The sequence below is a fragment of the Schistocerca serialis genome, chromosome 9, assembly GCF_023864345.2.
Source record: "Schistocerca serialis cubense isolate TAMUIC-IGC-003099 chromosome 9, iqSchSeri2.2, whole genome shotgun sequence".
NCBI lineage: Eukaryota > Metazoa > Arthropoda > Insecta > Orthoptera > Acrididae > Schistocerca > Schistocerca serialis.
The window spans coordinates 391,249,743-391,321,831 of NC_064646.1; positions in this window are offsets into that span (position 1 = coordinate 391,249,743).

Genomic DNA, 72,089 nt, shown 5'->3' on the forward strand with positions numbered 1-72,089 from the left:
GTCTATCAATGAGTACTTGTGCAGACAGCTAAATAGGAATCTCGTTCTCAGACCATTTTCTGATTTTGTGGACAAATCGTCTTTCCTCTTACAAATTGTTAGGCATTAATTAAATGCTTGGAGGGAATTTGAGGCAAAAGTGAGCTCCTCGGAGCATGACGCGTCGCGTCTGCCCAAAGCAGATATTATTATGCGGAAAGCATTCCTTCCGCTGCCATTATGAATGTCTGGTCTCTCGCAGGCTGTGACGGACGACTCAAAAACTACAAATTCACCATCTAAATATAATAAAAGTTAACAACAACTACTAAGTTTTGGCAATAACTCGTATTTGCTTGAATTATCTTCATATTTTTTTGCAGCACTAGTGGTTAGCTTCATTTTGATCGTCCTATGGGAATAAATGGCTTATAAATTAGGGTACGGAATGGATTGTGGGCAAAGTTGATCCGTAACATATGACTGACTCTAAAATATGAATTTCATACTCGATATTGACTGTCAGTAAAATTTGAATTTCATACTCTAGAACTGTAAATAAATGAAAAAAATTTACGTCACCTACGGCTACAAATTTCAACCTCAATTACAAAATGAAACTTGGAGAAGAATGCTTTTAGCCCCAAGTGCTGTAAATGTTACTGCTTGGCGAGCTGTATGTATATCCTTGCCGAGTGTGATAGGCTTGTTAAATTTCTCGTTATGTAACTTTGCCTGTTTAGTTTAAGAAGAGCGTGCACTTGTATCACTGGGAAAGTTACCTCTCAGACAGTAGTTGGCTATTAGCTACAACTGATGAGAGGCAATGCAAGGTAAACTGCAGTTAGTTGACTGTCATTTTTCACAAGCGTTCTATCGTTTTTCGTCCTAATCTGAAACCAAGTTAGTCAAAGTGGCTTTCTGTAAGGAGTGACTTTCCCAAAGCGTCATGTAGGAGAAAGGACACTTGGTGTTAACTTCTCTCAATGTTTCAGGGTAGCGGCCAACGACGGTCGCCAACTGTCTGCCGAAGGGAGGACCAGCGCAGCTGGGGGAGCAGCACATCACCTGCTGCGCTCTTTCCTCTTCCACACGCTCACGATGCGGCAGCCAGTTGGTGGATATAGTGACGTCAGCGGTCCTCAGTTGAGGTGAGAAATGTCGGTCGTTCCAGCAGGAGTCAGGTCACCGACACTCAAACTACTGCTGCTTGTTTATTAGTCAGCTGAATATGGCAGGCACACCTTTTCCATGAGGCATTCAAAACCGGATTTCGTACACCGGTTTTCCAATACCGCTTATGTTTGACTACGTAAACACATCAATACCGATTCTGGAAATTGGGTTCTTTTGCCTGATTTCCTTTTCCACAGTCGATTGTCGCTCCCGTATAAATGCGCTAACCATTTATGAAACTCATTTGGGTTGTCAGGTTACCACTGCTTTTTAAAAATTTTCGGTGTAGCGTTTGTACAGAAAAGGAGAAGTAAAAATGTTTTACTACATATACGTGAAGGGAAATAGCCATTGTGACGATTAAATCATTACCTGAAACACATAATTTCCTGAGGCTATTAGCATGAAACATCTAATGATCTGTAAACCGATGTTCGGCTAGTTGAGCAAACACCCTGCCCACATTAACATGAAAACACGTCAGCAATATCTGGTTTTCGAAATTCAGTTTTCGTCTTCCGGAAGTTGTATCTCGTGTAATATGGGTATCAAAGCCACTAGCGCAAGAATCAAGATTTTAATATTTTCATTATATTGAAGAACTCGTTGTCGTCGTAGTTCAAACCATTACAGACCCCCAAGGAAGCTCATGACATCGATGAACAGGATCAACCATCCATCAGTGCTGCTTTTATGGTTCCCTACATCAGTCGGTAAAAACGGAACCCTTATAGCATCACTCTGTTGTCCTGCTGCTCCCTTCCTTTTTGTCTGCCTGTTCATGACCCTTTTTGTCTGCAATGTGTAGAGCTGTGATGTTGAAACGGGTGTCACATATTAACATATTAAGATCTACGTTCCCCTGTGTATGTAGAATCGTGAGGCATCTAAGGTCAATCACAACGAGAAGCACCGACATTTATGCAATATATTTTCTTACTGGTAAACTTACTAACCAAAACGCACAGAGTACCTCCCGTTGACCTAACATCTAGTATGTAATTCAGCAAGAAGCAACGTTAGATACTACAACCAATGGAAAAACCCCCAAAATATTTGTTTTGTATATATATTATACGAAGAAAAATATTATTCATTTTTTATCAGACTGTCTGGCTGCCCCTCTGCCTGTTAAGTCCCCTTTTTCTCAGGATCGGGTAGATACATCAAGAGTAAGTTTATGTTACATATTACTGTCTGTGCTTCCTGCGCTGTAGTAGACATTAGCTTCAAAGTGAATGCAGTCACAACATACTGTCATTTACCTCACGTATTTTGATACTAGCAAACTGACACAACCCAGCCTCCTTGATACTCCTTATTGACAAATAATCATGCTTTTTCGAAGTATCAAGCTCTCCCACTATAACGATAGAAATAACTCATAAATTGTTAATTTGCAACACATCACGCGAAACAGAGTTGTTTGTTAACAGTCCGTCGGTCGGTTAGGTCCTTCTTTTCTGAGGAACGTTTGACGTCTCAAGTAAAAATTTGTGTCACGGACTGAGGTCTATAGTCCTTTTGAGGCGCAAACATATTTAGCTTCTTGGTCAGTGCAATAAAAAAGTACGGCCATTTATGTTAAATACTTTGATACATGCAAATTCACTCATTAAAACTTATCGGGTGATTCCCCTCCACATAGAATCATGAAATTTGACAAGAAGAAACACCTGTATGTAAAATTAAAGGAAAAAATGCGACGACTGTTAGTTTGTAATTAAGTTGCACGAGAAAAATAGTTCTTTGTCATTTGCTCTCTGACTTGACACTTAAAACAATCACAAAGACCTTGGAATCCCAGGAACTGATATTGTGCCAGTATCAGTGTCGGTAACAGCCAAAAATCTTCGACATTCGCTATTCCCCCAGTGGACAATCTGCCTTTATACGTAATTAACAGCTACACTATTATTGACCAACAGCTGGAAACAGCGTCTGCCATAAAGTATCTAGGCTTAACTATCCAGAGCCACCTTACGTGGAATGACCATGCAAAACAGACAGTTCTAAAAGCAGATATCAAACTCTGATTTATCGGAAGAATCTTAAGCAAATCTAAATCATCCACAAAACAAGTGGCTTAAAAGGCGCTTGTTGATTCTTGAGTATTGCTCATTTATCTGGGATTCCTATAACGTAGGACGAATAGAGGAGACAGAGATGATCCAATGAAGAGCGGCACGCTTCGCCACGGGATCGGATCGGTGAGGCCTGTCTCGAAGTTGGTGTTCCAAAACATCCCAAAGTTGTTCTCTAGAATTCAGCTCAGGATTCTGTACAGGCCACTTCTCTACGGGGATGCTATTGTGGTGTAACTACTCTGCCACAGGTAGTTCCTTATGAACGGGTACTCGATCGTGTTGAAACATGCAATCGCCATCCCCGAATTGTTCTTCAACAGGGAAAAGGAAGAAGATGCTTAACGAATCAATGTAGGCCTGTGTTGTGATAGTGCCATGCAAAACAACAAAGGGCTGCAAGCGCCCTCCATGAAATACACGACCACGTCATAACCTCACCGTCTACGAACTTTACTGTTGACGCTACACACGCTGGCAAATGACGTTCACCGGGCATTCGCCATACTCACACCGTGCCATCAGAGAGGCACATTGTGTACCGTGATTCGTCACCCCACACAACATTTTTCCACTGTTCAATCGTCAAGTGTTTACGCTCGTTACATCAAGCGAGGTTCGTTTGCATTTACCAGCGTGTGGCTTATGGGCAGCCGCTCGACCATGGAATCCGCGTTTTTCTCAACCCTCGCCAAACACATAGTACTCGTACTTTCAGTGCATCCTGATGCAATGTGGAATTCCTGTCTGATGGTCTGTGTATATGTCTGCCTATTACACTTTACGAACCTGTTTAACTGTCGGCGGTCTTTGTCAGTCAGCAGACGAGATCGACCTGCACTCTTTTGTGCCGTGCGTGTCCCTTCACGTTTCCACTTCACTATCACACTGGAAACAGTGGACCTAGGGATGTTTAGGAGTGTGGAAAGCACGCGTACAGACGTACGGCACAAGTGACACCCAATCCCAATCACCTGACCATCTTCGAAGTCCATGAGTTCCACAGAGCGCCCCATTCTGCTCTCTCATTATGTCTAACGACTACTGAGGTATCTGATAACGAGTACCTGGCAGTAGGTGGCATCACAATTCACCTAATACGAAAAACGTATATTTTTGGGGGTGTCCGGAATTTTTTGATCACCGAAGCAAACCCACTAGTGTTCCCCAACACATTTTACAAGCTCTTCCGGATTTCGGCAAAACTGTATTGTTTGTCAGCCATCCCACAGACTTCTTTATACCTTTCTTACTCAGGGAAGCATAATGTACATAGCTTTACCGTGAAATAGTTTGCGAAGCATCGTAAAATATGCAAGATCCTATTGAAAGATTGACTAGTCGCTTTTTTGCTGAAATAAGTCGAGTTGACGTTCCTACGAGTATCACACCTTCACGTTTACTATTTCCAACTTTAGTGTCAACTCCTCCTCCACTACTTAACAAAACTTGCAATTTCATACTCACACGAAAGCTGAACTGTTATACTAACGCTTGTCTCAGTTTTTTGCCAACAAATACCTTCATCAATAATTAACTTACTGCGGCTTGTAGCGTTATATTTCACATTGGCGTTTTGTTCAGTTCAGTATTTCTTACGTCACAGACAATGAGAAAGTAATATTACACTAGGCTCCGAACTACCTACACCTTAGCGATTTTGAAATCACAGTTGGATCTCACTCCATTACATTCATTCAAGAGATTTCTTGTAGTGAGGGCTGCATTACAGCTTGTGTACGCAACACTTTGAACTAATATCCTCAGAAAGTAGTTTATCCAAGGAAAATTTATTTCATATCCCTTTATGTAGAAGTTAGCTCTGTTCTCAGTAATGTATATTTTATTAGTTCTTTCAGTAGCCATACATTGGCCATAACATTAATACATTCAATAGTGGTTTAGCAAGTTAGCATTTGTGGGGTGCTTATAATGAAGCAATGATTCACATGTGCTTATGGTTTGCAACCTCACACATCTATTTTTAAATGAACACGTTGGTAAGGATGTATTTTAAAATAAAGAAAACCTCTGATATCACTTACATTAACTTTCCAGTGAAACTTACTCCTATTTCCACAACTTTTCTTTTCCACCACACCCACGCAACATTCCAAAGTAGCTGGTTACTGATCAAAACGAGACGGATAGGCAATGAAGTAGGCTCTTCGCTTTCAGAAGAAATACCCGAACTTTTAGCTCAACCCTTCTTCTGCAACAACCATTAAGCAAAATTCTTTACTGATGAAAACGGCTTGTATAACTGACTTTATGACATTGCTAACAGGGAAACAGTAGGTTTCCATGAGCAATAAACTCAGTAAAGTCTCAATGTATCCTGCTAAGCTCATGACGAAAGTCTGTCTAAAATAAGCAAAGTTTCCACGTCAGTTTTTTTTCCGTTCTCCACACCGTCTTCTGTCGCTTAAGCAAAGCAGCACATAACCTTCGAATACCGAATTTTTTGTCATGTGAAAAGCAATGAGAAAACGTCAAAAGAACACAATAAATATGTACACTTGTTGCAACAGGAGCAACTGAGTGGCAACACACGCAGATAAATTGACGCGAACACACCCATGAACCTACTTTTTCACGTATATTTCGTCTGTGGTGATAAATTACATACTACAACAATCTTCACGTCATATGTTACGTGAGCAAAGGCCTAACGGCACTGTGTTCACTCGTTTTATCGAAGATACTTCACGCTGATATCTATAGTACTAAATAGTATGCGATATTCAGTAATTATATGCTAATTTGAGTGCAAAACCGCACACGTTATGCTCAGGATGGGGCGGTCAGTAATCGGTGGCCAGTGCCTGCTGCACTGGGGCGGCATTCTCGAGCACAGATTGGCTGATGTTGGCATGAAGCCGCGAGTTATTTCACGGAAAGGTTTTATGACTTGCATAATAATGGCCCTCTTAGCAGATGGACGAAATGCGGTTTAAAAATTTGAGTAATGGGTGGGTTCCATATCACAGCCTTCTGTTCACACTACGTGACATTTACCGCGAACTGATGAGCACATGCAGCACAATTATGGTTCATGTGGAATGCAACACTTCCTATTGATCATGAAATGTATTCACAAACTGTGACTGCGGTACCACTACAGCTATAGTATTTTATGTCGGAATCGGTGCAGAAAGATGTGTGGATATAGAGACAGGGTTCTTCACAGAATGACAGAAGGCAGCTATCCCCTTTGTCGTCGTTTGTGACTGCACGTGCGACAAGTAACTTCTGGAAAAAATCTTGCACAATAATTTATGAATTCACTAATTTTTACCAATTGACACAAGAATAACCTAATCTTCACATTATCCAGTAACACAGAGAAAATACTCATGTACAGTAAGTTAAATTAGTATCATGAAATGACCAGACATGTTACTTTGGCCTTTCTACACTGTTCTCGACCGATCTCAATATGAAAATTTCTCCTACTGTACCTGTTATCCATAGATGATCAATTTCACTTTAAATCCTGATATTTCAATAATCATGAACTTCTGGAAATCTTGCGTAAGTATTAGTTCCACAGCTTACCCGTATTTATGGATATATAGAATATTCGATTCATAAATCTGATACGTTCATAAATTTGTTTGACAACTCGTCGCACTGGCTCGCCATGAAGCAGAAATAATTTTATGAGTTCAATCATTGATCGCTACAATATCACAACGAATCGCTGACAGGTGACAATGTAGTGGGTGATACTATCGCTAATAGGAAACTTCCCGTAGTAGCGGTACGCCAGTACTCAACTCAGAGACCTAATAAACGTACTTGGAGCATCCGCACTAGTCTCGGGAACAAGACAGATTTCTGGGATACGCATGGGTGAGAAATAGGAGCAAGAGACAATGGTTTAATGAATCTAGGTAAGCTTCCTCCTGGTACGTTAGGGAATTGATCTCAAGGAACTCGAATTAGCTAAACATTTGAAAGAAAACGAAACAGATTTTTCAAAAATTACAGAGAAACCAAAAAAACCTCCATACCTAAATATGTTGACGGCTGTACTATGGTTTATAGCGGTGTAAAGCAGGAACAAAAGTAAGGTAAAGGTGTTGCCTCCACGTCGCAATAAAAAAGTAAGATAAAACACTTGACCATAAAATGAAAAAGGATGCACTATATTATTAGGGATTAAAGGTACAAGATCAATCCCAAGAATAATAGCAGCTAATGCTCCAGATGAATGGTTTACTACTAGAAAGCATTTTACAACCTAGTGTTGATCATATTGATCACCTTGAATAAAAATCAGAGTTCCATCATGGGAAATCAAAATGCCAGAAGTGAAAAATACCAATTCCAATAATAGTGAGCACATTTGAAGAAATGTATGTGATGATAACGTAAAAGTACACAGCAATTTCGTTGGCCTTTTTCAAAACTTAGTACAGTATTAAAAAGAGTGTTCCTCCGAAATATCAGAAATTACCGACATTATGCAGGTAATATTGTATCATAATTGCCTTACTTTCAATGGGAAAGACTACCAGAAGAAGGAAGGTCTTGCTACTACATAGTGGCGCAAGAGACGAGGTTGAAGACTTGCTCAGAAAATAACATACTTTCCACATAGGTAAGAAAAAAAAAAGAAACGAAAAGAGAAGTCTTTCACTGAATCAGGCATCAGATATATGGGTCAAATATCACTAATAATTGCCATGCTATTTTTAAAAAATAACGTTTTATTTCTCCACTGTGATTGAGTTACGGGACCTATTAGCCCACAGCACAAAGACAGATTCCCTAAAATTCAATATGGGGGTTTATAAGCTGTCAAGCTCCACTTTACCGCCCACTCAGGCCAAAGTTTCCAAATCTGTTTCCAAGTACACAAGATTGCCTTCTTACCCAAAACAATGGAGAATCATCCACTAATTGGCATCAGAAGTGCGTATTTTAGCTATGGGCCACGGTAATTACGATCAATTCGGAAAAACCCCGCTCTGACACGTATGTTAGCGTGGACACGACCTTCAAAATATTATGCGCAGTTCTCAAAAGCGACGTTCCCACCATGAGTGGTCTTTTGCGATGGACCACATTTAGAATGTACGAGTGGTCTCTAATTGTCTTCTGGTGACAGGAAACTTTACTTGTTTCATGTATTATGAAGGAGTGAACAATGGCTTCATCGTAAAACCGAAACAATTACAAGTTAGGAACATTCTTTGTTAAAATGAGCGATACATAGAATAGACAGTGGACAGTAGGGTGTACGAAGGGGTGGTTGAAACATTTGAAAAAATGTAAAACAGATTTTCCATTAGTTACAGAAACAAGGAACAAAACATCTAGAAATGAATACATTGAAAACTATACTTTGATCTGCAACGGGGAAAACAGGAACAAAGAGGGTGTGAAAATGTTGCGATCTACATCCTAGAAACTATTATAATAAAATACTTGAAATGCAAATGAACACATTGTACTAGTACGAATTATAGGTACAAGTGGAATCCAAATAACAATAGGAACTAATGCTCCACAATAAGGAAATATTGACTCCTCTAGGTCTTTTTACAAAAGATTACATGTGATGATTAAGAGTTTGAATAAAAACTACATGTTCTTTATGGCAGACCTAAGTGTTAGAACAGGAAATGTACCAACCCCAATAGTAGCAGGCATATATGTATAAACGCCTGTAATGAAAACGGAGAAATACTCGGAGACTCTGCTATCTTTTTCAGAAATGTAGTAAAATATAAAAGGGTATCTGTCTCAGAAAATTAGAAGTTACCAGCATTTTCAAATGATGTAGTTGCACAATCAGCTTACTTTTAATGGGAAAGTTTATCAGAAGAAAGAAGGACCAGCCATGTGCAGTAGCATATGAACCTTCCTGACAGATGTACCTCGAGTCATTTGGAAATTTAAGGAATTAAATAGTCTCCATAAAAAACAGTACCCTTCTTTTGGTATTTTGTGTCTTCGCACTTGTAACTGTATCGTCTAGTTCCTGTATTCCGACGCAGTCACTTCACGAGGTAACCTCTAATGGTCAGCCAGAAACATTCTGGCCAGTGAGATTTGTTGGTGGGAGCTGTTATCTTGCAAAAGTGCTTCATGTGCATTCCTTAATACTGAAGCTGTTTAAGAAGAATGCCCATGGAGATAAATCTGAATACGTAAATAACAGTTACTGTTGAGAAGATCGCTGTTATGCGTCAGGTTACAGGTGAGCTTGGAGCATATCGCTGTAACCCCACAAGCTCATATGAACTACTGAAGGGAACGTGCGTATAGCGTAATTATGTGAGACATCTGAATTTCAACAGAGGTGGCCTAGAGAGTCTGTATGCGGAGACAGAGTGGTCATAGGTGAAATCGCGTGTGATTGGCTGATCAGCTGCGACGCCTTTTTCTGCCACCGGTCTCTCTCTCAAGTCATTTCGCTTTCCGAAGCTGGATTATTGTTTTGAAGATTAACGTAAACGAAGAGTGTTACAAACGTTGTTATTCTATGTGTATTTGTTTGAACTTAGTTCAGACGCCTTTTCGCACAGATGTTACATCTGTGAGCTTCAACACGGCAAACATGAACGAATTTTGTTATGAATTCGGTACTGTTTTGAAGTAACCGCATTTACTTGTTGTGCCATATGTATCTGACGATTTGTAATTCATTCTGCAGACATGCTGAAACTGCGCAATTTTGTGCTGCTTTCGTATTTTCCACTTGTAGAAAGGTGGAGTTTGTATGCTCGTATATTTGCGGAATGAAGGAAGAAGAAAGCAGTTGATGATTTCATTGAACAGAGGTGATATAAGACACTGAGCAGCCTTATGAAACGGACGAGGTAATCCCATTTATGCGAAGTAAGTGATATTTGTTTTCCAAGAGCTTATAACACAAATTTCATTATATGTGTCACTGTGAGATACGACATTTGGCATGTAAATTGACTATGTGCAACTTTTTATAGTACAGCACGTTCTTGTAAGCATAGAATAAAAATAGGCCAATGTATCAAATGTGGACAGACTCTTGTCAGCTGCAAACCTCCTTGACTGACATGGAGTTAGTGATCACAGTTGATTTGACATGGTACTCATCAGTTTATCATTACTGTATTTACAGATTTTGTCTTGCTCTTTCTTTCTGTCTTCAGTGTTGTTGTGCCTATACATGTTGTTATGATATTATGTTACAAAACTTTTCTTTCACTTCTTTATTGTATAATGATTTCGCTGATAACCAGGTGGAGAAGGTGAGGGTCGATTTCAAGATGGAACTGAAGCCCAGTGCTACACCAATAATATTTTTCAATTAGCTACAAGGGCAAAAGAAACTGAATGCAGTAACACCTCAGAGCAGAGACAGCTGCAGAAAACAGCAGTATGGAGAATATGGAGTTTCTGTCTGAGAATATGTTTTGTATTTGGCCAGATTATAGCCAGTAAACTTCTGCTTTGCATGCACTGTCTCAAAATTTTTAGCATTAATTTGAATTAGTGTTATATTATGTGACATAATTTTTTCCGGTGCTTGTAGGTTTTATACTTTTGTAGACTGATGAAATGCATCAACATACGCAGCAGAAAAACATATATTTGGAACATATTTTACGAAAGTCTGAATTGTGTAAAGTTTCAAAATTTATGTTTCGTTGTTATGCAGAAGTTGATATATCTCCATTCCTCTATGTAGCTGTGCTAATAGTTGCCAATGTTTGTACTACCATACGCACAAGTATTAAATCTCTGTATCTGGCGAATCAGCAGGAACAAAAACGTGGCTGTCTTTTGTGAACATACTTGTATTAACTTATGTGTTATATTCTGTGCTATTGTTAATGTAACAATGTAACAGTATGTTATACAGTGCTTTGCAACTGCAGTGTTCACAGTTTCTACATCTGACAGGGGTTTCTCTACTTGCTATATGTTCCTCAATGCTCCCCATTCAGTTTTCTAGACAGGATATAAATATTTCTTTATACCATATACACTATTCAATGCACATCAAGTTTCTTTAACAAAAATCCCTGGTCTATATCTCTGGCTTCCTACTGCTAGTAGTAAGTAGCATAGGCACAAGTGGTAGCACACAGTTACACAGCATACGAGGTGTGGCTAGAAGAAAACCGGACTAGTACTAGTGAAACAATAAAACGAATGCAATAAGGCTGAAAGTCGCGTGGCCTGTCACGTGACTCTAGCTCCGCCTACTGCTCGAGTTTCATCTGCCTCCTGCACTCAGTCTCCCCGTGGTGTCAGTTTTAAGTAGCTGACGTTTTGTCTGTGTGTCGGAAAATGTTGAGTGTACAGAAACAACAGCGTGTTAACATCAAATTTTGTTTCAAACTAGGAAAATCTGCAAGTGAAACGTTTGTAATGTTACAACAAGTGTACGGCGATGATTGTTTATCGCGAACACAAGTGTTTAAGTGGTTTAAACGATTTAAAGATGGCCGCGAAGACACCAGTGATGACACTCGCACTGGCAGACCATTGTCAGCAAAAACTGATGCAAACATTGAAAAAATCGGTAAACTTGTTCGACAAGATCGCCGTTTAACAATCAGAGCAGTGTCTGAGTTAACAGGAGTTGACAAGGAAAGTGTTAGGCAGATTCTTCATGAAAGTTTCAACATGAACAAAGTGTGTTCAAAAACGGTTCCAAAGTGTCTCACAATTGAACAGAAGGAACGCCGAAGAATGATTTGTTCTGACATCCTGGAAAACATTGAAAGTGATCCCACCTTCTTACAAAATGTTATTACTTGCGATGAATCGTGTTTTTTTACTTACGATCCCGAAACTAAACGCCAATCGATGCATTGGAAAACTCCTGGTTCTCCACGACAAAAAAAAAGCACAAATGTCAAAATCGAAATTCAAGGTAATGATGATTGTTTTTTTTTGACATCAAAGGGATTGTGCACATTGATTGGGTACCAGAGGGACAAACAGTGAATCAGCATTACTACATTAGCGTCCTGGCTACCCTACGTGAGCGAGTACGGACAAAACGGAACGATTTGTGGAGAAAAAAGTCATGGATCCTTCACCAAGACAATGCCCCAGCTCACAGTGCGTTGTCAGTGAAGACGTTTTTGGCAAAACACAACATTCCCATCTTAGATCATCCACCCTACTCACCTGATTTGGCCCCCTGTGACTTTTTTCTTTTCCCTAAAGTCAAGTCAGCTTTGAAAGGAACTAGATTTGAGACTGTTGAAGCAGTAAAAGAAAAAGCGACGGAAGTAATGTATGGACTTACCGAAAATGATCTGCAGCATTGCTATGAACAGTGGAAAATTCGTATGGAGCGGTGTAGAGACCGAGGAGGAGAGTACATTGAAGGAGATAACATGAAATTGTAAATAATTGTAAATAAATGTTTTTTCCAGCATCAGTCCGGTTTTTTTCTAGCCGCACCTCGTACAGTGGCCTGCGATACTAACTTTGTACCTTTGTGAAATTGTGTGACAGATAAATTTCAGCGTTCGTAAAAGATTTGTTTACATATTATGCTTAGTTCTGAGGATTAAGTGTTAAACCATATTTCTTCCTGATCTTTTTCAGCAATCTTTGGTTTCATGTCACGAGTATCCTTTTGGATAATATTTGTTGTTGTTGTGGTCTTCAGTCCTAAAACTGGTTTGATGCAGCTCTCCATGCTACTCTATCCTGTGCAAGCTTTTTCATCTCCCAATACCTACTGCAACCTACATCCTTCTGAATCTGCTTAGTGTATTCATCTCTTGGTCTCCCTCTACGATTTTTACCCTCCACGCTGCCCTTCAATACTAAATTGGTGATCCCTTGATGCCTCAGAACATGTCCTACCAACCGATCCCTTCTTCTGGTCAAGTTGTGCCACAAACTTCTCTTCTCCCCAATCCTATTCAATACTTCCTCATTAATTATGTGATCTACCCATCTAATCTTCAGCATTCTTCTGTAGCACCACATTTCGAAAGCTTCTATTCTCTTCTTGTCCAAACTATTTATAGTCCATGTTTCACTTCCATACATGGCTACACTCCATACGAATACTTTCAGAAACGACTTCCTGACACTTAAATCAATACTGGATGTTAACAAATTTCTCTTCTTCAGAAACGCTTTCCTTGCCATTGCCAGCCTACATTTTATATCCTCTCTACTTCGACCATCATCAGTTATTTTGCTCCCCAAATAGCAACACACCTTTACTACTTTAAGTGCCTCATTTTCTAATCGAATTCCCTCAGCATCACCCGACTTAATTAGACTACATTCCATTATCCTTGTTTTGCTTTTGTTGATGTTCATCTTATATCCTCCTTTCAAGACACTGTCCATTCCATTCAACTGCTCTTCCAAGTCCTTTGCTGTCTCTGACAGAATTACAATGTCATCGGCGAACCTCAAAGTTTTTATTTCTTCTCCATGAATTTTAATACCTACTCCGAATTTTTCTTTTGTTTCCTTTACTGCTTGCTCAATATACAGATTGAACAACATCGGGGAGAGGCTACAACCCTGTCTTACTCCCTTCCCAACCACTGCTTCCCTTTCATGTCCCTCGACTCTTATAACTGCCATCTGGTTTCTGTACAAATTGTAAATAGCCTTTCGCTCCCTGTATTTTACCCCTGCCACCTTTAGAATTTTAAAGAGAGTATTCCAGTCAACATTGTCAAAAGCTTTCTCTAAATCTACAAATGCTAGAAACGTAGGTTTGCCTTTCCTTAATCTTTCTTCTAAGATAAGTCGTAAGGTCAGTATTGCCTCACGTGTTCCAGTGTTTCTACGGAATCCAAACTGATCTTCCCCGAGGTTGGCGTCTACTAGTTTTTCCATTCGTCTGTAAAGAACTCGCGTTAGTATTTTGCAGCTGTGACTTATTAAGCTGATAGTTCGGTAATTTTCACATCTGTCAACACCTGCTTTCTTTGGGATTGGAATTATTATATTCTTCTTGAAGTCTGAGGGTATTTCGCCTGTCTCATACATCTTGCTCACCAGATGGTAGAGTTTTGTCAGGACTGGCTCTCCCACGGCCGTCAGTAGTTCCAATGGAATATTGTCTACTCCGGGGGCCTTGTTTCGACTCAGGTCTTTCAGTGCTCTGTCAAACTCTTCACGCAGTATCATATCTCCCATTTCATCTTCATCTACATCCTCTTCCATTTCCATAATATTGTCCTCAAGTACATCGCCCTTGTATAGACCCTCTATATACTCCTTCCACCTTTCTGCTTTCCCATTTTTGCTTAGAACTGGGTTTCCATCTGAGCTCTTGATATTCATACAAGTCGTTCTCTTATCTCCAAAGGTCTCTTTAATTTTCCTATAGGCGGTATCTATCTTACCCCTAGTGAGATAGGCCTCTACATCCTTACATTTGTCCTCTAGCCATCCCTGCTTAGCCATTTTGCACTTCCTGTCGATCTCATTTTTGAGACGTTTGTATTCCTTTTTGCCTGTTTCACTTACTGCATTTTTATATTTTCTCCTTTCATCAAGTAAATTCAGTATTTCTTCTGTTACCCAAGGATTTCTACTAGACCTCGTCTTTTTACCTATTACACACTCTTAATTAACTCATATGTGTAAAGATCTGTATGGGCTTTTTCTTTGTGAAACTCATTAAGCCTTAACTTTGCAGGTAGTGGTAGTGATGTGTATTGATAACAAACAGAAGTATCACATTTTACTTCACTCACCCACTTACTAATATATATATATATATATATATATATATATATATATATATATATTCGAGAGAGAGAGGCAGAGAGAGAGAGCTAAAACTTAAGAAAGATCGCTGGATAATTAGGAGTTGCCTAGTCACACCACACCCAGAACGTCTGACACACTATTTCATGAAATGCTTTCTGAAATATTCGTTTAAATAGTGTAATGTACATCCTCATTTCTACAAATATCTGATCGCTTTCTGTGTTCCCTCTTATTTCTATCTTGGACAGAAAAATGTAGTGTAGTTTGTCAGTCCACAACATTTGAATCCGTTACTTAAATGAAATAAGACAACACGTAATTTTAATACTGCCCTATCTTATTATAATCACTGTTACGAAAATTTGGACGGAGAAAGAAGGAAGCACTGAACTTAAGACAGGCCACTGTTCAGGGATTCTTTTCTGCGTGGCTGTTTTCCCTTTCTTCCTCCCCACTCCCCCCTCCAGTGCTTCTGTGTATGGTGAGATGCAACCTCCCTGCATATACGTTTTCTCCCTTACTGTGAGTCTATGGGTCAATGAATGCTGTTTATGCAGACGACGTGAGTAGGAAACTGAATAGATTAACAATGAGTAAATAGCAAATAAAACTTCAACCCACCTCAGAGCCACCTGTTGTGTAGTTTAGTCGTGCAGATGAGTCCTTCACTAATGCTTGAAATTTCAAGTTTCATTTTTTGTGGAGAAGTTTTCGCATCCTTGCTGTTTTCTGAAAAGTGCAATCAGGAGGAAGTGGATGACTTGAAATTTCATGTATTTGAATGCATTACACAGCACCTCTGAGTGAATTTCTTAACATACGTTTTTCACATTTGCAGTTGGATGCCTCTGCAGTATTTCCTATAAACAAATCTCCTGTCGCTGAAAAAATCGTCCTGGCAAACGACTTCAATCTACACAGTGTCTGCTAAAAGGTTTCTATAGTTATAGAGGATGTAGTATACGGCAAGGGAAGAAAAAGACTTCCTATAAACAATGCTCGTAATTCCTCAAATCTTTGGATTTATGGTTTACTACTACTACTGTCAATGATCATCATGTTCATGTGCTAGTCTTCACAACATGTGCCCAACACTACTGGTAGCCACTGATACGCTGCCCTCCGGCGTATGTATCATGGAATAACGCATTGGTTGCAACACCCCTAGTTGTTCTGGGATTATAACACAGGCAGTAAACACGCATTGTCATAGTGTACACACATCATTATGAAGATTGTACACACCAAGGTCTTTACTTGTCTCTAAAGCCAATGTCCACAGAGTTAAGTTCAGGAGAATGGGCCAGCAACTCAAAGTTGCAAATAGGCAGCTGCCCTGTCATGGATATAGTTCGCTTTCAGTGTTTCAATCAATGGTAAATTCAGCAGGAACACAGGTAACAGGATTTGATGGAAATGACGAGATTCAGCATCATCCAAACTGTTCTGTAGAACATGACTTTTCCCTTTTGGCACCTGTTCAAATATTGATACTACATGTGTGCTAGTATTATCTCCCTCGATGTAGAACCGTCGGCCCATATATGCATATTGCGGTAAATAGGATACTGTCTCTCTGGAAGCTCACCTGATCAGCAGACATCTCTTGCGCTGTGAACTACAGATCATCAGCATTCCTTTGGAGAAATGACTGGCTCACCTCCTATCTGGCATGCCGCTCGTTTGGCAGCAGAGCTTGCTCACGCTCCGAATGTTAGGGACAGACCTAGTGTTCATGCAGGGCTCTACAAACAACACACTTGTGAACACCTCCCACTCCATTCGTTGTAGTGTTGTCCTACACATGTTCTAACAATAATTGTTCCATATCAGATGAGGATGCTTTCTCATCTAAAACACATGTATTACTCAGGGACATATATATATCAAAGGAGAAAACACTGAAATATCTTCAGTGTGTCTGAAATATTGGTTTTTCCTGGTCAATTTCCATATTCTCAAGAACTCTGTGACAGTCAACAGGTGACAGTATTTGGGCACGAAATCTGTCAAATAAATAGCGGCATGCAAGAAGGATGAAACCTAGAAAAGAACATGCATCCATTAGTTCCCTTGCCTAAGCGCATACTGAGTTAAACTTCCTGAGTGCGTGAATGAATTTAGAACTCGAACACCTATCTCTAACCAATGGAATTGGCGTTCCCCAGGAAAGATCGTTTTCCAATGCTACACATACTTACCACACGTACTTTCCACACTTTGCCCAATCTTAGACAGAGTATGACTGTGGTGTTGAAAATCTGGTTGTGTCTCATCATGTGTGAGAGTGGCACCACAGACCTGAAGTGTAGTGTTGTCACCCAGAGCCTAATAAGAAGTCTCGCCTCCCGCTACTTCTGGCTAGATCATTTCTTTTCTTCTCGAAAAGCAGCAAACTCCGAGAGTCATGAAGCGTTGTCCACCATTTTCAGTTAATTCAGTAAACCATTCTAGGCCCTTCAAGACCGTGCAGTCATTGTTTTCTGGTAGCTGTAGTGTCTACTACACATTCAGTAGCTGGATTAAGTGAGGCAGAGGAATCTGATTTGCTGTCATTGCGATTAATTGTCTGAACTGGTTTTTGACTGAGAACTGCACTCTCAGTTTCCTGTACCAGCTACTCTGACTTGATGTTCGCTTTTGCTCTGACGATCAACTTAGCAGCTAAGATAAATGCGGATACTGGATAAGAAGAACAAGTGAAGCTTTTACCATTCCTACTGAACTGAAGAAAATAATAGCAATAAGCGACAAGAAGGCACTCATAAACCAGCAATTGAGAAATATACTATACAGTAATTAATTATTGCAACCAAAACTGCAGGTGAGACCTGTCAGTAGGTATGCCTGTTAAAAATTGTGGTACTTTGACTGTACAAATAAGAGGCACTTGGCTTCTGTCCACCCTTTGCAACACCTCCTGCCCGTCTAAATCTTCGCCATCTGTGCATCATGTTGTGAGGTATCACACTACTATGCACAAGACCGAAACTGGCGCTTGTGCCGGGACACTGAGCTACTAAAGTAAATATCGACGAGGACGTCAGTGACACGCTGTACGGTAAGTGTGAAATCTAGGCACCAGACAAGTGGGAAAACTTATGCGAAGAAAGATCGCTTTTCTTCTTTTTTATTTCTTGCTCTCTGTTTGTCCGGCAGCAAATATTTCATTTAAACAAGTGCTGCAGTGAAACAATGTCGGGAGAAAAGTGGACGTGTCCGAGACCAGCCTCAAGCCTTTGTGAATGTTTTGGAACACAAGGAACACTCCAATGGTTGGTGTCTTACAGTTCTCTTGCCGTGGTAAGATTTTTTGCTAAATCTATTGACGAAGGGGGCTTACATAAAGCAGAGAAGCACATTCAGATAGAGTCAAGTATCACAGTTTACAAGAAATGGAGGGCGATGTATGGGGTGAGGGGGGCGAGGGAGAAGGGGAAAAGGTTAAGTGTAGGAGGGAATGTGTGATGTTGTGATGGTCTGATACTCTTATATGTCACAGGTTCAAATACTTGCCGTCAAGTAATTCCAAATGTCTGCTCAATGATTAAAATAATCGCAACTTTTTGCAAAAAGTGAAATCACATCTTTTAATCAGCAGCACAAAAGTTTCATGTTGTGATTGTATCTGGCGTTCAAAACTCTCTTACACCATATAAAATATAGTATATAATATATAATATAACATATAATGTAATACATTAGACAATTATATATTAGCGACACCTGACATCTTACATAGTACACATGAGAAGCAAAACAAACGACACAGACAAATTTTTCTATCCACTTCGGTTTGGACAATTAGACATATGGAAGCAATTGTGTAGAAAGCGAGTGGCACTTCTGATACAACATTCGATCGTCGTCAGACTTGAATGAATTGTGGTGAAACAATTAGCACACAACCAAGTTTTTAACATTCATACCTAATGCAGTGTGTTTACATTCTGCGGCGTGCAGTTGCAGCTGTAGCGGGTATAAAGCCAAGAATGGACAAAGTTATTTGTGCACTGTTATACATTTATTAAATTTAATAGTTTTCTACGATGTTTCGTACTGTTTGTGGTGAAATAACAATTTAATAAATTTCTAGGTTACGTTTGCTCGCTGTGTTTTGAGTTTTCTGTTCGTAAACCTCATTCTTTAGTTTTTAGCTGAACTTCCTTATTGCTTCTAGTGAAATATTTGAGTAAAATTTTCATTCAGTTTCTTAACTTCGTTGAGTGTTCCAGTGGCCGTTTGAACTTCTGGTTTTAGCTAAAAATTTTGTGAAGTTTTGATGGTATTGGTATTATCTGTGGTGTAGTTGTATTAATACAAGTAACTTCTTTCTTAGCAGACACAGACTTTCGAGACTGCTATAGTTAGTAATTTAAATAATTCTACTGGTGTAAATGAACATAGTTTTTTTCAATAACTGTAAAGTTTTACCTTGAATGAGAAGTGTGGGCTCTGTTATATGTTTGTAAGTATTGGATTACGGTGTATTCAAAGTATTTTCACTGGGGGAAATGCAGTGGGGAAGCTAGCTGGAATTCTAGCAAGATCCTGTGCTGGGAGTGTAGAATCTGTAGTAGAAATAAGTTAATAGAGAAGCAGGAGCATAAGATCTATGCCCTTCAGGTGCAGTTACAACACGCAAAGGAGGAACTAGATAGGTTGACGAGGGTGAGGGGTTGTGGGGAATGGGAACTGGCAGTTGGCAAGAAGGCAGCTAGGAGGAGGAGGTATTCAGTCAGTTATACTTTGAGTATATGCAATAGATTTGACCTACTGTCAGAGTAGAGTGGAAAGGAGGCTCTTGTAGTTTTAGATGTAGGGAACATGCAGCAGTCCTCAGCAGTTAGAGGGCCTGTTAGGTAGTTCGCATGTTAGATAGGTGGGCTAGAAGTTGCAGGAAGTGTTGGGGAGTGAGTAGCAGATCACAAGCGTTTTGAAGCCTAGTACAAGGTTGGTTCAGGTGACTGACAGCATAGGGGAGTTACGTAGGAATTTTACAAAGGATGATCAGGTAGTGATAGTGTGTGAAGCATGAAACAGTCTTGATAGAGATGGGGAATATGATGTAGGTAAAGATGATAAAGATGGCTGCTCAATCTAGTGGCACTAATGGGCATTTCGTGGAAGTGTTTCAGCTTCATGTTCGGCCTCATCTTAATGCGGCTGTTAGGTGCGTTAACACGGTGCTGGAGAGGGTGCTGATGGCAGAGGGCGCGGGTCACATTTCAGTGGTGCCTGTTGGGTCTATCAGCAGATCAGGTCTCACTAGGTATGACCTGCACTTCAGTAGATATGGCAAGATGAGGACGGCAAAGCTTATAGATGACAGTGTAGTGAATGGTGGTGGGTTCACTCATGGAAAAATTCCTGTAGTACTAGGTGTTATAGGTGCACCGTTTTTAGATTGAAGTCAGCTGATCGGTATACCTGCTTAAAGGAAGTCCCTCTGTCTCAGGGCTCACCCTCAGAGGATGTCATGTTTCCAAGCAGAATAGGAATTAGCAAATGTCATCAAAATATAAGAGGTATTAGAGATAAAGTTAGAAAATTGGTTACAGAAGTTTACTCTGTAATTATCGGTATGTTGGAGCACCTGTTACTTAATTTGAGAGTTGAGATGCTTCCTTTACAAGGATACAGGTAATTTGGGGATTATTAAAGGTGTTCCTTGCAGAGTGGGGGTGTGGCTATGCATGAAATAACAGTATTCCAATTTAGTACATAGACACATCATTACACTCCACTAAACAGATATTTGAAAGTTCTGCAAGAAAAATTATGTTGGTATATCCCCTAAATTCATATGATCTGATGCAGACTTTTTTTTTCCTACCGTGTAGGGGAAAATTAGCACAGCCACAGACAATATATTTGTTCATTCTTTATTATTAGATGGGTATTCTGTTATTAAAAGAGTGAGAGGCCTTTCAGACCACGATGCACAAAATTTAACCTCAAAAGTCTTTTGTACTCAAACAAATATCGCATATAATTACAAAATATGTAGGAAACTTCATCCAAGAGCAATACAGAGTTTGTTCAACCTTGTCAAGGAACAAGAGTTGCTGGATGTTCATACAGTCCTGATAACATAGATGATAAGTATAATGCTTTCCTCAACACATTTCTCATGCCCTTTGAGGGTTGCTTTCCATTATAACGTTCTGAACTGGGTACTAGTAGTATAAGGCAGGTCTGGTGGCTGACTAGTGGGATAAGGATATCTCGTAGAAAAAAGTGGTGATTACATCAAATGTTAGAAGCAGTCACAATCAAGCTGCACTAGCCCATTACTAACAGTATTGTAAGGTGCTTAAAAATATTATTAGGAAGACAAGGAGTATGTGGTATAGAAATAGAATAGCCAATTCATAGGTTAAATTTAAAACCATATGTACAGTTGTGAAGGAAGTATCTGGTCAGCAGAACAAGATCGACGATATAAAGTCAGTTTACAGTAAAAATATGTCTATTACTGATAAATCAGATATATGTACAGTATTTAACAATCATTTTCTGAGCGTTTCTTTTGAATTAAATTAAAATTTAGCCTCTAAAATGGATCGTATCACTATCTTGGCAAATGCGTTTTCGACATTGATGCATGAAACGCTCCTCTGTGATACAGACAAGTGTGAGAAAGAGTCAATAATTAAATCACTAAAGACTAAGGACTCTCATGGTTATGATAAAGCGCTTAGCAGAATATTAAAGTACTTTGTTGCACATGTTATTGCTGTATATACCCATATTTGTAATTTTTCTTTTAAGAATGCTCAGTTTTGTAAACGATTTTAGCAGTCAGTAGTAAAGCCGCTTTATAAAAACAGAGAAATGAATAATGTAGACAATTTTAGATCTATTTCTATCCCATCAGTGTTTATTAAAATAATTGAAAACGCTGTGTATATAAGGGTAATCGATTATTTTGTACACACGTTTTGGCTCGGTTTCAAATAGTGGAGTTCAGAACCTAAGTTCATGATTTGTACAAAATATACTAACGCTACATCACAGTAAGACTCTGTTTTTACAGTTTCTGACACACAGTTCAACAAAACCTGACGTTTTAATTTCACAGAATGGGCATATGATTAGTGAAACTGAACAGTTCAAATTTCTAGGTGTTCAGATAGATAGAAAACTGTCGTGGAAATCCACGTTCAGGATCTTGTTCAAAGTCTTAATGCTTCCATTTTTAATATTCTAACGGTATCTGAAGTGAATCATCGTTCGACACGAGAATTAATCTACTTTGCTTAATTTATTCGCTTCTGTCGTATGGTATTATATTCGGGTCTAACTCTTCCCATTCTAAAAGGATATGTTTTTGCTCAGAAACTGTCGGTTCGTGCAGTAAGTGGTGTAAGTCCACGACCCTTTTGTTGACCCTTGTTCTTGAGACTGCTTATATTGACATTGGCGTCCCAATACATGTATTCCGTACTGACATTTCTTGTTAACAATATTAGCTTATTTCCAAGAATAAGCAGCTTTTATTTAATTAATACTCGGTAGAAGTCAAACCTGCATTTGGATCGCACTTCCTTAACTCTTGTGCAGAAATGTGTACAACCTCCTGCTGCATCCCTTTTCTGTAAGCTACCTCTCTAATGCAAAAATTCTTGGCAGCAATCCACAAGCGTTGTAATGTAAACTGAAGAGTTAGCTCGTGGGTCACTCCTTCTATTCTGTGTAGGAGTTCCTTGAAAAAGTAAGCTTATAGTTGTTGTATTGTTGATCGCTTTTACTTAATCTTAATGATTGACGTTTTTCGGGTTCGTAAACATTTTATTTTTATCTGTTATTACTTTTATGTTGTAATTTCATGTACTATCATGTTCCATGATCTTGGACATTTTCACCTCAATATTGTTCTAAGTAACTTGACGTGTAAATAAATAAATAAATATGCAGTAGAACAAAAGAAGACGTGGTTAGCTACCACTAAATGTCTTAGAGCTTAGAGAACCTCATATGCCGGAGACGCTTTTATGAATGGGACTCGGTTGTAAACGAAAGGTACGCTAGTTAGCAGTGGAACCAGGGACGCTGGTGACTTCATCAGGCAAATCACACTTGCTTATAATCCTCACCGATTACCTTCTTAGAATCCTCTGTTAATCATTATTTTGCCTCTCTCTCCTGTCTATCCACTGCGTGGGCAATACCATGTAAAACATGGAATTTGATGCTGTAAGCAATGACAGACCATGCATTCTCCTAAAATCACATGTGCTTACAACAAATGACGCTTATTTTCGTACTTTTCGTACATAGTTTTCGAAAGAATATAAATTAATTCCAGAGCATTAGGTTAAAATAGATAAAGATGTTTGCTCGTAAAATAAGCGCATAAACATAAGTATAATACAGCAACATGCTCTAGGCCCCTCTTTCTCATTAACAATAACTTACGTAATGTAATATAGAAGACGCGCAACACGCTGAAACGAAGGGAATAATACCATCATTGTACTTTTACATGTAAGAAGCACATCAACGTGTCAAATGGATTCTGCTTTGTAGACGTATTGAAGTCGATTGCCGAAAATATTACTTCAGGATTATTATAATTTTCTGTGGTTAGACGTACTACCTACTAATAGCAAAAGTACATTGTTGACTTTATAGTAGTGAATATATTGCTATATTGACAAGAAACATGTAGTTTTTTTCCCAAATTGTGCCATAGGCTATTCTCACATGCTTCACAGTCGACACATACAGCAAATTGTGCGGACAATTCCAAACAGTGGGTATTGTATGTTAGATGTGATGAAATTTTCAGTATCTCACTAAGAGTGCTTTTAATGTGCTTTTCATTCTTTGTGTAAGTATAACTTGCATTGTACTGCCCATATGACGATAAAGAATTGTAAGTATAGACTGCATGTAATTTATGTATCCCGTGTGGTCATATGAACGGAAATTGTCACAGATAAAAATAACCATGTCTTCATAGGAAGCATATGGGAGTGGAACAACGTTTTCTGTATGATACAGTTTTCTTAAGTTTTCCATACACTTTGATTGGATGCACACTTTTCTAGCAAGCACAACACCCATACATTTTATTCCACTTCACTAATATTTCCAACTATTAAATGTTTATCAAGAGAATGAATTCCAATGATTGGTTTTGGTTCCTCCAGAATTAACCTTTTTTTCTCCCCACATACTAAGTCCTTCGAAACAGCCATCATATAAACTAAAGAAGTAATGTAAATCAATCGCTATAAATATCAACGCTATTCCGCTATGAATGAAACTGAAAAGAAACAATTTGCATTATTTTCAAAGAATAATTCCACATATCTCTCCTAACCTCTTGGGAGACTTCTCGAAAACTCCTTCCACTGAATTTTGTGTGAATTTCTTCTTTGAGACTATATCCCCAACCCCAGTCGGTAAGTACCGCCATTCGTGCGAATTACTTCGTCAAACAAGACTTAGCTTCGTACCGTAATTATTTACTACACAGTAACAGCTACGATAATTCGAAGCTGTAATTGAGGTGGTAAATAAGGGAAGAGGGGACACAGAAGACTCACATACCACCAGCAACTGGATCGTCAGCGTGGACAACAATTTCCGATATTACGATAATGAAATCTGTCTTATAGTAGGATAACATTATTAAGAATACCGTGCTCTTATTTTAAGACAGCTGCCGAGATTGGAGAGTCAAATGGAATACCCGATAACATTTCTTCCTGAAGCTGCGTAAAACCTCTGAAATATAAAGCTGTGCAGGACAGTCACCGACATCAGTCGATGTGTGTCCTAATTCATCAAACAGTCCCCTCGACATCATAGGAAGGTCTGAAGTTTCGAGATGTTGTACACGTTAACATGATAAAAGTCTTGATTTCAGCAATAAATGCTACGATAGTTAAAAACAATTGATTTAGATCATTATAAGCCATGTAACATTTACTGCTCGAAACATTTCACCTGGAAACATTAGCTGCAGCTTCAAGGATTCATGTTTCTTATGCATGTTAAGCACGCCCTCCACACCTATACAATATGCCCGTTAGAAAATTTTTTAGTTTTGGTGTCGTTCCTATTAATCCCTACACACATATCTCCATTTCTCAGTGATGAGACTTTAGTTTGATGATGGTTTCCGCATGAAAAGTCCGTACTTTATGGCCATAAATATATACTAACAATACTTCGTGGTAGAAAGTTTTCTTCTTTTAGATAGTATGCTCATTTCACGAAAAGTAGTCATGTCTTCTTCATTCCTTCATAAGTGAAGAAATAAAATTTTGTAGATTATCTCACGAAATATACATAACAAGAATACAGTCTATGGATCACGTGAGGAAGGTATTCTATCAGTCTCAATTCTGGAAGGACAACCACTTCATCGTAAACTTAATAGTCATTGGAGTTTAAGACAACTTCATAGTCGATAATTGCGTCATATACTTATAGTCGAGGACGGCATATGTGTACATCAGTTCAATCATATCTCCACATACCGGAATATTAACTAATTCGCAGGTCGAGCTTTGTTCTAAGACAGCTGTCTTGTGACAATAGGGATCACAGAGCAGACAGCACAAAAATTATAAGATATGCTGTTACATCGACCTTAATTGCTGAGTCTACAATGTGCGTGAAAATTATATTTATATTACTAATAGATAAATTGCCATATCAAACCTAATAATACCGTTAGAGTAATGACGGACACTAAGTACAATGGTGTAATCACAACACAGTGACGTTGTTATAATTACTGAATCAACAAACTGGATCAGAACTATAGAAGTGAAATCATCGGAACGATCATTCTTGAAATTTTCAACGATATGATAAAGACGGCGTCGGAAGATAATCGAATTAAAGAATTGTTCCCTGGTAAAAGCCTCTGCCTCGCCGCAATTCTGCTTTCCTGGGCTACGGTCGCAGGTTCGCATCCTGCCTCGGGCATGGATGTGTGTGATGTCCTTAGGTTAGTTAGGTTTAATTAGTTCTAAGTTCTAGTGGACTGATGACCACAGATGTTAAGTCCCATAGTGCTCAGGGCCATTTGAACCATTTTTTTGCTTTCCTGGTGCTTTTGCTGGACAACTCCTGGCTCGCATCGGCTTATGGACATCACCTATATCCTAAAAACGTCTTACTCCAGGAGTCGTTTTGAACCAACCACAAGACTCACCGAATCTATGACGTGCTCTCTTACATTCCTGCCTGCATGTCCACCGATACTTGGAACATGTGCCTTGCTGAAAGTGTCCCGTTCGCTAAATTCCAAATTTAGCCACAGCATAAATTAAAGACACATCTTTTCCTTAACAGACATTCCCAATGTATTGGAATATACTGTGCTCTTGGGACAAGCATTTCATGCCGCTCTCACCCCCACCACCTCACCGGCAGAAGAGTTACTATGTAATATTCTGTTTGGTTTATGTGTAATCTAGCTGTTTCAACAAGAACGCTCCCATGTGTCACGTTCTACATACGTTTCAGAGAATGCTCAGGTGTGTCATTGCCTGCTGTAAGTTCTGGAAAAATTTTTCATTTGCCGGTTAGTTGTCTCCCCAGACTCCAACTCCATCATGGAACGACGACAGTCCCGGCTTAGTCTCCTAACTACTACCTTAGTGCTGGACGTTGTTTACCAGACCAGTGGTCTTCAACGCTGTCAACTGCAGCGTCCGTGTCTATAACTAACAATCAAAACATTTGTGCGAATAAATGGAGGCTCTCCATATTTGACCTCCCTATTACATTCTGATGTAAGAGAAACTTGGAATTATTTACGCAGATTTCACAAATAATCACTAGTGCTTTTGTCCATACTTTCACTACTTGATGCTAGTCAGTAATACGTCATTGTATAGGTGAATGAACACATTTTAGTAGTAGTTTAATATTCCTCTTATTCTACGTAGCGACTAGGAGCTGAAGGCTGACATACCGTGAAACTATTTGTATATTTCACTCGGTAGGAACAAGGCTCGAGTAGCCTAGAGTCCCGACACAACAGCCGGATTACACTTGCGCTGAAAAATGTGAAATATAATACGGAATACAGACGAATATGTTGTGTCGACTGTGACGCGAAATTTATTCCAGTGGCCAGAGTTATTGATACAGCCCTAACGACGTGGACACAGTAGTTTCCTGAGTTGAATTTCTCTAATGACTGGTCGATATTCACAACATCACTATAGCTTCGTTTTCATATCTAAGAGGGAAGTAGTAAAAAAACGGTTTTCGAAAGTAGATGAATTGCTAGTTATGAATAACAAAATAAATAAGTCACATTTCGGTGCCACACCATTTGGTGTTCAATGATTTTGTATTAGTATCCTGAATCACTATATTCGCTAGACACATTTGTCTGTAGACCTGACATACAGCGCCTTATCACCCAACAACTCTTGTAATACAATATGAAAGTAATGAGTCTTATCCAGATACTGAACCCCAAAAAATATACAAATATTGATAAAACGAGGATTTCAGTAAAATATCTACCTCGTGTTAACGCTCCACGTCACACCGTTGTTCTAGTGGGTAGCAAACCAGCACCTGCATGACGTGTACTCTCGCTGAATCGGAGGCACATAGCACCCACGTTACTTCATGGTGCACGCAACAATTGAAGACAGTTGACGATCGGTAAATTCATTTCCGGGGAAACGATCCCTGTCAGTTGGCTGAAGATAGCCGATGCCATGGAGTTCGACGAGAGTGCGTTGCGATTGCAAACGCTGCAAAAATACTTCCTCCTTTGGAGGAAGTACGCTAAGGTAAGCCAAATTTCCGTTTCACCTAGACTTACATGTGTAAGAGCTACTTATTTCCTGCACGTTGTATTATCCGATTACGACATTTGACATTGTAACGAATGGCATGACACAACATCGCTAGAGTAGGTGTCCAGCAGTGGCCAGCATTTAGCACATCGAGATAATATGCGGCGAACGTTTCTCGCTTATCGCCCAACGATGTTACACTTTTACCAGAGACATAAAGCGATTCATCACCTTTATTTATTTTTTTATTTCCTTGGCATTAGTTGCATGTGAAGATTGTTGTACTGCATTTAAGGGAGATTTTGGCATTTAATCAGAATTTGAAATTAAGTCACATGAAGCGAAGTAAATACGCTGATGACACTTAAATGAGAGGTACGAATTTAGTATTATTTTTGGTACGTCGACGTTACCTTTTATATAGATGGTTGTGAACGCTCATGAAGAACGTTAGTGTGTTACAATCTCTGCATTCGACTTGAACTGGCAACGCATGGGGGGAAGTCTTACGTGAGTAATTGTATCGTTGTGAGCCTAAATACGTGCAGACAAATACGAGTTAACATAGATGATACAAGTGGACACACAAAATTTCGCACCCAAATCGTATCACTCTCTCTTTCTTTCCGTCTACCTGTTACATTTGTATCGACGTTCGAACCCTTATTTCTTGAGTCTGTGACTATTTTTGTTTCAATTAATATGTTTATTTTCTATTTTATACAGTTCCGGTACCAGTGGTCGATAAGATTATGATTTTTTCATTAACGTTGCAATGGCCTGTACACAGGTACGGCCGATGCAGGTTGGTCAGTTCCAAATTCGCTGTCTCCTAATTATGAATGTAATCAGCACGAAACTGTGAGTATCGACTTTAAAATTCATTCATCAGCATTTGCGTGAATAATGTTGTGCTGCACTGCGTGCATTCACATTTGATATAGCGCTTCAAGAGAATATCTCTAGACCTGTAAACAATATTACGGGTTTACATACGTCACTAGTAGTTGCTTATAGATAACGTATTTTACTGTATCTCACATATTATTTTATTGTTTTGTAGCTAGGGGGTGGTCTGGAGGAGTGTACCAGTGTACCCCTGGTACACAGTTACTCCACGGATGAGCTGGCGTCAGTTCTAAGCTTAATTCACAGCTCCGGTGGCGATACCTATCCAGTGGAAGAAGAGGAGAACCGCTGGGACGGCGACTGGCCAGGTTTGCCAGAATATTACTGTAAGTACCCACAGATAGTCAAGAGTACAATTTTGTTTCTAAACTGAATTCTGGTGGTGCGAAAATCTTCAAGACTTTATTACGTTATCTGAGATCTTGTGATGGTGAATTTTCTAGAATTTTTTTGTTTCATTCTAAACAGTAAGCTTAAATTTTGATGTATTTTAGACATATCTTATTTTTGCCAGAGAGTGATTTCATTACGTAATTGAGGTATAATTGTGAAGGGGTATTACCTACACACTAGTTGGAGAATAGTGAAGGAGGGAGAATAGTGAGTTCTTCGAATGCACACGCAGAAGATGTTGTTTGTAATTCTGGCGTTCCTCAACACTTTGTCTCTCTGTCTACATTCTCAGCATAGTACTAAGACTACTACTCCTTCATTTCTCGAATTATGTAATACGTACGTTGTGTGATGTAACTTAAATGCTTAGAAACAAATGGTAGCAGTTGGTACATGGTCATCAGGCCACTAATTTGCATAGTGACATCAGACAACTACGAAACTGTCCCATTTTTAGCGATGTACCAGTGAAAGTGCAAATTGGCACCTTTATACTTATCACGCGATACTGTAACACTGTGAGACTACTGACATGAAAAAGGATGTGCGCACTCTCACAGCATTAATGCAGTTAGCTATATCACACATATCTATAATTAAAAGAGAAATGAATTTGCCATATATCGGTGTAAATTTTGCCCTTGTGTTTGAGGAAGAAATAGTATTTGGGATGCGCACTGTGGAAAAACATAAGTAACAGTTACATATAAACAATAAGTCAGCGACATAGAGTTAAGAAAGGAGATTCGTTTAAGACATTGTGCACATGAGTCTCTGAAGTATCATTGTAGAGCATGGAGCGAGACAGAGGAGAGTTCATCAGTTTAAAATGTGCTCATGTATGTGTTTTATGTTTAGTCAGGATAAAAGGCCATTAGATTTTGTAGGAACGTAGATGCCTAATACTCAAGATGTTAGATTGCTAGTTAAAAACTACAAATCACATGTGATTTATAAGTAGTTCAAATGCCAATTCTTGAACTGTCACATTTATCTTCCACAGGTGGGGGATTCGAGCAGCCGCCACCACTGGATGGAGCAGGAGACACTGTGCCCAGAGAACGCCGGCTGCTGGACGTGGTGTCAGAGGAGGAGGAGGAAGAAGAAGGTGGAGAGAGAGGTAAGGAGTCAGAGGAGGTAAGACGAGGTTCAGGTCTTGTGCGGTGGCAAGGACTGGAAAATCTGGCGATAAACGAATGCGACACAGAAGAAGAAATTGATGACGTTACATATGGGTCAGGTGTCGTTCGCTGGTTGCTGAAATGTTTTTGTGTTCGACTCTGATAGAGGTGCTCCAGCACCTTTCGCATAGTTTAGTGCCAACCGAGGAATAATGCAATGCAAGCCTTGTTTGAAATTATCTGTGTACGCCATTGTCAGTTCAATGAAGCCTAAGTATATTTGCTGTCGGATAAAGCTAAAAAACAGCCAGAGGATGACACCTTAATCACATTATTAACAGGTGAAATGTGATTTAAAGCATTTGTTAAAAATTAACATTAGTAATAAGTCCTTACCCGCCTGGGTAGCCGAGAGCGCTAAAGCGTCAGCTTCCAGGACACGGGGAGGCGAGCCAGCCTCTGATTAAATTGCGGAATAACGACGAGAGCTGGTGAGCCGGCCAGCCTGGATGTGGTTTTTAGGCGGTTTTCCACATCCAAGTAGGTAAATACCGGGCTGGTACCCACGTCCCGCCTCATTCACATGCTACACAAACATTCTGAAAATGTCTTCCCATTTGATCATGAGCTCTACACTAGACACAGACAGACGGAGTACACAGAGTCTGCTCAGGTTGAGTTATTACTTCAAGAAGAGTATCCGGCAGACAAATTAATCTCGTTAACGCTGTCAAATCTGATATGATAATGTTGGCCCAGTAGCTAACAGGGAATGGGCAACAGGAAAAATTCCTAGGATATTAATTCTATCAAATATGCACCTTATAGTCAGTAATATCATGAGAAAGCTTATTCGACAGAGTATTTTTCGGTTGCCCATTTGAACACTTTGATGGATTTCGGTTAGTTAAGTGATAGGTTGAGGTTTATCATTAGTGCATTGATAAAAACCTAGCCATACTTATTAGTAAAAAAAATTTCACTACCATGCTAAATATATAGTCAGTCTGACAAGTTACATGCAGCCCTTTAGTTTAAAAGACAAAAAAACAGATGGAACCCAAGTATCATGAACTTTTAGCGGTCCAGTAAGTACATTTTGTTGTTATTGTCGTCTTTAGCCTGAAAACCGGTGTGATGCAGCTTTCCATATTGTTCTGTCCTATGCCAGATTCCTCATCTCCGAAAAACTACTATAAGCTAGATCCATGTGAACACCCTTGATGTATTCAAATCCTGGTCCACCTCTACAATTTTTACGCCCCACATATCTCTATTTAATTAACTTGTTGATTTCTTCGTGCCTTAAGATGTGTCTGCATGCTTCTTTACCGAATTATTGCAGTAGTACCACATTTAAAAATTTTCTATTCTCTTGTTGTTTGAACCACTTTTCGTGCCGTTCACTTCCATATAAAGCTATACTCCAGACAAATAGATTCACAACTGATTTCATAACAGTTAAATCTACATTACATGTGAACAGATTTATCGGTTTGCGAACTGCTGTTGGTGCCATCGCCAGTCTGCATATTACATGCTCCCTAGTGCAACCATAATCAATTATTTAGCTTCCCAAATAGCAAAACACATCTGTTTCCTTCAGCGGCTTATTTGCTCTTCTTACTGCATCCGTCTCACATGATTTAAATCAACTACTGCCCACCTCTCTTAATTAAAATATGTTTCTTGTGAAACCTGTTTCCAAGACATTCTCTCAAGTGGTCTCCTGTGTCCCTAACTGTCTCTGCCAGACTTAAAATGCCATCTGAAAAACTATTTCTTCTCACTGAACCTAAATTCCTTTTCCACATTTCTCCCAGATTTCCTTTATTGGCTACTCAGCGTACGGAATGAAGAGTGTATGGGGATACTCTACAGAACTGCGTAATTTTGTATTCAGTCACTACTTCCCTTTCATGCCCTTCGACTGCAGTCTTGTTTCTGTACAGCTAGTAGTTAACCTTGCGCTACGTTTGTTTAATCCCATTTTTCTTTCGCTAGTAATAATGCTCCTATATTCTTGCATTACTATTCACGATATTCATGGTTCTTCATTTAGCATTTCCTACCAAACTTATTTTGTTACACATCTCTCCTTCCCTTTGCTTGTTTGTTGGGTCTAGTTTTATATTTTCTCGTTTGGTCAATTAGATTCAATATATTGTCCATTATGACACGGTTTTATACTGAGTTTGTCTTCCTGCCTATTTGATTAGTTTCTAAATTTATTATTTCGCCCCCTAGGACTACTCGCTCGTCTTTTATTGTGTTCTTTGCCGTCTTTCAGTCAATCGTTACGTGATGCTTTTCTCGAACTTCTTTACAACCTCTATTTCTTGCAACTGATTCAGGTACCATCTTGTTAGTATCCTATATTTCTGCAGATTCTTGTTCAGTGTTAAGCTGCTGTGCGTTACCAATAAACTGTGCTCATGCTCTCCATCTAACCATAGAAATGTTTCAAGATTTAAAATCTGGATTCGAAACGTATATGTTACTATTTCCCTGTGTCTCCTGGCATATTCCTCATCCACAGATCACTTTCATGACTTCTAAACGTGAAACATTACATTGTTACACACAATACATATTGTTTCATTATAAAGAAAATTACACACACTTTTAAATACGCTACAGTAACTTAACAAAATTCTATAATTCCTGCATTTTCCTTACATTCAGTGATATCTCTTTTATCCTAAAAATTATTCTTTCCCAGTCGTTGCTGAAGCCCTTTGTATTTCTCAAATTAAAGAATTTTATACACATATTTATATAAATATTTGTCATTTACATCATGCAACTCATCGATGTACAAAAATGTCTCAAAGAAATTATTCATAATATGACTCACAGAAAATTTCGTAGTTTCTTAAGTCACACTATACATTTGCCTCCTTTTAGTCCATTATCTGTGTGAACATCACTTAACGTATTATCTACGTTTGGCCTTGAGCGAGGAGACGGAAAGTGTATGTACCTGTTGAGAGAAAATTAGCTGTTGAACTTCGAAATTTGCGTATCGAACAACGGAAATCGGATGCAAAACAGTGATACACTTGCAAAACGATCCGCGAGAACGTTCGAAATACTTCAGTGTCAGGAATTGGGATCACTTCAGGTCGCAAATGCACATACCATTGCTCATGGTGCACTCTTGTTTGTACGTTTCAACCGATTTCACAAATATAATATAACACAAGCCGCATGAACAAAACCTACTTCTTATGTTTTAGCGTTATAAAATACTTTCACACATATAAAGAACTAAATTTATAATTTTTCTTAAAAATTACTAAAATAATATTGTCAAACAAAATCTATTAGTGAAAAAGGAGACGTATTACCCGGGAAGTGACTGAAGTAAATTCCGCAATAGTAACAAACTTAACCTGATCATCCACACTAAGGCTTCGAAAGACTTATGAGAAATAATTAGCACTGAATAGATTGTCTTAGCAGAAATATGAATAAAATGATTCATAGGGACACAAATAATTATAAAGCAAACCACACATTTGTTCCTGAAGAGAGAAAACCTTTAAGAAGTGCAGAAAAGGAAAATTAGTAATACCGCGATTGTGAAAGAGACTAAGGAAACGTAAAACATGAACATAACTCAAAGGTTAGGCATAAAACGTGTTCTGACTAGCCCATTATTCCTGGAAGTCAGTACAACCAGTGATCTATGTTCATGGGACACGTGATAAGTATGTCACCAATCTCTTCAATCGTTGTTTTCAGTAGATTAATCGTGGTACTTCCGCTGGATCTTCAATCAAATAGTTAACTATTTGGTATCACGAGGCAAATTCCAACGTCAGGAAACATCTGAGAGGGTCCAGGAATCAAATTCCTGGTCTTTTTTCGTAGTAGATAATGTATCTAACCATTCGACTACAGTGGTGGTTGGAGTAAGTAATTGTGAAGTAAATATGATCAAGGATTAATATATCACTTACACACCCACATTCCTGTTTGAAAGCAGTATAACTGTGCATAAATATGGTCAACAGAAAAATTACGAAGGAAAGTCAGGAAGAAGATTAATGAATGCAATTTCATGTCCAAAGAACAAAACGCATGAACTTATATTATAAAGGTTCTCATTGACTCAAAATTAGGAGTCCCACCGAAAATCCATAAGCAGCATTATCCAACATGATATACAGCAAGTCTATAAACACACCAATTGTCATAAATACACAATTACTGAATGAAATTCTGAAGCAATAATAGACTTCACGTAAGTGACACGCAGGAAAGACCATAAATGACTCTGACACAAAAATTACAGACGCCAACTTACGCCACACAAACCTGGAGCATTCAGGCCCCCCTCCACGAAGTACACTCACTTAATTTGTAAGCATACAGACGTATCATCGAATTTGGCACAATAATAAAATATTTCCACGGTATTTTGTTACACAGAAATCAGTCAGTTTGTACTCGCAAATGTACAAAAATTAAGCACCACGTAACTAGGCCTTATTTCACAAATATCTGCTAAACTACTATTTTAAAAAAATACGTTTCCTTTCTCCAATGTGAATGAGTTAGAATACCTACTAATCAACAAAATAAATAAAATTCACTAAAATTGAACAGCAGTGTGGTATATAAAACACCATTCACCAGTTTACTGGCCCCTCAGGCTGCCTTCTTACAGAAAAAAAACATCGAAAAATTTTCTACTAGTTGGCCACAGAAAACTCTATTTTAGGGATGGATTCGGCATTTCCTATCATTTCTGGTAAGACCCGTTGCCCTCATACATGTTAATGTTGACAAGGCTTTCCAGGGTTTACCTGCAGCTCTCAGAGCCGGCGATCCCACCATGAGTGGATTTTTGCGATAAGCCACATTCAGAAAGTCCGTGCGGTCTCTTATGGTTTTCCGGTGGCAGAAACTTTTAGTTGCTTTACGTGTGGTGGAAGAGTGAACAAATGGCAGTAATGGCTGCATCGTAAGTCATAAACAACTGCAAGATGAAAGTCGTGGTTTGGGAAAATTAATCTGTACACGGTACAAGGACAAGACAGTAAACACAAGAGTGTACGAAGAAAGGACTGAAACACAGTAGACGGTATTCCTTCTATCAGTTTGCCAAAGTGGATCGAAAAGTAAGGTATAAAATTATGAAACCATGTTTCATAAAAGAGCTCTGAAAGAAGAGAAAAATGAGGGGTGAATTGTGTAAGAGGCGATCAAGAAGTATCCTTTAGTAAACCGTAGAGTTCAGAATCGGTTTGCCAATTAGTCGTAGTCGATGCGAGCACTGAGGCAATCACCGCACCGACGCACCAGTATGAAGATACCTGTATGGTAAACACCCTGGACTGATGTGTGTAAAAGTCCGTAACAGCCCGCTGCACATCCTCCTCCGGCAGAAATCATTGACCCTTGAAGGCCTTTTTAAAGCGACCGAAAGCGTGATAACTGCAGGGGGCTTGTGCTCGTATATCTCCACTTGAGCTGACGAAATTCTCCGTTAAGTCATTTGCAATATTCGGATTTGTGTTATTATGCAACAACTTCCTTTGCAGTTTTCTCCGAGTTTTGGCATTAATAGCGCACTTCAATTTCTCCAGTGTTGCTCATCGCGTTTCTCCAGTGATAAACACACAAGCATCAGTGAAATCATCAAGCAATGGCCCCAAAATCAAAGTCCAGCAAATGGCTGACACTTGAACTTCTTGGTAGGAGGGGCCGACGTGTGCAGTGTTGTACATTCTTCGAAGGAAGTCTACCAGTGTTGGTCCAACGTCAGCCAAGGAAACAATAACGGAACATGAGCTCTGTTTCGATGTGTTTGGTAATAACATCGAAATAACTCACGTCTTTGCATTTAGCGATTGCACTTCGGAAAGTCACGAATGCCACACACATCTCTTGCCTATATTTGAGTGCTTATATTCGAACATGATTGTCCCGCTACATTCCATATTCTTTCAAATGGAAACTCTCTTAGACGGACTTTCTTCATCACCCCTTATATAAACCACCTCTTTGGGAGTGAAAATAGAAAGTTTCTTGTACTATGCTAATTATTATATCACGCCGAATTGTGTTACATCTAGTGGTTTACCGGCGTTTGGACCTTTCCAAGGCTCAATAACGTCATGTTCGAGGCATATCGATGTTTGAGTGTTCTGAGAGAAGTTCTCAAGATTCAGAATCCTAGCTATATGGGAAGGTGTTGAGTTTCGGGAATGCATTGACCGATATTTCTTTGGAGAAATATATGAGGGCATAGCGTATAAATTGCCGAGGACTACCCTCAATTTCTTCCTTCTATCGTGCAAACTAACATCCTCTCTACGATATAAATGGGTTTAACACTCCAAACATCTACCATAAGAAAATAAATTCCTAAAAGCGATGCATTGCACACTTTACCTTCGCCGAAATATGGTCGCAACTATATAAATACGTCGCCTGTGGTCTCTGGCCTTTCGAGTATCCCGCACGGTTCTGGGATCCCAGATAAACAACGAAAACCCTCCGATTTGACATACTCTCGCTGGTTAGAGGTCTCTTGTCAGAACCGAACGACGTGGCCTGCATTTTAGTGGAAAACGACGGGACTGAGATAGGCGGGTCGGATCCGTCAACGATCTCCGAAAAACTTACCTGCCGTTTTGGCTGTTCACAGAAATAACCTCACGTGCGCATTAACTGTTCCACAGCATATGGACCAAACGTTGTTTGTTGTTGTGGTCTTCAGTCCTTAGACTGGTTTGATGCAGCTCTCCATGCTACTCTATCCTGTGCAAGCTTCTTCATCTCCCAGTACCTACTGCAACCTACATCCTTCTGAATATGCTTAGTGTATTCATCTCTTGGTCCCCCTCTACGATTTTTACTCTCCACGATGCCCTCCAGTACCAAATTGGTGATCCCTTGATGCCTCAAAACATCAAAACATGTCCTTACCAACCGATCGCTTCTTCTAGTCAAGTTGTGCCACAAACTCCTCTTCTCTCCAGTTCTATTCAATACATCCTGATTAGTTATGTGATCTACCCATCTAATCTTCAGCATTCTTCTGTAGCACCACATTTCCAAAGTTTCTATTCTCTTCTTATCGACCAAACGTAACACATCATAAAGAAGACCAAAAAATTGGTAACATTGAACAATCGTCTGCTCGAGCGAATAGCAACTCACCCGCATAAAACCACAAACCTCTAATGAGTAGGCAGCTTCAGCTCCTCATTGTTATTTTCTTCTTCTGGTTCATTCTGTGGATGAGTCCGAAGAACATGCTCCTCCTTGTGCTAATGATGACAGAAATTTTCCCTACCTTGGTATACAGTTTCTGGTTTCTTGGTTTCTAAACTGACAATCATCTGTTTTTCGAGGTCCTAATGTTCTGCTGAGAATCTTGCCTTCTATCATTTCATGTCTCTGCATCACTCAGTTTCTTGCTAAGTTGAGAGTTTCTGTTGCATATAGAGTTTCAGGGCATATCACTGTTTGATAATGTTTCTGTTTTCCATCCATCGAAATATTCTTCTAATTGTAGGTGTGATATTTACTTTATTTCCTAAGTTCATTTTGTTTATTCATACTCCCATTGATTCTTCTTCTGTCAGTCCAATGTCTATCCATTCTCCAAGGTATCTGAATCCCTCCACCTTCCGCATTTTGCTCCTTCTATTGTGATCCATCTAGGGGCTGTCATGATGTCTGTCATATACTGTGTCTTCTCGACAGAGACCTGTAGGCCCTCTTTAGTTGCGTGTCTCTGCAGCTCAGTGGTTTGGTTAATTGCCTCTTCTAGTGATTCCAACATGTCACAATACCATCTGCGAATGCTAGACAATCTACCTGTACTCCTATATTCCTATACCCCTTTTGTATTCCATCCATTCGTTTCATTCCTTGTCGCCAATCTCTGATCGTCTTTTTGAGGATACAATTAATGAGCAAAGGGGAGAGTCCGTCTCACTGTCTCGCCCTGGTTTTAATCTTACAGGCCTCGGAAAGCTTTCCTTTGAACTTGACTACGGACGTTATGTCGTTTATGGTCTGTTTAAATAGTTCACTGGATTTTGTATCGAACGCCATCTCCCCTAAAATTTGGAACACAATGTGTCTATCTACAATATCTTAGGCTTTCTTGAAATCTATGAATGTAACCACGAACTCTTTGCTCCACAGTTTTTGATAACCGATTATCAGTTTTAGATTCCGGATCTGCTCTGCTCATGGTCTCTCGTTTCTTAAGCGTCCTCGGTACTCACAAATTTATGGATTTAACTGTTATTTCACTCTGTTTTGCACTGCTTTTGAGAATATCTTATACTACACAGGTATTAATGGAATTCCCCTGTAGTTCCCATGTTCCGTTTCATCGCCCTTCTTGTTGGATGTATTAGTGCCGATGTTCAGCCTTCTTGAAGCTGCTCTTCTTCCCAGATTTTTCGTATAATTAGTTTTAGTTCTGTGATCACATTCTCGTTCGTATACTTAAAGAGTTCTATGATGATCCCGTCTTCCACGGGTGCTTTGTTATTTTTTAAGGTTCTTATATGTATTCTTAACCCCTTCGGTATTTGGTGGTGCCAAGACGGGCTTGGGATCTATCTCATTGTAACTGAATGTCTCGGACGGAGCTTCACAATTCCGGAAGTTTTCAAAGTATTCCTCCAACATCTGATTATTTTCCATGTTTCCATTCACTGACAAACGTCTTTATTCTTAAAGCTGATGTCTGAAGGATCTTATTTACTTAAGTTGGCCTTGAATGTTCTATAGCAATCACGCGTATTATTCTTCCGGGGACCTTCTTCTGTTAGAGTTTCACGTTCTTGCAATAATTGCTCTTGAGACTTGTGACAGTTTTAGCAGTGATTTTCCTTGTTTCTTGAAAGTGCTTTAGATTTACTTGTGTTTTATGAAAGCATCAATCAATCCAAGCTTTCCACTGCTTTCCGATTGCTTCATCTAAAACTACCGACCACCATGCATGTTTATACGTCTTCTCAAGGCGAATTGTTTACTTTGCGCTGTCAGTCAGTGCATCTTTCAACTGCTCTCAGTCCCCATTTACATTAATGGAAGACAGAAGACTGTATACGATGATCCAGCAGTGCATACCGGGAATGTTAGAAGATGGATTCATCGCTGTAACAAAGTTGAGGGTCAAACACCCTTGGGTGACGAATCGCTGAGCGGCAGGCCTGTGCCTTTAAGGCTTCCACACAACATTCAGCGAGTCGACAACGTTCCTGGTTGTCGCCGCTTGAATTCATATGATTTGTTTCACATGACCTGCGTCAGTAAATTGTGATGATTATTCAATAGCTGGGATGCTCGAATATTTGCGCAACTTGAGTACCAAGAATGTTAACCCATCACGATAACGAGGCAAGGGAAAGAATTGCCTCTCAACCGATGCAGCTCTTCCGTTGGGACGGAGACGAGTTTCTTGAAAGAAATTGCCCAAAGACGAAACTTGGTTGGAATTTTTTTTAAACCAGAATCAAAGAGGCAGTAAATGGAATGTCATCACAGAAACTCACTGAAGGAAAACAATATCAAAACTCTGCTATCGGCAGAGGAGTTATGATTACAGTATTCTGGAATGCAGAGTGTGTGTTTTTGGTCGATTTTTGGAGCAGGGATTATCAATAAATACAGACCAAAACGTTACCATCTTCAGGCACCTTAAAGCACATCTTTTTATAATTCGCCAAACCAAAGTTATGGCTGATGTTCTTCATTTGCATGACGATGACACTTTCAGTTGTTTCGGCCCTAAAAGAATTTCGTCGTGGAATTAACTTTGAACATGATGACGCTGTGAAAACATTTTTGCTTCAATGGCGTCAGAAGCAACACGAAGCGTTTAACTTTACTAAAATATATCCCTTTGTTAAAAGCCGGGTCCAGACCAAGAAGATAGACGGCAGTTATATTGAAAGTACTTAAATCAATCGCCAATGTTGTTTTGTCAGACTAAGTAGTTGCGTTGTTAACAAATTAAAAAAGGAAGCATTACTTTTTACGAAACACGTATATTACCAGAAATGTAACTTCACAGTTATATATCTCGAATCAGAATGAAATACGTTAATACTCCGGTATTATCGTTCTTTTTTACAGTCCTATTTCCTGAATCACACAAGAAGTTCGAAGGAGCAATCTTTACATTGCACATGAACATCTGTTGCACAGTTTATACGAATGCATGGGTACATGACACTTGATAAATATTTGTATACTATATCCACGTAACACTCCTCCCTCTCCCCAACAGCCCACCCAACTTTTCCTTTCATAAATGCATATGATTCAGACAGCATTTAAAAGTACTTGGTAGCAAGCGAATTTGTGATTACTACTTTGCCAGTGAGACGTTAGTGTGGATGTAAGCCAATGTTAATAAACACAGTTCTTCAGGTACTTGTTTTCTACCTTAAATATATCATGAAGTGAGATATTTATCTGAAGTTTATTTGTTGAAAGTGGACTTCTATCACAGGTAGCATCTGGTACTTGTCTTGAGAGTGGACTTCCTATCACATGTGGAAGTGAATACAAATTCTAACCTGTAGCATGCAAGAATGGTTACGACTCAACGAATTTCTTTTGTACCATGCATCAGTACAAAATAAGAAAGTGCGAAATTACCATTCTTGGCAGTAAGCTCAATATAATTAGAAGTCTCACCCCTCATTGGTTTACATTTTAATAGCAACCTACACTCTTAAGTCGAATTCCCGCTATTTAACAGTATTACATACCCATTGTAAGAATACATTGTTCAGATGAAATCAGGACGGACAATTTTACGTCCTTCTAATGGTAGTGATGTTGACACTTCATGGCAGATTGTAGCTGTGTGCCATAGTGGGACTCGAGCCTAAGACATTTGTTTTCATGTACAAGTACACTACCAACTAACGTACCAAAACACGGGGCACAGGCCACCTTCATAACCCTATATTTGTTTGTACATCATTTTCTGTTTTTCAACCTTCACAAAAGTTTTTTCTAGATACTGATCTTCAACATTTCTGTCGTGGTGTTGAGTTAAAGACTGTTTTGATGTAGCACTCCATGCTTCTCTGTCCACTGTAAGTCTCCTTATCTGAGAATAATTTGATTCACTACTGCAACTTACATCCAGATATATCTGCCTACTGTATTCATCGCTTGGTTTCCATCTACGACTTTTACCTCCCACACTTCCCTCCAGTAATAAACCAGAAACTATTTGATGTCTCATAATGTGTCTTGCCAAAGGGTCCCTTCTTCTAATCACGTTGTGCCACTAATTTCATTTCTCCCAGATGATAATCAGTACCTCCTCATTAGTAAATTGGCTACCCAAGTAATCACAGGCATTTTTCTATAGCAAAATATTTCAACAGCTTTTACTGTCTTTTTGTGTAAACTGTTTATCGTCCATGTTTGAATACTACACATCGCTAGACTCTATACAAACACTTCCAGAAAACACTTCTTAACACTGACATCGATATTCGATGTTTACAATTTCCTCCTCTTTAGAAACGGTCACCCTATCAACGCCAGACTACATTTCATGTCCTCTTCTAATCTTAGGGGAGATCAATTATTTTGCTTCCCAAACAACAAAACTCATTTAGTACTTTCAAATTGTCATCAGGAATCTCATTAACGCTATTTCCATGCCACTGCATGTTAAAAGCAACAAGTACATGCCTAGGATATGTCGAGATACACAAGTGTTGACTTTACAGAAAATGATGTGTAGAAATAAAAGCGCTTATTACCTGCATAATGCAGTACGCAGCGTTAAGAACTGTACATGTGCACAGAAAGAACAACAAAGCAGAATACGTACACTCACATGATATCATCGAAACTAAAAGTTTTGAGATCACAGACTTATAATAGATCATGCCGAAAAAGAAAACGTACATATCAGAAACAGAAACCAACATAGCTTGTCTAGATCTTTATAAAAAAAAATCCAGAACTTTTATAAATGAGAATCATAGTAGTTCTTACGAAAAACTACTTTCATGAAAATTAAAATCTCGCGATATTGCATACGGAGTACTCTGTAGTCTGCATACCTATTGTCTAAATATTGTCAACAGCAGATACACATCAGATGTAGTTAGCACAAAATCAAAAAACCCTACCAGAGACAAAACCAAAAGGGCGGAAAATGTCTATGTAAATGATGGTAAGAAACGAATTTTCAGATGATACTCATAGAATACCTAGATTGCGTAATACCATACGCCAAAAATAAAACGAAAAGATATGACTTGGTGTCCCTTAAACAACAGTTAACCGCTGGGAAAATAATAGATGAGAACAAGTGGGGAACCCCAACAACCATTTCAACCATAAGGAATCCTCCGAAAATCTCACTTGACTATGTAATTACTATTAACTTGTGAATACAAGATTCAAACATGTGTAGTGAGTGATGAAACCTATCTAGATAAGAACTAACAAATGGAAAGCTCTGTCACAAAAAGTACTGATTGAACGGGCCAGGCTAAAAACAGGGTTAGCGTACGAAAACCAACCAGATTACAAAGCAGAAGAATAATAGTTAAGGTCCATACTGGCCCAAAAAGGAGCATCATTTGTTCTGTCTATGACTGAAATGCCTGGCAGCTGTAGGTATCAGTGACAAATATAATAAAAAATAACACTAAAAATGTCTGTTGGTTCCTGCAAAAATCGCATAGCTGTATTGGAGATTTTTTAATTTCCAGATTCACAATGTTTTTCGAGCCCATCCATCATCTGGTGACTTTTCGACAATTAAAATTTGAAATTACAAGCTCATCTCATAGTTCGAATGCAAGTATACACAACTAAATGGTTCACAAACGTACAAAAATTATAAAAAGTAGAAGGCCTCACAGTAGGCGAAAATGTACATAGCGTGCGCGAATTTATGTACTCAAGTAGCTGTTGTAAATAACGTACATTAAGAAATGCGCATAGTATTTCAAGTGCAATAGCTTCTCACTGGCACAGACAGAAACAAAATGTTCCAGAGAAAGAGCTGCAGTTAACGTGCGCTGTGGCAGATAGAGGACACCGCCAGGTGTCGGAGCCGCCAGTATCATAAGGAAATTCAACATAAGTTGTATATCCAGGTTACTAACAATGACAACCGTAAAGCGAAAACTCATAAAAACGTGTAAGATATGACAGTAAATGTTACATTCGTGAAAATTACAGCATAAAAACATATACTCAAAATTGCGACAAACGTCACCGTACATTTTTTGTTCTAAAGAGTGGCCGCAAAGTGTGCATGATTTTTACTTCCAATGGGAATTGAAAACATTATCTAACGTATGAAAACGAAATCTGTTGTTCCAGTGATATGCTCATTAACTGAACGGTCATGGAAGCGTCTTTTGCGTATGAAAACCTCTAGTTCTTCCACGATATCCAAATAAACAACTTTAATCTCATAATGAAGACTCTGTAAATTTTTTTCCACATCACGATGCTGATGGGTGGATTGACGTAAACGAGCTCCTACTGCACTACCACTCCTAGGATAATAGGATAACAGTGTTCCCTATACCGCGTCCTGAACTCCCCCCCCCCCCCCCCCCCCCACGCACACACCCTGTCATTCCGATGTAAAACCTGTGACAAGGTTGACACGTAGTCTCATATGCAGCCCGTTGAAAAATTTAGTAACAGGCTACCCTGTACCGCGTCGTAGGAGCTTACCCAGTTTGTTAATGGCATTGAAACCACGTTATGCGCTTTGAACTCATTACTAATCTTCAGAGAGCGTGGGTGAACCATGTGTCATAGCAGCAGTTCTTTACTCTAGTCTCTTTGTGAGTCTATGACAATTGTTTTTCGCCATTCCCATAATATTACTTTCCCTAAATCCATTATCAGTCCCTATTTGTACTGTGGTGGCTATCTGCATGTCGTTTGTCACTTGGTCTGTTGCAAATTATTCTAACCAGTGAGACACTGAACGAAAAACAGCTTTCTTCTGCAATCGAGGATAATTAGTATTTTCAGCAATAATGACATCTCTTGTAGTCGCCTTTCAAAAAATTTCGTGTTCTGAACACTGACCATTCCTGATTATCTGTAAATCCTAAAACTTAAGACCACCCAGAACGTAAGACTCCATAATGAAATTAAATTTTCTGAGTAAAGAGATGAAAATATATTGTGCCGAATACATCGTCAACACAAAAGTTAGGTGTTTGGGGTTCCTTGTGTGTTCCACCGTACTACGTACTATTTTCCCCCCAACTAACTAGAGTTTAACCCGTTGTCTCTCACGTATATTGTTGTCATGGAATTACTCTCGTTTTAGATTTTTTTTAACAATGAGATCATGCACCTTTTTTTATCTCTTTATGCCAGACAAAGATACGTTTACACAATAAATCATTTCATTATTTTTACCAAAGCTATATAAAGCAGTATAAACATGGCATGGAACTTGTAATTTGCTAAACTTAAAATTATTTCAACAACAAATAATTACAAACCCTTTTGATTACAATTACAACACCTGTGTGAACAGCAGTTCGTTATATTTATAACAAGTGATGATTTGAGGTTAACCACATTTCGGATGCATATATGGCTTCTTGTAACATACACTCCTGGCAAATAAGAACACTCGATGCTGTATGTTCTTTAGAGATTGGGCTGGAAAAATGACAGCAGCGGCGCTGTGTGAATATGTTTTTCCTTTTAGGGCAATAGTGACATCTTGTTTTTCTCTTTTGATTCATTTTCTTCTTGAGCTGTCAGTAATTTGCACATGTGTACAACACCTGACACTAACATCTTCACGATCATTAGAAAATTTATGTATTTTTCAAACATACCTTTGTAATTCTACCATTTTACAAAAAGCGTTGATACATCAGCTCAAACTTACTTCCCAGCTAAGTGGAACACGGGAATGATTTTTTCAATACACTATAAGACTCATGTCATTGAAAGAATCAGTATAAGTAAAATTTATCAAGTGATGTGTCAGTTGAGCCTCACGCGAGATGGATGAAAAAAGAAGCCTGTTCAGTTTTAAGAGGTATGGACTGATTTAAGTATGTAATCTGAAATGTAATTATGTTTGTGGATAATTTGAGATAATATTAAAACCCAAAAACGAGATTGGAGTACTGCGCAGATAGTAAATGCAACATAAAAAATGAGATAAAAATACAGCATAGGCCTGCAACAAAGGATCACAATCTTGTTCTATCTTCTGCTAGTTTTTCCTGTGTCTCCCGTCCTATTCTTTGCTGTTGATCTTCTGCTTCAACTGATACTCTGCACCACATTTTGGGCCTGCCTCGTCTTCATCGTCCATGCAGCATCCAATAAAATACTTCCTGCGCAATATGTTCATTTGCCATCCTAAGTGTATGTGCTAACTATCTCCACTTCCTGATTCATATTTGCAGAGTCAGTTGACTTGTGGCTGGTTTATTCCCAGAGTGTTTCGTTAGAGATGACATTTGACCACCGTATCCACAGTATGTTTCTCAGACATCTGTTGTTGAATGTCTGCAGCTTTTGGATTAGCCGCTTTCTCACTTTCCACGTGTCCCATCCATATAGAAGCATAGATTTTACCTTACTCTCAGGTATCCAATGTTTGGTTCTCAGTGTCGTTTCCTTCGATCAGCAGATGGAGTGGAGTGTTGTAAAGGCGCCTTGGCTTTATTGGTGCGTCTGTCAATGTCCTCTGTTGGACCACCGTATGGTGTAACCATGCACCTCTGCACATAAGTAAAATATCAGTCAAAATAGGTTCACAATCATAACAAATGAACCCTTTGTACTAGTAGGAATCAAAGGTGCAAGTGAAATTCAAATAACTGTAGAAACTAGTTCTTCACAAGAAGGAAACAATCGCTTCTGCAGGGCATTTCAAAAATAATTACAAGTGGTTTTTAAGAGCTTGAATAAAAACCAGATATCCTTTATGGGAGATCTAAATGGTAGAACTGGAAATATACCATCCTCCATAATAACAGGCACATTTGGATAAACGTGTGTAGTAAAAGCGGAAGAATACTCATCGGTTGTGCCATATTTTTCAAAAATTTAGTAAAACATGATACCGTGTCTCATTACGAAACATCAGAAGTCACCGACGTTTGCAAGTGATATAGTCGCATAATCAGCTTACTTTTAATGAGAAAGATTGTCTGTAGGAAGAGGGTCTTTCAGTGTAGAGTAGTATATAAAGCTTCCTGGCATATGTATCATTCAGTCGTTTGGGAAAGAAATGGTTTTAAGGAAGTAAATGGACTCCACAGAAGGCAGTATTCTACATGAGGTATTTTGATGATAAATTGCTTGTACATGATAAGACAAAAGAGGGTACTCGAGTGCTACTTACACAATAAAATATTTTCCATGATGGTATGATGCTCATTGTGTAGCATGGAGGAAGACAATAGCAAAAATTTCATTGCTATTACACTCTACAACATACAATAAAAATTAAAGACACATAACACCAATTCAGGCCACACAAACACGGAGCCATTAGGCCACAATCGACAACTCACACTCAATTTGGAAGAAAACTAACTTGCAATCCAATTTGGCACAACAATAAAATATAAAATTTTTCATAACATAATCAGCGATCTTTTAAAATTAAAATTTAATCATTAAAAACAGTCTTGATTGCAACTTTTTATTTTTATTGAAGTGATAAGTTTCGATTCTATTTAAGAACCCTCGACGCTGGAATAACTGCTCGCTTTTTGGTCTTGGAAGGTCTTTTTAAAGAGGCGGAAAGCGTGTTAATCGCATGGAGCGGGTGTTCGTATTTCTCCACGTGAGCTGACCAAATTCTGCTTTACGTCATTTGCGATACTCGGATCTGGGTTATTATTGTGCAACATCTCACATTGCTACTGTCCTCTTGGACCTTTCTCCTTAATAGTAAGCGTTAGTTCATCCAGTTTTGCGCATCACGTTCCTCCATTGACGATGAAACCAGTTTCACTAAAATCATCAAGCAATGAGCCCAGTTATCAAAGACCAGTAAATGACTGAGGCTTAAAGTACCTGGAAGTTTTCGACGATGTGTGCAATGTTCTCTGAAGTATATCTAGCAGTCTTCGTCCTTCGGCAGCCAAGGAAAGAATAACAGGACACTGGCTCTGTTTCGATGCGTTTCGTAATGACATCGAAATAACGCCCATTTTTGCATTTACCGCATGTATGTCGGAAAGACACGAATGCAACGAAGTCTCTTGCCTATATGTTAGTGTTTATATACTCTCTTGGGTGTCCCGCTAAATTCCATATACCCTCAAATGCAAACTCTCTCAGACGGTCTTTCTTGATCACCTCTTAAAAAAACCAACCCATAGAGAGTGACAAAAAAATGTTTATTTCATTATGATCATTAATATATCACCCCTAACTTATTACAACTATTGGTTTACGATGTTTGGAGTTACTGGACTTTCCCATGGCTCAAGAACGTCGTGTTCTAAGCATATCGATGTTTCAGTGTTCTCAGACGACTTCTAACGATTTTGAATCAGTCCTATATCACAAGCAATCAACTGACCGACATTTCTACAGTACCAACCTCCACTTGACGATACAAACGAGTTCCAAAATATTAAAATTCAACCCAAGACTTTAATGCTTAAATGCGGTGCCTTGAATACCTTACTTTCTGTGAGACACTGTCCCAGCCACAGACATAAGTCACCTGTGAACTCCGGCATACCGAGGGGCTGCGCTCTGCTGGAGCAGCGGATAAATCAAGATAATATAACGACTTAACACACCCAGGACGGTACCCGGCCACTGGACAGACCTGAGAGTTCTGAGCCGAACGACGGGGCCTCCACATTAGTAGAAAACGAAGGACCCGAGGTCGGCAGGTCTTATCTATCAGAAATCTCCGCAAACTTGGCTACCTTTGTGGCTCTCCACAGAAATCGGCTTGACTGTGGGCGAGCTAGTGCACAGCATATCTACCAAACTTAACACATCATAAAGAAGAGCGAAATCAATTTGGTAACGTTACACAATCAATCGAATGATAAGGCTCTTCATGTGCTCGAGCAAATTGAATTTCGCCTTCATAATATCCTAAAGTTTAAATGAACTGGCAGCTTTCGCTACTCATGGTCATTTTAGTAATTTTAAAACCTTGTTTTAAATTACTACCTTACAACTGTGAAGCTACCGTGTAACGCTAATATCTGTCCCTGTCTAAATGGATTTTTATTCTTTTTGGTCGGCTAGTATTATGATCTATTTGTGAATAATTGTGAAGTGTACGAACGAGTGTGTATGGAGAGTGAATTGATGTACAGTTATGGTATAAATATATCAACGTTTACTGACATTACAGAATTTTAAACAGTCTCCCATAACCTCTTGAAAGATTTTCACAATTATTCATCTCATTCTCCATCGTTTAATTTACGAATTTCTAAAGTTTACATCTACCAATCTCACAACATCAACGTACATGTTACATCAGCTCGCTGGAAAGCATACTTGCAGGCTATGCGCAGTATACTACGATTATGCTGCTAAGTAGTAAGGTAGCGCCTTAATGATGTATTAAGATATATGAGTATTTATGACTCTGTATCCAGCTGGATAACTGATCTTAACAGAAATCATTAACGAGATATTCACGAAGGCACAAATTTAACATAAGCGGAGTGGTACTGCATGTCAACAGCTATGTAATCTGAAGCCCAATAGTAGGCAATCACGCAGCCACAATCTATCCAAAAGGTATACAATGATTAATCCTTCAGTTTATAGCGAAAACCGATGTAGCGATTCTATTTGTAGACACAGGAAGTGTAGCTACCCAAGTGCTTCATTAGACTAATGGAGTGGTATTGTGATGTTTTAGCGCATCAAAGAAAGACAGAAAACTGTCTACTGTGACCCAACAGTGGGTAACAGAAATAGTAAAACATTAATTCAATGCTGTCACAAGGGTGAAAAGCAAACACCGTCGGCTGACAAATCGCTGAGCGGCTCCCAACTTACGACTTCCACACAACATTCAGCGAGTCGACATCATTCTTGGTGGCTGCCGGATGACTGCATATGACTTCTTTCTCATTATCTCTCCCAGGAAATCATGGTGACGATAATTCAACAACTGTGATACTTACATGCTTGTACAACTTGATTTCCGAAAATGTTAAGTAACCGGAATTATGAAACAAGGAAAAGAATTGCCTCCCAACTCATGCAGCGCTTTCGTTCGGACGAAGAGGACTTTCTTGAAAAAATTGTTCATAGAGTAAACTTGGTTCCATTTCTTTTAATAAGAATTGAACAGTCAGTAAATGGAATGGCATCACAGAAACTCACTGAAGGAGAAAAGGTTCAAAATGGTACTGCCTGCTGAGATGTTATAATTGCAGTATTATGCGATGCAAAGCGTGTGATCATGGTTGATTTTTGGAGCAGGAATGCATAGTAAGTTCAGACCAAAACGTCATCATCCCCATGCACCTTAAAGCACATCTTCAGCGAGTTCGCACAATGAAAGCTGTGGTGAATGTTTTCCTTCCGCAGGACGAGCAGGCAACAAATTCTTTGGGCCGCTAGAAGCGGCTCATCGTGGGATTCTCTTTGAAGATGAGGACCCTGTGCATCAATAGCTTCACAAGCAGGACCAAGAGTGTAATTGTATTGGAATATATGCCTTTTTTAAAAGACGGATCATTAAAAAAGGAAGGAGGCATTACTTTTAGAATACCCTCGTACAATACGATAAATGTAATTTCACAGATTCTGAAAGTGAAGGCGAATCGATCCGCAAAAGGCCACGCCATAGTGAGAATGAGAAGTTTGATTGGCAAAAGTGTAATTTCAGTCCAGCAATTCATGCATTTGATGACTCACCTTCAGGATATAATTGCCAACCAAAGCCTGATTTAGGCGTTATATCCTTTTTCATGCTATTTCTATCAGAAGATCTGTTGAAATTTATAGCACTTGAAACGAACCGGTTTTTCACTTTCACCATTTCAAATACGTCGGAATCAGTTCGTTATTGACTGTCCAACTGGAAAGATACAAGTTTTGAGGAGAAGTATAGCCTCATTGATATTTGGCATCTCATGGATCGTGTTAAAAAGTTGAGAATAAAGGAATAATTGTCCAGAGATGTACTTCTGAGTACTCCAGTTTTGGGCGAAGTTATGTCCCGTGACCGTTTTATGTTACTTTTGAGAATGGTGCAATTTAGTGACAACTCGGCCAATCGTGGAAATGACAGTTTGTGTAACATTAGGAAAATAGTGATACAGCTCGTTTGGCGTTCTGCAGTGCGTGTGATCCATACAGAAAACTCTTTATGAAAGCCTATTATTTTTCAAAGTTCGCTTATCTTTTAACCAATACATTCCTTCGAAACGAAGTAGATTTGGAATCAAAACATTCGTGTTGTGCGACTGTAAAACTGACTACGTCTTGGATTTAGGCACTACAACAGAAATTGGAGTTCATAAGTTGGGAAAATCTGTTGAACTTGTGGCAACGATAATAAAGCTGTACCTTGAACTCAGACATACCCTGTATGTCGATAATTGGTATACATGTCCAACTTTGTTCTTCTGGCTTCACAATCAGAGAAAAGCAGCATGCGGTACTGTATGTAGGAACATGCGCAAATTTTCCGAAGAAACAAAGTAAACTGAAACGAGGAGAAGTTCAGTTTATGTCAACTGACCCAATGCTTGCGATCAAGTGTTTCGACAAGAGAGAAGTCTTCATGCCGACTACCTGCAATACTACAGAAATTCGTGACATGGGAAAGACAAACAGGATGACTGGCGAAAAAGTAATAAAGCTGCAATGTGTTGTTGATTACAATGCATATATGATAGAAACAGACCACTTCGATATGGTATTAAGCTCTGTTGCATCTGTGTATAAATCTGTTAAATGGTACAAAAAGTTTTATTTTCATGTTGTGGAACTTTGTGTTTTGAATGCTCACACTCTTCACAGGTCGCTGACATGGAGCAAAATATCATTAGCAGATTTTCATTTATGTCTGGTACGAGAACTTGTGGACAAATTTACTACAGAACGGAGAAGAGATAGGAAAGGAAAACGCTCTAATGACGAGAATTCTCTTCGCTTTATTGGGAGGCGCTGTCCACATGTCATTCCAAGTGACCAGTCCAATAAACGCGTACTATGGCATAGATGTGCAATCTGCTCGAAACAGAATGTGCATCGAGAAATGAAATATGAATGCAAAACATTCAATATACTTTTGTGCATTGACCCATGTTTTGAAACATACCACACAATTAAGAAATTTTAACCTAGTTGCTACAGCTGGAAGATGAAACAAAACCCTTACTCCTGAAAAAAAATTACTTAAAAATAAAAAAAACAGTTAGAACAATTTAAAAAGAAAATATATTTCTAACTTCGCCATTGCCGGTCCAAAGCCCGGATGCGAAAGAAGGATGGGAAATATAATTGTGTAGAAAAAGAAAAATCACCGAATTATCTGAACTTGAAGAGCCTCTTTAGATGTCTGCTGACAAACAGCTTATGTACGAATATGTGAAACATCCCGTCTGTGCTGACAAACACAGAATGGATGCTCGAAATGTTCGTACAGAAAGTGCAAAAATGAAAACTTGGTACAAATTTATGGATTCTTCTATGACTTCTTGGTAGAAGTTAGACCTTAAACTTAGCGCTAATATAATTAATTAAATAAAAAATTCTAGCATTATTATTACAACAAAATTGTAGCGTGAGTTGCAGTGAAATATATTTATTCAAGCAGCGACTAGTTTCGGGTAAAGCCCATTTTCAAACCGCCATGTTAATCAAAGGCTGTGACAACCACATTATAGCTGTTAATAAAAGCATAGAAGATGCATATTTATCGATATTTTATGATTTTATTAACAGCTATAATGTGTTTGTCACATTCATTTTTGACATGGTTGTTTGAAAACAGGCTAGACCCAAAACTATTCTCCGCATAAATAAATATCTTTTACCGCAACCCAGGCTCCAATTTTCTAGTAATATTCAATAACGGATTGCTGTCCTATTTCTCCAGGGCACTGGACTTGTGAATAATTCTAGGCTCACACATGGATAGGGCGTCTTGGCACGTGTTGGTCAGTTGCATGCACTCACCCATTTCTGAAGCACAAAAGGTTATTAGGAATTAAGGATGACATTTAATTAGGTAACTTGGAAACTTGAGTATTTCCTTACCTAATTCTTAAACAAAATTTATAAATCATTGTTTATTTCTACTGTACAATAACAATTGTGTCCCGTACAAAAAGAACTCAGTAATGTAGAACTTTTGATTTTGAAGTTTCCTTGGTGATAATTTATTGTGTTAATGCTCTCAAAATATAGTGATTAGCTTCAAAAGTGTGTCTCAGCATCCAGACGCTTCCCTCAAAGGTTGTTTGTTAGGGAATTATTGCGCTAGTACGGAAGAACGCCAACGTTTGGTCGTTACGGATTCTAGAGAGTTTACTTCGTGAATTGCGTACAAAAACCTGATAAATAAGTATCAGTATGCCAAATAAAACACAGGTGTGTAATAAGACCCTATGACGATTCTCAAGAACTAATTGCAAAGGAAAGAAGGAATTTGATGGGGAGTTACACGTTAGCAGCGTAAGCAGTTTCAGTGTATATTGTGTTTGTCGAGCAATTCATCACCAGATTCAAAGCTACGGAATAAGTATCCAGATATCGTGCGTTTATTTGTAACGTCGGCCATCACACTAACTGCGAGACTGTCACAACCGCCGTGGTTCCAGAAATACTCAGGCCAGGGCGAGCAGAGAGCGCTCCGCGGAAGTGGATGCTGGCGCACGTACACGGATTAGGCGGCACCAAGGGCAGCACTCAAAGGGTTAATTTGAATAGATAATTTTTCCTAAGAACTAAAGTGATTCTCATCTGTAAGTGTTTTGGATAATTTTTATAAAAAAAAAACCTTGATGAGCATTATTCCCTTATTCTCCTAATTCAGTAAATTTTCTACTTTACGTTTTTGCTAAGTTTGACATGATCTATTATAGCACTATGATGTCAAAACATTTCGTTTTGGTGCTAACCAGCATGTGTACTTATTCTGCTTTGTTGTGTATTGTGTGCACATATACTCTTCTCAACCCTGCACACAGCATTTTGTAGTTTTCGAAGATTTTTGTCAATAGGCTTCATTTTCTAGAATGTCAACCGTTTTATTCCTTGACATATACTACAGGTACACTCCTTGTTTTTAAAAAGCAATGGACTAGAGATGGCGTTAATGGAATGCCAAAAATGGTCGTGTAAATAAAATAACGATTTCCAAAAACGCAAATCTGTTTGTTGATTTGTTTTTCGTAAATAACACACCCGAAGCTGTACCGCATCTACGATGGATCATCATAGACAGTCCACTACCATCAGCTTCTTCTCTAAGCCCTTTATTGTCTCTGAAGGAACTTTATTTTCATTGCAATCTCCAATGATTTTATTTCTTCTCCCTAACCTGTAACACCTATTCAAAATTTTGCTGTGACTTTGATTATTGCTTGCTCAATGTACAGCCTGAATAGGCGACAGGATAGACTACAACCCTGTCTCAGCTCCTTATCAAGCACTGAGCTCCTTTCGTACTCTTCGACACTTGAGCTTTCGCTCACTATATTTTATCGCTGTTGCACTCGAAATTGCAGTGATTGTACTACAGTCAACAATGTCAAAAGATTTATGTAATTGTGCAGATGCCACTAAAGTAGGGTGAATTTTCTTAAACTATTTTCTATGGTAAGTCGCAGCTGCAGTATTGCCACATGTGTGAAAACAATTCTTATAAATACAAACTACACTAATCCAGAGCCGGCTTATACGAGTTTATTCATTCATCTGTAAGGAAATGGTGTTAGTGTTTTGCAACCACCACTTATTATACTCATAGAATGGTAATATTCACACCTTTCAGCACCTGCTTTCTTTGAAATTTCAAATATTATATTCTTTCTTGAAGTCTAAGGGTACTTCGCCTGTCTCACATTTTCCACACCAATTGGAAGAGTTATTTTATTGATGGCTATCCCAAGGCTATCAGCAGTTCTGACAGAATGTCATCTTTTTCTGGGGCGTTCTTTCGACATAAGTCTCCAAGTTATCTGTCACATTCCTTTCGGAGTATCAGATCTTCGATCCAGTTCATCTACGTCCTCATCCATTTCTGCAACATTGCTTTAATGTTCATCTCCCTTACACTGACCACCTACGCACTCACATCTTCCAGCTTTCTGTTTTTGCTTAGGACTCATTGGCGATCTGAGTTCTCGGTATTCACACAGCTATGTCTCTATTTTCCAGAGGCCTCTTTTAATTTTCCTGTAGACGATATCTATCTTTCTCCTTGCAATATATGCTTCTAAGTCACTAAATTTGTTTTCTGGCCGTCCTGCGTAGCCATTTTGCACTTCCTGTCATCCTGATTTATTTAGACATTTGTATTCCCTTTCGCCTACTTCATTTGCTCCACTTCATATTTTCTTCTTTCATCAGTTGAACTCCGTATTGCCCTACCCATTTAATCCCATAGTGTCATCTGTCGTAGTTACCCATTCCTCTTCTATTTTGTTCTTCTCCTTTGTTACAGGCAATCATTGCCTATGAATATCTCAACGACCTATGGTGCTTTCGACTCATCCAGGTCCCATCTCCTTCATGTCCCACATCTCTGCATTTATTCAGTTTCAGCATTCAGTTCATAACCAATAAACTGTGGTCAAAGTCAACATGTGGCCCCAAAAATGTCTTATGTCTTAAAATCTGTTTGCTATATCTCTGTCTTACCATTCTATTTTCAATGTGCAGTTTCCAGTGTCTAAAGATCTTTTCCAAGCACACATTCTTTTTCATGAGTCTCAAACCAAGTGCCAGCGATGATTAAACTATTCTCTGTGTAGAATTCTAGTAATCTATTCCTCTTTCATCCCTCCCCTAGCCCATATTCACCTACTATGCTTCTTCGTCGTCGTTTCCTACTAACGAATTCCAATCCGCCTTCACAGTTAAGTTGCCGTATCTGAATAATTTCTCTCATGTAATCACACGTTTCTACAATCTCTTCATCATCTGAAGAACTAATTATCATATGAAATTGTACTGTGGTAGGAGGTGCGGCTTTCGTGTACATCTGTTCACTGTGCTGTTCAGGGTAGCTTAAGCGAATTCCTACTGCGTTATTCATTATTAAACGTAAACCTCCATTACCATACGTCATTTGTGTCTATAACACTGACTTCACATGACCAGAAGTGCTGCCCCTCCTGTTACCGAATTACACTAACCGCACCATGACGAACTTCAACCTTCCTAAATTTTCTAACCTACCTGATTAAGGAGTCTTATATTAGACTCTTCATTCTACAGAATGACAGTAATCGTTTACTTGATGACAACATCCTCCTGAGTCGTCTCCACCCTGAGGTCTGAGTGGGGAACTATTTTACCTCTGAAATATTATAAGCAAGGGGGATAACTTCATCACTTAACCATACATTACATTTGCATGCTCTCGGAAGAAATTGCAGCTGTAGTTTCCCCTTGCATTCAGCTGTTTCACTGATAAAGCCCAGCAGGTCTGTTTCGTTTTAGTTACAAGACCAGATCTCCCAATCACCAGGACATTGGCCCTGCAATCACTGAAAAGGCTGCTGCCCCTTTTCAGGTAAAATATGTTTATCTGATCTCTCAACAGACATGTCTCCATTGTCGTTGAACCTATGGTATGCCTATCGGTAGTGATGAGACACCCTGTGAACTCAAGGTCCGTAGCATAAGTGGATCACCCATAGTGAAGGGTAAGGAGGCTCTCCCTTAAATCCCACTGAATTATCGTTAATCTTTCCATGTCTCATTACCTATACGGAATATTTTCTCCACTACGGCAGTTGGTAAGATTTAGACAGCACAAAATTTTATCATAATATAATCCTCTGTTAATTATCATCAATTCACTGCTCTACCTACAGTTGGCACGTAAATATCTCTCTTGTCAATAACCATCTCCTCATTTACTGAAATAAATCATATACACTTCCAGTAAATATACGTCACATTATTAGAAATACACAACATTCTACATTTCGTGACTATTGATTACCAAACGAAACTGAATAGAAAACTGTCATCACCATGATCACTAAAACTTCACGTATTTTTCAAACATTTCTTTGTAGTCTTAACATCTTACAAAAATCTTTGATACATAAGCATAAGTGGGACATCGCAATAATGTTAATCATTAGCTTAGTTCACTACGTCTCTCTAATATCTTGACCGGAGACAAAATTAGCTGGACAACATAAATAGTGAATTTTCAATATAATTTTTTCTCAAACCTCACAAGAACATATATCATTCATTTGTTTCGAAATGTTTGGCTTTTTGTGTTTGACTCTAAATAAAGATTTTTTTTAGTGACCAACAATGACCTTAATGTGTAACTGCCATTCTTCTCAAAATGTGCTACTTATGGTACTACACCTTCCATATACATGTTTCCTACATAATAGCTGATGGTAGCACACTTTAGAGAAGTGAACGAAAATTAATTATTGTCGTTTTATATACAACAATTCTGTAATTACACTTTATCACTCAACACTGCAACAATTTTTTCGATACCAGTGTGACACTTATATCATTAAGATAATTAATAGAACTAAAATTAATCAAGTTACTTGTTGGTTGAGCCTCAAGAAAAATGCATGAAATAGAAGCAAGTTCATTTTTAAAAGAAACATTCTGATTTAAGTATGTAATGTAAAGTGTACTCAGACTTTGTGACAAATGTGATGTAATATTATAACGCTAAAAACATAACTGGAGTACCGCTCAGAGTGTAAACAGAATGGGAAAAGGTAGGACACATAGGTAAATGGAAAAAAGAGCAAATAATATAGCGTGGAACAGTGAGGAGAGAAACGCTGCTACATGGCTCGGAGTCCTGTACTTGCTGGGATACAACGCGTCTATGGACCACTAAACACGCAACAAGATGACGAACTGTTTAAAACACACCATACAATATTCATCAACGCGATGAGAATAGCAGATACTATTTAAGCTACGATAATTCACGATCATTTTCTATCTATAGTCACAAAATGAACAGGAACGTCTGTATTACTTATTATTATTTATTGATAACACCTCCAACTCCTTACATGTGGCACAGAGCTGCAACAGAGAATCGCTATCTTGTTCTATCTTCTGCTACTATTTTCACTTCATCCCATCCTTATTTGCTGTTGACCTTCTGCTTCAACTGGTCGTCTCCACCTCATTTTGGCCTTGCCTCCTCTCTGTCCTCCATGCAGCATTCAATGAAGTGCTTCATTCACAATATGTTCATCTGGCCTCCTAAGTGTATATATTACCCAGCTCCAATTTCTGCTTCTTATTTGCTGCTCAGTTGACTTGTGTCTGATTCGTTCCAAGACTGTTTCGTTAGGGATGACATTTGGCCAACATATCCCTGGTATGTTCCACAGACATGTGTTGTTGGATGTCTCGCAGCTTATGGATTAGCTGCTTTGTCACTTTCTACGTTTCACAACTATACAGAGACATAGATTTTACATTACTTTCAAATATCCACAATTTGGTTCGCAATGTTTTTTAATCTGATCCCCAGATGGAGAAGCGCCATAGGTTTAGTTGATGGGGCTGTTAATGTGCTCTGTTGTAACACCATATGGTGTAATCATGCATCTCTGTGTATCAGTAAAATATCAGCCTACATAACATCATAACAATAGCTATATTCAGAACCATATCCAACATGAAACACGAGACTAACTAAATAATTACTATCAAATTTCACAAGGTAGCCTGTACCACATCAGAAACCAATGACAAAAACCTACTTCAGATGGATGATTCGTTTGATAAGTCTTGAGTGCTTACAAATTGGTTTGACAGCATGTTATCATGGTCCGCCATGAAACACACAAAATTTTGAGTGTTTAGACAATGATCACCACAATTTTACTATGGCATTGTTTACTGTCTGCAATGCAAAAAAGAGAAAACTAGCATACTGGTGTCAGTGTAGTTGGTGGTTGAATCACACATGGGAATATCCTGTAATATCGATGGACCAGTAACCCATTCATAGATGTTGAGAAAATCGAACTAGCTAAACATTTGAAAGAAAAGAAAATATATTTTACAGAATTACAGTAAAAAATAAGAAAACATCTGGAACTATGAAATGCAAAAGGACACATTGCTCTACTAGGAATTAAAGGTACAAGAGCAATCCAAAAAATAATAACAGCTAACGTCCTGCGTGAAGCGAATATGGACTGCTCCATGGGCTTCTCCAAATTATTACAGGTGATATTATACAGTCTGAATAAAATCAGATTTTCTTTACTAGAGATCCATATGCTAGAAGTGTAAACATATAACCTCCAATAATGGTAGGCACATTTGGAGAAACATATATAATGAAAACAAAAAAATACTCAGCAACTTCGCTATCTTTCACAAAACTGGGTGCAACAAAAAAAAAAAAAAGTAAAAGGAATGTACTGACTCCGAAATATAGAAGTTATCGACATTACGCAAGTAATATTGTCGCATAATTGGCTCACGTCTAATGGCAAGGTCTACCCAAAGAAAGAGGGTCTTCCTGCTGCGTAGTGGCGGAAGAGAGAAGATTGAAGAGATGCTTACATAATGAAACTTGTTCCACATAGGTATGAAAATTATAATTTAGCATGAAGACAAAAAGGGCATAAACTGAATTGCTCCTGAAATCACCAACACAAAAAATATATAATTCTTTGTGCCAACTCACCACACACAAACAAGCAGCACTTAGGGCAACACTCAACAAAGCCCACTCACTTACTTTGACAGAAAACAGACATAGAAGCAAATATAGCATAATGAAGAAAATACTGCCATTGTGAATTGCACCAAAAGAGGAAAAGGAGTCTTAGCAAAATAAGGCATCGTCCGTCAGAAAACTTCCAACCTTCAAAGTCTTTTTTGAGGGATAGAAAGCGTGGTAATCGCATGGAGTGGGTGTTTGTGTGTCACCCACTTGTGTTCGCGTACGTAATTATGAGTTACAACATTTGCGATATTGAGATGTGCGTTATTGTTAGGCGACAGCAGTCCTTCCTGCAGTTTCCTCGGACATTTCGCGTTAATAATCTGCCATAATTTCTCCAGTTTTCCCCATTACCTTTCCCCGCTGGTTAAGAGACCAAGGTCAGTGAAATCATCAAGCAATTAACACCGGTAAACAAAAACCACAAATGACTGACGCTTGAACTTCTTAGGTTGAGGTGACGACGGATGAATGTTGTTCATTCTCCGAAGGGTGTCTGCCATTATACGCTACGAGGGCTAAGAAAAGAATAACACCACATTCTGCTGGGATGCATTTGGTAATAACGTCGACGTAATTCACTTTTTGCATTTATTGCGTGGACTTCCGAAAGAAACGAATCCCATACAAAACCCTTGCCTACATGTAAGTGTTTACAGATCTGCACTGAAGTCTCGTTACTTTCCATAAACACTCAAATGAAACACCACCAAACGAAATTTTTCGCTCACTCCCTATATAATCCAACTCGCTCAGGAGAGAGAATAAAACAGTTTTGTGCTCAATGTTTATTACTGTATCATCCCTAACTGTGTTACGACCATTATCTTACCGGTATTTGGAGTTAGTCTACTTTACAGAAGATCAAGAGCACTGTCTTCCTAGGATATCGAAATTTCAGAAATCTCAAAGGAGTTCCCACCTTTCTGAGTCAGACCCATATGGCAGTGTGTTCAGATTCGGTAATCCACTGACCGATACTTCTTTCGACAAATGTAGGAGAGCATAGTGTATAAATCGTCAGTTTCTGCTCACAATTTCTTCCTCTTGTCTGCAAGCTAACTTCGCCTCGACTTCATAAATAGTCCCAAAATCCCAAAATGTACCATAAGAAAAAGTACGTACAAGTGTTCCACTGTACACATTACTTTATGCGACACATAGTCGCAACCACAGTAATATGTCGCCTGTGATCTCTGGTCTGTTGAGCATGCAGCACAGTCCTGGCACGCCGGATAAATCACGAAAACCCATCGGTTTAACACACACACTATGGTTCGGGTCCTCTGGTTGGAACCGAAAGACATTGCCTGCAGGTTAGTGGAAAACGGCAGGCCTAAGATCGGCAGCTAAGATCCGTCAGAATCTCTGAAAACTTTGCTTACACTTCTGTCTCTTCAAAAAACTGCCTCGCGCGTGGCCAAGCTATTTCACAGCATGTGAACCAAACTTAACACATCAGAAAGAAGACAGAAATCAATTTGGTAACATTACACAATTAGCTGAATAGGTAGACTCCTCATCTGCTCAAGCTTATAGCAATACATATACGTAAATTCACGAACCTTGAACAAACGGGCACCTTACGGCAGTGATGGTTATTTTAGTAATATTATAAAACCATTCAAATCAGTTCCATTTGAATTAGTACTTTACATGTGTTATGGTATTTTACAATTCTACTATCTCGCACTACATAAAAATCATCATTTTCGTCATCTCATATTATGCTCTATCAGTGAGATGTAGAAGAAGGTTTGTGCTTAAAGTTAAATGCTGTGCATTTTCACTATGAGAAAATCACCGTTTGACGACATCACAGATTCGAAAATAATGTGGCAGGACGTTATTATTCATATATCAATGTGTACTGACCACGGTGATATTCAGAACCACAAAGTGTGATTACAAAATATTGTCGTTTTTTATACAATACATGTAGAATTTTTAACGTTACGCAATGAAATATAAATAGTTCGAGTTTCATTTTGTATTATGACAGAGGGTCAACCCAGAATGATTGCTACGTACTTTGTCTCTTTTAATACAGTTTTGGAAGTGAACTAATTAATGTTGCGCCATTACACAATGCCTTTTTTCCAAAACACAGCAATAGTAACTTCCTGCGTCAGAAGATGTCTACAATGTAGTCGCTTGCAAAATGGTCATCATCGATGTTCTTGTTAGGAAGTGTTCTGCGACAGAGTATTTTGATGCAGAAGGTGAAACGCCCTTTCTTATTCATGAAAAACCGATAAATGTGCAGGGTGATGGAACAGTGGATATCATCAAAGTTAGAAGATGCATTCCTAGCTGGAGGTGAATGCATGGAGGCTGCAGATGATTTGTTTCGTTCCACCGCACTCAGTAAAGGCAGCGTGATGACGATTACTCAACAACTGGGATACTCAAATGTGTGTACAGCTTGTTTACCAAGAAGTTCGACCGACAAGAATAAAGAGGCAGGGAAAAGAACTGCGTCCCAACTGATTCAGCGCTTCCGTTTAGAGGGAGAGGAGTTTCTGAAAAGAAAAGAAATTCGTTTCCGTACGGAAGTTGGTTTCATTTTCTTAACCAGAATGAAAGAGGCAGTAAATGAAATGGCAACACAGAAATTGATTGAGTCAGAGAAAGTTCAAAACTAAGTTACAGGCAGGGACATTATGACTGCAGTAATCTGGAATGCAGAGCGTGTGATTATGATCGATTTTTGGAGCAGGGACGGACATTAAATTCAGATCGAAAAGTAACCACACTCAGTCATGTTGTAGCACCTCTTCAGCGAGTTCGCCCAACGAAACCTACGGAGGATGTTCCTCTTTTGGATGAGCATTAGTCTTCCAACTGTTTTGGCCGCTAAAAGGAGGTCATCGTTGGATTCACTTTGAAGATGACGACGTTGTGAAAACATTCTTACAACAATGCTTGCTTCACAAGTAGGACCAAGCGTTTTAACATTCTGGGGAACGAAACAATGAAAATGGATATAAATTATACCCAAAATTGTTGAAATTAATCGTCGATGTTGTGCTTTTCAACCTGTGTACTATCGTCGTGAACTAATTAAGAAAGAAAAACAAGGAAACATTACTTTTTGACTGACCCTTGCATAATAGTAAAAAATGATCACAACGAAGTACGGTAATAGCGTGATAATTGCTGTCCTTTGATGTGGTCCTACAGTTTTGCATCACACAAAAAGTTTGATTTATCAATGTTTATAATGAAGATGAACATCTATTGTACAAGCGATGTGAATGCAGTGATGCCAGACACTGGATACATGTTCGGCATGTCAGTTCCATTTAACATTCCTGCCCCGCTACCAGCTCACCATTCCATGCATACATATGGTTCGTACTGCCTCTAAAAGCAACGGCTAGCAAATAAATTAGTGAGTACTATGGATGCCGATCAATCTTAACATGCACAGGTGTTCATCTACATGTTCTGTAGTGTAAATATATGTTGGAGTGTGATACTCAACAAAACATTATAAATGTAGCTATCTGTAACTTTCACAATAGATAGTATCTGGTATTTGTGTGGAGAGTGGACTTGCTATGATACAAATCCCAAGCTATCACATTTAAGGAACGTTGAGACTTACCAAATATCTCCTGTACCATCTATCTGTAAAAAATAGAAAAGCGCAACAGTACCCATCATGACGGTAATTTCTGTAAAATTATAATTCTGATCTCTAATTTCTTTTCATATAGCAGTAAATAACACAGATGAGTCAGAGGAAAGCTGGTTAAGTGTATTACGAAACGAATGTCTGTTCTCACTCTCCAGATGAAACCAGGACAGTAAAATTTTATCTTTCGAATGATACTTATCTCGAAACTTCTTGGCAGATTTCACCTGTGTGCCAAACTGGACTCCAACATGAAATTTTTGGTTTCTTGAGCAAGTGTTCTACCAACAGACCCACTCGATCACGAGTCATAGTCCGTCGTCAATGCTTTATTTTTGTCTGTACCTCATCTTGTGCTATCCATACTTGACAGAAGGTAAATCTGGGTACTGATTTCCCTTGCTGTTGTCGTGGTCTTCAGTCCGAAGACTAGTTTGACGCAGCTCTCGATGCTACTCAGTTCTTAGTAAGCCTATTTACCTGCGAAAAATCCAAATGACTGTTGCAGCTTACGTCATTCTGTATATCTGTACTGTAATATACTCTTATTCTCCGTCTACGAATTTTATAGCTTACACGTCTCCCAAATTATAAATTAAGGTTGCCATGATGATCCATATTTTGTCCTATTAACTGATTACTTCTAATAGGTTGTGCCACTAATATCTTTTCTCCCTAGCTCTAATCTGTACCTCCTCATTAGTAACGTGAGCTACACATCTGATCATCAGAATACTTCTGTAGTAACACATTTCTAAAACTTTCATTCCTTACTTGTCGAAACTGTTTATCGTACGTGTTCCACATCCATAATGGCTTGATTCCATACAAATACTTTGAGAAAAGATTCCTAATACTAAAATCAATATTGCATGCTTGCAAATTTCTCATATTCAGAAGCTCTTACGTTACCACTACTAGCCTACATTTTATATCCTCTTCTCCACTTCGGCCATTATCAGATATTTTGCTGGCGATAATTCAAAACTCTTAAATAGCTTTTACAGTGTTGTTTCCAATTATAATTAATTGTACATCGATTGATTTACTTTGAAAGAAGAGTACCTGTGCGTACAAAACACAACTAAGAGCAACAAAGCAGACACACTGGATAGCATCTAAACCAACTATTTTGATATCACAGAGCTATAATACAACATGGCAAACACAGCAAACAAACAAAAAAATAGAAATCGTTCAAAATCAGAAGCAGACACGAATGAAGTGTGTCTAGGCTTTTTACAAAAAATATCCATAACTGTTATAGATGACATACACTATTATTCTTAGGAAATCTAACCTCATTCAAATTAAAACCTTGCAATGTGACGTATGTAATACACAATAGTGTGCATATCTATCGCTTAAGATCAATACTAGCGATACATTTGATGTAATTATCACAATGTAAAATATAAGCAAACAGCATTAAAATAAAGTAACCTACAAATTATTCAGTAAATATCGTAAGCAGAGAACCTGCGAGCGGTACTCATAAAATACCTAGGAGGCATAATATTACACGTCAAACAATAATACTTGAGTGGAACGGAAGAGGAACCCAAACCGTTATATAAACCTAGTAGAGTCTTTCGAAAATCTTAGTTGTCTCTGTGTGTTGTTATGATTATAAAATTTCGACCTATTTATAGAATGCCGAAACCTGTCAAAATAGGAACTAACACACGGAAAGCTATATCGGAGAAGGGATTGTGATGGTGGATCTGGTTAAATATAGATTAAACGTATGACAACTAAAAAGCAAAAGAGCACCATTTAGGGAACATACTGGTGCAAAAGGAAGCAATATTTGTGAGCAAAAAAGAAATTGCTAAATGAGCTCACATTATAAACCAGTGATGGTATGGAACAGTACTAAATCAGAGCTTTCTAGTTAATGAGGAAAACTAAGTCCACAAAACATCAAATATAATGACATGAGATTACATTTGCAAGGTGTCTCGAGCCATACAGTAAATCATGTGACTTACAACAACACCACACTGCATGCTCAAAACCCACAACTCCCATGAGCTCGACATCACTCAAAAATCATTAAAAAACATAAAATTACCGTACATGGCACGAACACTGGTATAAAATTACTCATATGGTGTATGGTGCAATAAAGGTCACACAAGTAAAACTCTATGTCTTTACATACCATATAAACTAATTTTATGATTATTGAGGTTTTTTTGAATTATGTCGACCTCAAGAAGATAGTGGAGAAATGCATGATGATATAAAATAAATTATTCAGATAGTTCAGTGTGCTCCTTGCCGCCGTTGGATAAGCAGCTGCCAGCAGCAAGTCGTATACCCCTAGCTTACTTATTTGTTACACAGTTCAATTCTTAATTTCTTTGCGTGTTTTTGTGTACTTGCATTGTTTACTTCATAAATTTCGGGCGTATTATAGTATTTGAGAGTTGTAGCATCGGAATTTAGTACCTGAATAGTGTAAATTCGCGTAGTCGTCTGTTGTCTGTCTTCTGTTTTTGTTTTGAACAGCCAGTGTCGGTTGGTCACAGCCAGTGTGCTCCCTGCCGCCGTTGCATAAGCAGCTGCCAGCAGCATGTCGTATACCCCTAGCTTACTTATTTGTTACATAGTTTAATTCTTAATTTATTTGCGTGTTTTTGGGTACTTGCATTGTTTAATTCATAAATTTCGGGCGTATTATAGTATTTGAGAGTTGTAGCATCGCGCTTTAGTGTTTACTTCGTAGATTCTTACTTAAATTGAGTGTGAGTTTCGTATAGGAGGTGTAATTTCGAGTTTTAGTTACTGTAATCGTAAATTCAGGCAGATTGTAGCGAAGTCGTTAGGCATTTGTACAGGTTAATTCATACATTCTTTGCGTGTTTCCCTTGCGATATCTAGGCACGGACTCGTGTTTCAGTAACTGTTGTTCAACATCGATTAGAATGGACAGGGGCTGAGATTGCTGTGTTCGGATGAGGGCTGAGTTGGCATCCCTTCGCTCACAGCTGCAAGCGGCGATGACTTCGGTCGTGCAGCTTGAGGCTGATGCCAATGGACACCACTGTGGGGGGACCGATGACCGTAGCAGTCTGGTCCCTTTAATCCCCCAAACCAACCAACCAACCACTGTGGGGAGCCGGACTTGGGTATCACGGGGATGTCAACTTCGTCCCGTCTGTCCCCAGATCGGTCTGCCGCTGTGGTTGCCCCGGTTGCTGCCCGCAGTGGGGCTGAGCCCTCGGCTGTGGTTGATTGGGAGGTCGTTCTAAGGCGTGGCAGGCAGCGAAAGACGTCCCCGGAGGCTGATCAGAAAGCCTCCCCGGTGCGTCTGACAAACAGGTTTCAGGCACTGTCTTTGGCTGAGCCAGATGCAGCTGCCTGCCCTGTTTCAGAAGATGATTCTCAGCCTTCAAGGTCCGGACAATCGCAGAGGGTGGGCTTATTGGTAGTTGGGAGCACCAATGTTAGGCGCGTAATGGAGCCCCTTAGGGATATGGCGGCTAAGGAGGGGAAGAAATCCAGTGTGCACTCCGTGTGCATTCCGGGTGGAGTCATTCCTGATGTGGAAAAGTTCATTCCGGATGCCACGAAGAGCACAGCGTGCAGCTAGCTGCAGCTGGTGGCACATGTCGGCACTAATGACGTGTGTCGCTTTGGATCCGAGGAAATTCTCTCTGGATTCCACCGGCTATCTGATTTGGTGAAGGCTCCCGGTCTTGCTTACGAGATGAAGGCAGAGCTCACCGTCTGCAGCATCGTTGACGGAACCGACTGCGGACCTTTGGTGCAGAGCCGGGTGGAGGGTCTGAATCAGTGGCTCAGACGGTTTTGCAACCGTGTTGGCTGCACATTCCTTGACTTGCGCCGTAGGGTGGTGGGGTTTCGGGTTCCGTTGTATAGGAGTTCACTACACTCAGCTGGCGGCTACACGGGTAGCGAAGGCTGTGTGGCATGGACTGGGCGTTTTTTTAGGTTAGAAGGCCTCGGGAAAGTACCGGGTGGGCTGCAATCTCAAATGATGCATGGCAAATGCAGGACGAGCTTGGAACAATGAAAAGTCGGAATTGTAGTTGTAAATTGTTGTAGTTGTGCTGGGAAAGTCCCTGTGCTATAAGCGCTTATAGAAAGCACAGAAGCTGAAATCGTTATAGGTACAGAAAGCTGGCTAAAGCCTGAAATAAGTTCTGCAGAAATTTTTACGAAGTCTCAGACGGTGTTCAGGAAAGATAGATTAGGCAGAATTGATGGTGGAGTGTTTGTGTCTGACAGTAGTGGTTTATCTTGTAGTGAAGTCGAAGTAGATACTCCGTGTGAATTGGTATGGGTGGAGGTCATACTTAACAGCCGAACAAAGTTAATAATTGGCTCCTTCTACCGACCCCCAGACTCCGATGATATAGTTGCTGAACAGTTCAGAGAAAATTTGAGTCTCGTAACAAATAAATACTCCACTCATACGGTTATAGTTGGTGGGGACTTCAAACTTCCCTCGATATGTTGGCAAAAATACTTGTTCAAAACCGGTGGTACGCAGAAATCATCATCCGAGATGGTCCTAAATGCTTTCTCCGAAAATTATTTCGAGCAGTTAGTCCACGAACCCACGCGAATTGTAAATGGTTGCGAAAACACACTTGACATCTTAGCCACAAACAATCCAGAGCTAATAGAGAGCATCATGACTCATACAGGGATTAGTGATCACAAGGTCGTTGTAGCTAAGCTCAATACCGTTTCTTCCAAATCCACCAGAAACAAACGCAAAATAATTTTATTTAAAAAAGCGGATTAAGTGTCACTAGAAGCCTTCCTAAGAGACAATCTCCATTCCTTCCGAATTGACTATGCAAATGTAGACCTGATGTGGCTCAAATTCAAAGATATAGTAGCAACAGCAATTGAGAGATTCATGCCTCATAAATTGGTAAGAGATGGAACTGTTCCCCATGGTACACAAAACAGGTCCGAACGCTGATGCAGAGGCAACGGAAAAGCATGCGAAGTTCAGAAAAACGCGAAATCCCAAAGATTGGCTAAAATTTACAGACGCGCGAAATTTGGCACGGACTTCAATGCGAGATGCCTTTAATAGGTTCCACAACGAAACATTGTCTCGAAATTTGGTAGAAAATCCGAAGAAATTCTGGTCGTATGTAAAGTACACAGGCGGCAAGACGCAGTGAATACCTTCGCTGCGCAGTGCCGATGGTACTGTTACCGACGACTGTGCCGCTAAAGCGGAGTTGTTGAACGCAGTTTTCCAAAATTCCTTCACCAGGGAAGACGAATGGAATATTCCAGAATTTGATACACGAACAGCTGCCACCATGAGTTTCTTAGAAGTAGATACCTTAGGGGTTGCGAGGCAACTCAAATCGCTTGATACGGGCAAGTCTTCAGGCTCAGATTGTATACCGATTAGGTTCCTTTCAGATTACGCTGATACAATAGCTCCCTACTTAGCAGTCATATACAACCGCTCGCTCACTGATAGACCAGTACCTACAGATTGGAAAATTGCGTAGGTCGTACCAGTGTTTAAGAAGGGTAGTAGGAGTAATCCATCGAACTACAGACCTATATCATTGACGTCGGTTTGCAGTAGGGTTTTGGAGTATATACTGTAATCAAACATTATGAATCACCTCGAAGGGAACGATCTATTGATACGTAATCAGCATGGTTTCAGAAATCATCGTTCTTGTGCAACGCAGCCAGCTCTTTATTCGCACGAAGTAATGGCCGTTATCGACAGGGGATCTCAGGTTGATTCCGTATTTCTGGATTTCCGGAAAGCTTTTGACACCGTTCCTCACAAGCGACTTCTAATCAAGCTGCGGGCCTATGGGGTGGTTGTGCGACTGGATTCATGATTTCCTGTCAGGAAGGTCGCAGTTCGTAGTAACAGACGGCAAATCATTGAGTGAAACTGCAGTGATATCAGGTGTTCCCCAGGGAAGCGTCCTGGGACCTCTGCTGTTCCTGATCTATGTAAATGACCTGGGTGACAATCTGAGTAGTTCTCTTAGGTTGTTCACAGATGATGCTGTAATTTACCGTCTAGTAAGGTCATCCGAAGACCAGTATGAGTTGCAAAGCGATTTAGAAAAGATTGCTGTATGGTGTAGCAGGTGGCAGTTGAAGATTAATAACGAAAAGTGTGAGGTGAGCCACATGAGTTCCAAAAGAAATCCGTTGGAATTCGATTACCCGATAAATAGTACAATTCTCAAGGCTGTCAATTCAACTAAGTACCTGGGTGTTAAAATTACGAACAACTTCAGTTGGAAAGATCACATAGATAATATTGTGGGGAAGGCGAGCTAAAGGTTGCGTTTCATTGGCAGGACACTTAGAAGCTGCAACAAGTCCACTAAAGAGACAGCTTACACTATACTCGTTCGTCCTCTGTTAGAATATTGCTGCGCGGTGTGGGATCCTTACCAGGTGGGATTGAAGGAGGACATCGAAAGGGTGCAATAAAGGGCAGCTCGTTTTGTATTATTAGGTAATAGGGAGAGAGTGTGGCAGATATGTTACGCGAGCTGGGATGGAAGTCATTAAGGCAAAGACGTTTTTCGTCGCGGCGAGATCTATTTACGAAATTTCAGTCACCAACTTTCTCTTCCGAATGCGGAAATATTTTGTTGAGCCCAACCTACATAGGTAGGAATGATAATCAAAATAAAATAAGAGAAATCAGAGCTCGAACCGAAAGGTTTAGGTGTTCGTTTTTCCCGCGCGCTGTTCGGGAGTAGAATGGTAGAGAGGTAGTATGATTGTTGTTCGATGAACCCTCTGCCAAGCGCTTAAATGTGAATTGCAGAGTACTCATGTAGAAAAGCAACCTCAGTTACATATTGAAAATCCCAGTAACATGTCGAAAAAAAATCATGAAGGATAATTTATAAATTCACTCATTGTTACCAACATCATGCTATCAAGAAACACAGAGAGAAACCATATGTACAGTTACTTAAATCAGTATCATGACATGACCAAACATGATGCTCTTATCACTCACTCCTCATTGCTTCTCGACTGAACTACCCCTGAAACAATTTCTCCTTCTCCTGTCCATACCATGTTCAATTTCACGTAACTCTCTGAAATTGAAATAACCCAAGTTTTCTGGAAGTGTGACATAAATATTTCATGTGGTGCTGAGTTATGCATCACGGCCACATTAATAGATATTTCACATGATAAGTTGTGTATGTAAAAATTTGTTTGACAACAGACTGCCCCTGATCCATCATGAAAGATGAAAAATTTTTGTTTTCAAACAAAGACCTTTACAATTTCGGTATGGCATTAGTTGCTTATCACAGTGCAAACTTTTTTGTAGGTATTAAAATATTAATTCACGGTGTATTATTTCCTTGTTTCACAAAAAATCTATAAAGAGTAAAATTTAAATCTCCCATGCATGGCGTTTCCAATATATCATACCCGGCTTGAACGTTACTGTCAGACTGATGATTACTGAAATATGACACTCATTAACACTAGTGTGTATAAACAGACCAATATTCTGCTCTGTTTAGTGTTTTCCCTGGTCAGAACGGTTACGAATTTACTTAGAGATAAACTTACACTATTTGGCAAAAGTACTGTGAAACTGTAAATTCACTGTTGCACATTGCGTGCCACCAACCTTCTCTTTTGTTTGAATACTTTATGTGCTCTACAGACGATTCAGACAAACAATGAGTTCAAGGCCACGGGTGACGCACTTTGAATGCTGGAATATACAGATAAGGAAGTACGTTTCTGTTGAGTACTAGGCCAAGTGTTACTCCAGGGAAATTAGAAAGCTGGCATGGCAGGAGAGGACGTTTTCATTGAAAATAATTTTCTACACCATACTGTTCCTTGGGTGTTATCATATTTTGGTTAAGGACTGTTATAGAACGATGGAAGAATGAGTGACTAGAGGTAAAAAATTCACGATTGAACCGGAAATTTAATGAAAATAAGAAAATTGAGCTGAATTTCTTCCATTGTAGTAAAATTTCAGACACTGTTGCTTCGTAATGGTTGTGCCTGGTAGATTAACATCAATTTAAGCACATCTGTGTATGTGTAAAAATACCGTGAGTTATTAGCTATCTGTTTCTTCATGCAGTGGAAACTTAAAATGTGACAGCCTGTATGAAAGAGAACAACTTGCAATGGTGGCAAAAGCACTTTCAGGCACGCCGAAGAAAACAGTGACTTGTGTTCAACTGGGACGGTGGTAGGGCTACAAGCTCAGTCACACAGCGATCTGAAAAAGTCATGTGCTTGTCTTTTGCTGCAGCGCTTCATCTGACGCTGCACTCCTTCTGTTGTCATTTCTACTTGCATTAAGGTAAATACTAAACCAGGTGAAGTAACCAAAACATGATCATTACCTGAGATGGGGCTACAGGGATCCTGATAACGGAATTCGCTGGTTGGCCTATGATAAGGGAGTCTACATCTCCACATATTAATGCAGGTTCTACTTCATAAGTTCGTTCGTTTTGCTCGCGCCAACCATTTAATACGCCGTCAAACCCTTCACCTGCTATGCCTCCCAGGGTAAGCAATGGCCTTACAGCCCCCACGACACAAAACTCGACAGACGGACCCACCATTGGATATGCTAGTGGGTATTTGTACCTGGCGTTGGATGGAATAACGTGAACGTATCTTTTGCAAGCGACAGAATGCAAGAGGGAACGTTTCTGACGTCTTATGCTATATACCAATCGGAAGGAGAAAACTGCCTCACAGTGCCGGAAGAAGAATTGTACTGTATACAGGGTCGAGTATGTCAGAAGTGGTCTAGTAGAATTAGAACCGGAATTTGGCCCCAACAGATTAACCTTAGATATTTTCGCCCAATGTTTCAAAATGTGGAAGGGCTTAATAATATGATAATGAACAATCTACAAATGCCAGTGCGGGTGTCGGTATTGAAGCCCCATGTCGCTATTGGAACTGAACTGTAGCCGGGAACTTGGAGAAGCTGGGTTCGTAACTATCCGCGAAGCATAGGTTCGTTATGAACTGAGAGAAGCGAACTTGGTTCAAAGAGTTTCCGTCTGTGGCTTCTTATTGAGACGCAGTTAGCATAACATCCCTTCGCGACCTTTGTGGTTATGTGACATATATGACACCGGATGATCAGACTGGCAGCAGTATGGCGAAACAATTGCATGATGGTATTGAAATTGCCAGGGATCTGCCAATGACAGCTCTCGGTATATGTATTACTGTCGGTCATCCTTACCTACAACCAACAAATGCCTCAAGAGGCCACAGATGTACTCAGTCTACTCAGAGGGAGTCAATACTCTCATTCGTGACTGTTACGATCAATATATCTGTGGCGGTGATATTAATTGTGTGCTCCACTACATGAGC